The sequence below is a fragment of the Manis javanica genome, unplaced genomic scaffold, assembly GCF_040802235.1.
Source record: "Manis javanica isolate MJ-LG unplaced genomic scaffold, MJ_LKY HiC_scaffold_30, whole genome shotgun sequence".
NCBI classification, from domain to species: Eukaryota; Metazoa; Chordata; class Mammalia; order Pholidota; family Manidae; genus Manis; species Manis javanica.
Window position 1 is genome coordinate 886,694 of NW_027332176.1, and position 66,774 is coordinate 953,467.

The 66,774-nt window shown below is 46.0% G+C and overlaps 1 protein-coding gene and 1 long non-coding RNA gene across 3 annotated transcripts; one reads left to right on the forward strand and one right to left on the reverse strand.

Moving 5' to 3' along the window:
- Positions 1-20,925: 20,925 nt before the first annotated feature.
- LOC140847664 (uncharacterized) lies at positions 20,926-39,093 on the forward strand. The gene is made up of 3 exons (XR_012127664.1): positions 20,926-21,698; positions 22,711-22,829; positions 37,268-39,093. It is a non-coding gene; the product is annotated as an uncharacterized lncRNA (long non-coding RNA).
- Positions 29,577-34,257, reverse strand: LOC140847663 (uncharacterized). Of its 2 annotated transcripts, none has more exons than XM_073228386.1 (2): positions 31,739-34,257; positions 29,577-31,547 (listed from the first exon to the last, which is right to left on the reverse strand). In XM_073228386.1, the coding sequence occupies exon 2, from the start codon at positions 31,336-31,338 to the stop codon at positions 30,499-30,501; it is 840 nt and encodes a 279-aa protein (XP_073084487.1). In that variant the 5' UTR covers positions 31,339-31,547; positions 31,739-34,257; the 3' UTR covers positions 29,577-30,498. The 2 variants fall into 2 exon arrangements, with proteins under 2 accessions (XP_073084487.1, XP_073084488.1); XM_073228387.1 differs by having other exon boundaries at positions 29,577-31,550.
- Positions 39,094-66,774: the final 27,681 nt, after the last annotated feature.

Below are 66,774 nucleotides of genomic sequence, written 5' to 3' on the forward strand. Positions count from 1 at the left end.
CACCATGGGATCCAGGCTGCCTCCAGGAGGAGAGGCTTACTTGGGGAGAGAGCAGCTTCTTTCGGCGGAGAGCTGTGAGCTCAGCTGCTGGAGAAACAAAGGCTCCATCTAGTGAACTTGAAGATGGATACTTGCAATCACCCAGAAAGTCATCATCTAGGTGTACGCCTTACAGAAATATGCCAGCACTGCACAAGGGGACATGTGCTAGGGTGCGCACAGCAGCAGGGACAGTCAAAGCAAAAACAACCTAAAATGTTCATCAGTAGGACAACAGATAAATAAGTTGTCATACATTCCAAGGATACAATACTTTACAACAATGGTTAGACTAAATTTACACACATCAATGTATATAGGTCTCAAACATAACAATGGTAAGGTTTTTTTTTAAAGTAAATTTTAGGAAGAAACTATAGGGCCACTGTGGCAACATTCCTTCTGCATGGCTAAGGAAGAAATGGTTTCCATTTAGAAATATCTTCCCAGCATTTCTTTGAAAATTTGTTTTTCCAGTCCTGAGAATAATTCTGAATTCTGAGGATAAGATCAGACAAGAAGTTGGGAAAATGGCAAAAACAATGATAATTCTTATTTGAGAATTAAAGTGTAACTTTTTAAAAATTAAGGTATCATTTATATACAATCTTATGAAGGTTTCACATGAGCAACATTGTGGGTTCAGCATTTACCCATATTATCAAGTCCCTCCTACCAGTAGGGTGAGGGCCACTGGAGAAAAAGCAGAGCAAGATAATTACAGTCAGAACAATGTAACAATATGCAAAGAAGTCCCTATCAAAACTCTGTGTTAAGCATTATGCAAAGTCAGAGTCACACTAATTCTCTACAGTAAAGACTTGTATACATGACTAGGAATATAGACATTATTCAGTGAAATCACTTAAAGCTCAAAAGGCCAGGAGCAACTTGGCCTGGAATGTTTGAGTGTTCTGCAGATAAAGAAAACTATCTCAGCATAAAGCATCACTTTATTGTATCAATTACATCATGACAACATAAAATTTACCTTATCCTGCTAAAAGGCCCAGTTTATTTTAATTGTAACTATGTGCTGTTTTCCCTTCTCTAATTGTAATCAAGTAATCTGCAACCTAGGCAAAAGACTACTTTGGTAAGCTATCTCAACTATAAACAACCCAAGCAAACAGACAACAACCCAGCCCACCTTGGGCGCAGGGCAGGCAGTCTTACAAGTCTGCACCCCTAACCCTTTATCCTTATTCCGTAAAATCCTCAACTGTGCATAAAACCCCTAGACAATGAGCCAAACATGGACTCTCTTGTCCCCTCCTGGTGTGAGCTGGGAGCCCTGTCCTCTCACTTTATGTATAAATAAAAGCCTGTACCTTGCTCTCCTACCTTGAGTGTTTGTGAAGCTCATTCTTCGGCTTCATGAACAAGAACCCTGGCATCAACTAATTGTCTTCTCTGGGCTATACTGCCTTCCCCATGACCTACCTGTATTGTGAGTGCTAATTACAATGCCCCTTAATTCCCTTGTCCCTCTCTACCCATTACTCTCCCTAACCTTTCCCTTTGTTAACCACTAGTCCCTTTTTGGAGTCTGTGAGTCTGCTGCTGTTTTGTTCCTTCACTTTTGTAAAGCGTAACACTCATTAATGAAGAGACAAGACTGGTCATGAGTCCACTGACATCTTGAAAGTAAGAGCACCAAGCAATGCAAAGCTGAGCCAGTGGATCAGGTTGACATTCTGGAAACTAGGACAGGAGCACTTAGGAGAGACACAGCTACAACCTACTCAGTCTCACACAAATAGTTGTTATGTGTATATGTGTGTTCATGGCCCATTTCCTGCTAACAGTGAATTATTTTTGCAGAAAAGGAAGTATTAGTAATTTCATTTGCATAGTGCACTTTATACAAATGCTTTGAGTGGGGTTATAAAAACAGTAAGTTTGGAAGCAAAATATACCCTTAAACAGCAATTTTGACATGTGAATGCAGTGCTGTTAACTTTGCTGGGAGATCTGAATGTTACATTGTATCTGTTTGGATTTTCCAGTGTTGGAATATTTGCTGTAGTTTATAGTTCTTTGTAAAACAGACAATATTTTTATTGGATAAATAAGGAAATCAGCCTATGTTTCCTTGTTTTTTATTGTAGCCACCATTTAGAAACATGTCAACAAATGTAAAAAAATATATATAGAAGCTTATGATTTTAGGAATTTACGAGAATTACTATTTCTCATTCCTGAATCCCAAAGATTAATATCTGTTAAGAATTTTGGAACACTCAATAAGTTTTGTAAGTTAGAGTGGGGACCCCTAAGATATGGAAAATGCACCAAGAAAGAAGCAGATGTGCTGGGCAGAGCCAGGAAATGGTAATGATGCGATGGGCGGCACAGTTAAAGTCATGGTAACATAAGGCCCCGATGGTCTTCATACAGATTAGCCTGGGGGATTGTTAAAAGAAAACCAGATTTGTACTGGATGTTTGCCTGCAGGTATTCAGGAGAAAATTGCCCCAGCACTGCTGGGAGAGCTGAGAGGCAGAGCTGGACTGAATGGCACTGTTTGGGTCATCCAGGGAAACACTTGGGTGACCTGGGGTCAGGCCTGTGCCTCCCTCCACAGAGCCAGCAGGAGCTGGCATGAATGAGGAAGCGTCCCAGGGTTTGTGAGCTACATGAAGGGGCTGGATGAAAGGGCTTTCTCCTTCAGAGAGGAGCAGAGTGTGCTGAGAGGGCACGCTGGCTGTGAGGCTTGAAGGGGAGTGAGGTGACTTGAAGTGCTGGGATGAACTCCGCCTGTCTGGTAGTGCGAGTGGTGAGGCCTTGTGATGACCTTCCAGGGTTTGAGAGGGAGAGCTGTGCCTGTCAGTCCTGCTGCAGAGCTGTGACAGACCCCTTCCAGGCTGGGATCAGAATTAAAGTCTTCTATGGAAGTAAGTGCTGCCCATAAGTTATATTTGTATTTCCCACTTGTGTCAGATGCTAAGATCCTATTCTTGGTGAAATACGGCAGCCTTTTCAGAGGCATGGGAAATGCCTTTGGGGAAACCCCCTCACTCTAGCCTCTATGCCCTTCTCAGGTCCTAGGAAAGAGGAAAGACAGAAAGCCGCGGTGTCATGGAAGATGCAATGCTATTACCAACCAGGGCGCAGAGGAACGTGCTTCAGAGCGAGACAACGGCCGGTTCACAGAGGCCCGGTGGAGTCAGCTCGTGCCTGACCTTGGTCAGTGAGCCAAACTCTCAGAAAGACGCAGCTGCTCCCTCTGTCCCCAGACTGCTGGTGCTGTGACAGCCCGGGCTCTCGGAGAGAAGGCAGTGTGACGCAGAGCTGAGGGCTTAGCATTTGAAGCCAGACAGCACCCAGAGTGAGTCCCAGCTCTGCTCTCACGGCTTTATGTGGCCCCTCCCTTTGGTCACCTCACAGGGTCACCTCCACAGGTGGCAGTAGGCTGGACTGAGGTAGCATATTCTGCTTCCTGGTCCACCCTGAGTGCCTGGTAGCTTTTACACTTAAACAAAGGATGGGTTTCTAGGTTTAATCTCTTGCTTTGATTTGATCCACATCAGTGGGTCACATTGCTGTGGTCGCATGAGTGTAGAGCGAAGAACTGCCTCTGGTTGGAGACAGGCTGCATGTTCTTACATATTAAAGCTTACATATAAGCTGTGAAAAATAGGTGAGATTTCAATGGCTTCCAGCGATAGCTTATCCGTAAAGCTCAATAACCAGCTGTGATTGGAAATGCTTACTTCTAATACTTCTCCCAGGAGCTGCTGAGGCTCTCTGTCCCTGGTCAGTCCTCACTGGTCTACTAGCCCCACTTTCTTCTGTGGCCTACACCCCCCAGGTGCCTCCTGGCCACCCAGCAATTGGTTCATCTGTGCTCCATCTTCACATCCAGAGAGCCTCCATGATGATCTAGCTCCCATCCTGTTCTTCAAAACTTTGTTCCACGCCCCTCCAGGTATCAGTTAGATAATCTGCCAAGCCAGGGTGGGCCTCAGACACAGCACACTGGCTTTCTGACATCAGTTCACCTGCCCTCTTGGGGCACCACAACAGCCCCGAGGGGGGAAGGGCCACCAGAAATCACCTCTGCCAAGAGTTGGCCCTCAGCTGACTTACCTGCCATGTGCCACAAACTGGAAATTCATTTGTGTTTACCAATTTTATTTTAAAATGAAACACCTCCAGGGAAGATTGACCCTATATATACACTGTTATTAGTTTAATATCTATGATTATTACGATGTGGAGTCATTGGTCAGAAATGAAACTCCCAGCTCCAATGTTACTGTTACGGGGAAGTTCCATCTACCTTACAATATTCTTCATATGCGGTTTCCAGAAAAACATTGTTGGCAAAGGGGAAGGCTATTTTTTCTCTAAAATAATCTTCACTTCTCTTAATGACCTATAATGGATTCATCGTCCCTGAATTTCAGTGCACATACCAATCCTATGTATTTTTGTTTACCCTGATTATCATTAACATGTAACACATTTTCTTATCTACATGCTGGTTTCTGAGTTGGCCATCACTGTAACTGATGGTGTGCTGGGTTTAAGGGCATCTCTGATGGGGAGCAGGGGAAGCACACACATGGTCTGATTTGAGAGGCCGCCTCTCCTAAATCATGTTCCTCCACTGGACCTGTGCATATCCCTGAGTAGCCAGTGTTTAGCCGTTAGTCCAGGCCTTTCAGAGAGACCTCAGAGGGGCTTTAATGGTCACCTAGTTCCATGCCTTCACCAATCCTCACAGAGGGGAACCCTGAGGTCCTCTGTGGCTGGCATCGCAGCTGAGCTCACGGGGAGCAGCCCTGGGTCTCTACAGCTCCAGGCTCCTCACTGGGGAACAGTGCATTTCCCACCTTGGATGGGCAAGGACTGGGCACTTTCAATGGCCACAGTCACCAGGCAAACGCCACCTGGAAGGAGTAATGCCTAAAAGTGATACCACCCTCTCTTTGGCGGTCACTATTAATGTAGAAAAGGAAAAGGAAAATGAAAAGTAGGACGAGTCTACTGGATGTGGAGCAGCCCCGGGCAAGAGAAATGCAGTGCGAGCCACACGTGTGATTGCAAGTTTCCTAGTAGCCACATGACCAAGTAAAAGAATCTAAATATATTTTAATTCTAGTTATGTCTTAATTACCTAATTAATTCTAATAAATATCATTTATTTAACCTGACACACAGAAAGCATAATTTCAATATAATAATTATTAACAAGATATTTTACATTATTTTTGTACTAAGCTTTGAAATCTGGAAGGCATGTCACACATTTGGCACACCTCAGGACTGGCCACATATCAAGTACTCAATAGCCACATGTGGACAGCATATTGGAGAGAATGAGCCTAGTGTACTCTCTGCTGAGTCTGTTTTCTGTTTGCTGCATTAGTGTGGGGGTCTTAGAGGTCAGGGCCATCACCCTGATTCTTCATACCCTATAAATAAGAGGATCATATACTTTATTAAGCAATCTAAGATACCATTGAGGGTAAAAGGAATGGGTGCTCTTAAAAATAGTGGCGGACAACAGACATGCATCAATGAACAGCAGCCCAGGACATGTGGTCTCTTTGGTTATAAAGACATTCCCATCAGAGGTGGGAGTCCTCAGGGAGCCCTGGACAGCCAGTGTGCAGCACGAGAGATGGCAGACACCTGAATAGAGGCATCACAGCTACAGGGCACTCTATGCTGAGTCGCCCTATCTGGTCTCCCCTTCAGTATTCCCTGGAGTCCCAGGTAGGGATCAGGTATCAGAAGGAGCATTGACAGACACCTAGGCAAAGTACTTGAAATCTAATCCAGGATGAAAGAGGCCCTTATTAACTAAAGAAATGCAGAAAAGAGGAAACAAGCTTAAACTGCACAATGTAAGATTTATGTCAGACCCAGGAAGGATTGACTGGTGCTGAAAAACACTGGCCAGGCTGCTCCTCTATCCAGAAACTGCTCTGTGCAGCACACTGTTGTTTTCCACAGCTGTGCTAACAAAGTACCGCAAACTGAAAGGCTTGGACTGCACACATGTGTCATCTCTCAGTTCTGGAGGCCACAAGACTGTCTGCAAGCCTGTGCACCTTCCTTAGCCTCTGCAGGCAAATTTTTCAGAAATTTTTTAGAAATTGACAAATCGATCACAAAATTTATATAGAAATGCAAGGGATCCAGAATAGACAAACAATTTTGAAAAAGCAAAACGTTGGGGAATGCGCACTTCCCAGGTTGAAAGCTTACAAATTATCTACAAAAATCAAGACACTGTGGGACTGGCATAAGAATTGGCATAAGAATCAATAGACTAGAACTGAGGAAAACCAGAAAGAAAACCTTACATTTATGGTCAATTTTTAACAAGGATTCCAAGACAATTCAATGGGGAAAGGATAGCCTATTCAATAAATGGTTCTGGTACAGCTGGATATTCACATGTGAAACAATAAAGTTGAACCCTTACCTCTCATCACATATGAAAATTAATTCAAAATTAATTGTAGGCCTAAATGTAAGAGCTAAAACTATAACACTCCTAAAAGAAAATATAGAAGTAAATCTTTGTGACCTTGGATTAGGCAATGATTTCATATATAGAAACCAAAATCATAGCAATAAAAGAAAGAGTAGATAAATTAGACTATATCAAAACTAAAATGTTTTGTGCTTCAATAACATTGTTAAGAAGGTAAAAAGACAAGCTACAGAATGGGAGAAAATATTTTCAAATCATGTATCTGACATGGGATTTATATGATAATACATAAGGAATGCTTATAAATTCACAACAAAATGACATAAATTAAAAGTGGACAAAGAATTGAATGGACATTTATTCAGAGAAAATATACAAAAGGCCAACAAGTGCTTGAAAAGATGCTCAATATCATTAGTTATAAGGGAATTAATCAAACCTCAATTAGATACCTGTTTACACCCACTGTGATGGATAAAGTAAAAAAGATGACAGTAACAAGTATTCATAAATATGTGTTCATAAATATTGGAACTCACATTCATTGCTAGTGGGAATGTAAAATGGTGCAGTTCCTTTTGAAAATAGTTTGCCAATCCCTTAAAATACTAAACATAGACTTCTCATATGACTCAGCAATTCCATTCCTAAGTATTTACCCAAGGGAATTGAAAACATATGTTCATGCCAAAACTTGCATACCAATGCTTATACCAGGATTGTTCATAATGGCCAAAAAGTGGTAGCAAAGCAAATGGTCATCTACTGATGAATGGATTTTAAAAAGTGGGTTTGTTTAAAATGGAATATTGTTTGGCAATAAAAAAAGAATGAAGTACTGATACATGCTCCAATATGAACAAACCTCCAAGTCATTATGCTAAGTGAAAGAAGTCTGTCACACATGATTACAAATTATGTGATTCCATTTATGTGAATTGTCCAGAATTGACAAATTCATAGAAACAGAAAGTAGGTAGAGGTTGCCCAGAGCCGAGGCAGGGAGAGAGTGGGGAATTACTGCTAATAAATATGGGGTTTGTTTTTAGGGTGATGGAAATGTTCTAAATTAAGCTGTGTGATGTTTGCATGGCTGTGAATACATTAAAAACTACTGTACACTTTAAGTGGGTGAATTTTATGTGTATGAAGTATATCTCAAATCTTGTAAGAGCATACTTTGTCATAGGACCTATTAGGAAAAAAAGATCAATTTATTATAGTACTTGATTTTCAAATTTGGATTAAGATATTTTGGTAGAGTCTGTGAGCTGACTACCCAACAGCCATTATGTTCTTGTTCTTGAGGGTAGAATCCTAATTTTGTCTAGTTAAGAGACATTGTGCCTGATTCCCCATGAGTATTGATTGGCTTAACTCCTACTCCAGGATGATAACCTCATTTACCTTTAACAGTGAGTTTAGAGGTGGCAGGTGACCCAGTCCTGGCCATTGACACAAAAGAGGAATCTTCTTCTGTGTCTTAACGGGATAAAAGGTTCTGGATACCAAGAAAGTTTCCTCCATTCCCTGCCTTTTAGCTACATTTAGTAAGGAAGTAATACTTGAGCATACATATTCACAAGAAGGGCAGACGCTGCTCCAAAGCTGCTGTGTTAACTGTCTCTGCAATTACCTCCAGAGTTTTAAAAAAATGAGATTTATTAATAAACTCCACCGTTTAAGCCACATTATGTCCCATATGCTATTTATTGTGGTCAAGAGCCTACTAACTGGTATGTTTCCTCATAAGTGGGCTTATTTGTGAATCTCACACAATTACATTTTTCAGTCCTACATCAATGTTCTTCTTTAGAATATGAGAAAATAGTTGATCTGGATTTTATCAGAAGACATAGGATGTGCTAGTCAATGAAAGATATAAGAAGGGAGCATTTTGCTCCACAGGAGAAACAGCCTTCCGAACATGAAATGGGTCTGAGTATTGGTCAGGGTTTGTTAGAATGCAAAAGGGCTCCTGAGGGTCAACTGTCACAGATGTTAATGTGCATCATCTGGGGCCTAGGCTAGATTAGAGTGTTCATAAGATTCTAAATTCTATGCGCTTTAATTTTCACATGACAACCTCTAGGATCACAGACATTTTCATATAAAGATGAAATCAAGCAACTATTCTTCCACATATGTTAATATTTTATAACTTTGTTAGGTTCAGTTTAGACTAACAACCAGAAGCCACCACTTAATTGCTTGTCTAATTATTTATGAAATTTTAAATAATATCTTAGCATTCACCATTTAAAATAATTTCATAAATCATTTTAGAAGTGAGCAAGAAATAAATAATAGAAAAGCAGGCATTTAAATAATTCTGAGGAAAAATTAACATTTTTCTTTAAATTTTTTATCTTAATAGAAAGTAGGAAATGTATGAAAATATCTACAATTGTTAATGCCGTGATGGAATCTATAAACCTGTAAGCATGGGATTTACATGTATCTCATATGTGATTTAATTCTTTGTGTAAAAATTCTTTAAGCAATGATTTGACCTACATCAATGCAAAATTATGCTATGAAATACTGAGGCAATGTCAAATTTTATTTAGTGATAGAATTAATCCACGGAAGCCAGTGTAACTGTTTTTTTAATATTCAAGTTTTATGTTAAAAAGACAATTGGATAATCCTCTTCCCAAGCATCTAACAGTTGTATATGATGCCAACAGGGGCACATAGCTGAACTGCGCGATCAGAGAGAAGGGCAGTCAGAGCCCAGATAAAACTTTCATCCCGGGGTGACCACGTACATGCGCAGTGCTGTGCGCTCTACATTAGAGGCTTAACACTGCAGAGAAAGTAGACTTCACTAAAAGTGTCCAACCAAGAAACTCAGTAAATAAACAGGCAAAAAACAAAAACATGCCCTGGACTTGGGAGTAGTCAAACACAGCGCAGGCCCAGAACTTAGCGGGTCTATCAACATCTGATCTCCGCCGGCCCGCTGCGGGAACGGGACGGGGGGCGTGGAGAAAGAGCCCAGACAGGGTCGATAGACCGGCACGGAGGGCGCCGCGGGGACTGGCTCTCCCGGCGACGCTCATGTTCCTATTGGCCGTTGAATAAGGCGGCGGCGGCGGCGTCTGCAGCTACTATGCACCCGCCGGACTTACCTGTTCTACGTGCCGTGCCCGCCCAATGGCTGCCTGCGCCGCGTCGCCGCGCGCTCATTGGCCTCGAGGGCCGTCAGTCGTGGGCGGGCAGCCGTTGGGCGCGCGCGCAGAACACGTAAGTTCGGCAGCTGCGTATTAGCTGCAGGCTCGGCCGCCTGCCATATTCAAGTCAGTATCATCGCGAGTGCCTGGTGTAGAGACAACCGTCGCGGCTCTCTCCGTGCTTTGGTCCGCCGGCCCTGTCCGGGCGCGTCTGGCCCGCAGTCCCATTCGCTCGGAGGACCCCGCAGAAACCAGATGTTGATGCACCGTGAAGTTCTGGGCCTGCGCCTGCTTGGCTGCGCTGTCCTCCGGCGCGCTAGTGGGGGCGGCACCGACTTCGCCCCACCCCCTCCGCCCTCGGATCCTCTCTTGGCGCCCGCTGGGCTGTCGGCGCCGCACTCTCCCCTTCTCAGCCCTCTGGTGGAGGGCGGAGGGCGGCGATCGGCCCGGACTTGGAGCCGCTGGCCCGGCCGGACTTCAGAGGCCTCGGCTGAGAAGCGGCTCCCGCTCCTGTGGATCTGCGTTGGAGGGTCCAGAGCGGGCCCCGCTTCAGGGGTGAAGGCGACAGCGACGGCTCTGCGGGCTGGAAGGTACGTGGCCGCGGGGCACGGAGGGACCCGAACCAGGCGCGGGGACCCCTGCCTCCGCCTGAGGGCGCGGGGCGGCCGGACGAGGAGGCGGCCGTGCGAGAGGCTCGGCGGGCATCCCATGGCCGGCGGGACCGGGAAGCGGCCGACGCGGGTGGTGGGCTCGCGGGGCCTGGCCGGGGTTCGGGAGTCGGCGCGCTCCTCCAGAGAGGCCTCCCGGGAAGGGAGGGAGCGGAGCGGGTGCGCCCAGGGCGGCCGTCAGAGCGGCCGGCGAAGTTCGCTGGGGCAGGTGGGGGAGGGGCCGCCGGAGCCGCTGCTCCTCCGTCCGGGCCGGGTGGTGAGGGCGGCTGCTTTCTGCCTCTCGGCGCGCATCCGCCCGGCCCGGGGCCGCCCCGCCGACCTGCTCCCGTCGCTCTGGCCGGGGCCACAGGCGGAGGGGATGGGCTGGGTCGCGCAGACGGGGAGGCCGGTAGGCGTTTTGCCGTGTGTGGATTTTCTCGGCGGGGGCCTTGAGGGCGAGGGCCGGGCGGGCTGAGGTTCAAGTGTGACCCGCGCCGGGTGAGACGCCGCCTGGAGGCAGCGCCTTTGAAATAAAATTTTTTTTCATGAGGTACTTTTCGTATTTTTAATTTGAATGCAGTTTCTTTGATTTGGGGACTGGCAGTGCGTTTTCTTGTATTTAGAAATTCATCTTTCTGTCTTTTCGGTTTGTAATCTGCAGCTGAGTAATTTATGATTAGCCACAGAGATTCTGAGACGGGGACCGTGGGTAGTCATAGTAGGGTGGGGGCCTCTGGAAAAAGACCCCCCGCCAGAACTCCGTGTTAAACAATTCAGCAAAGTCAGAGTCACAGTAATTCTCTGAAGTAGATATCAAAGTGGGAGTATAAGCTTTCTTCAGTGAAGATTAGTTAAAACTGAAAAGCCTAGGAGTAACCGGACGTGGAATGTCTGTGTAAACATCCCCCGGATAAGAAAATGCCTCAGCATAGCCCGTGTCTTCATTGTGTCAATTAAATGAGGCTATTGTGAAATTTACTTTAGCCTGCTGAAAGGCCCCGTTTATCTTTAACTTTGCCCAGATGCTACTTTTCCTCCCCCAGCCCCTAATCAAGGAATGTATAACCTGGGTAATTAATATGACAAAGTAAGCCCAGCCATGAACAATATAGTGAAAGGCAGGAAGGATCCCATCTTAAAGATAAGATTGTATCTTAACACCCACGGCCCTAAGAAGTAAGATTAACTTACTCTTTAGCAAAACAGACAAGACCTCAGCCCACCTGGGGAGAACCGTCCGCAGGGGTGGAGGAGGAGGAGGGGGAGAGGGGTAGGTGGGGAGGGGGCTGAGCAGCGTTCAGAGGGGGTCGTGCGATCAGGGTTTGGAAGGCCGGGTGCTGTCTTTACAGGTGCCTGCTGCGTAGGGCAGCCTGCGCACGTGTATCGGCCCCTCAGTCCCAGGACTGGGTCACCTCCTGTGTGCAAAACCAGTGTTCATCCTAGAGTCTTTACTTACTGACTTACTTATTTTTATCTATCTGTATCTATCTATCTATCTATCAATCATCTATCTATCTATGTATCTATCATTAATCTAGTTACATGAGGAATGTTTACTAGATACCCCCCTTCAAGTCCCCCCCACATACCCCATTGGTCACAGTCCCATCAGCCTAGTAAGATGCTGTAAAATCACTTCTTGTCTTTGTGTTCCACAGCCCTCTCCGCACCCCCGTTACATTATGTCTGCTAATAGTAATGTCCCCCCTTTTTTTCCCCTACTCCCTCGCTTTCCACCCATCCTTCCCAGTCCCTTTCCCTTTGGTAACTGTCGGTACATTCTTGGGTTTGTGAGTACCGTGTTTTATTTTGCATGGATGCTGCACAGAAAGGGGAGTGTGGTGTTGATGCGCGCCCTCTCCGTCGTTGAGGGGTTGGGGCAGCGCCGGAGGGGGCGGGGTCCGCCCGCAACCGACACTGCGCACGCTCGTCCAACCAACCGGCGCCGCTCACTTCCGGCACTCACCGCGCATGCTCGTCCCACCAGCCAGCAGCGCCCACTTCCGGAGCCGACCGCGCATGTCCCATCGGCCAGTGCCGCCCACTTCCTGTGCCCGTTTACCCGCCGCTCGCCTGTGCCTCCCGTGCCGCCCACTTCCGGTGCCCGCCATCTTTCCTTTGCACTACGCAGTCACTTCCCGCCTGAGCTCCCCGCCCCTCGCCTGTGCCTGCCGCTCACACCGTCCCCGCCAGATGCTGCCCCGCCGCCGCCAAGGCCTCCTTCCGCTGATGTCGCCGTTGCCCGCCAAAGCCCTGCGCCACCGGCTGGAGCTCTCCAACAGTGGCCGGCTCCCGCCGGCTCCAGGGCCCCACCTCGCTAGGGACCCTGCATCTTCCTCGCGCAGGCCTGTCCTCGTAGCGGCAGCTCACAGTAAGCAGCCACCGCCTGGGGGCAGGCGGCGTCGGCTCGGAGAGGGATCGGGCGAGGAAGGGGTCCGCTGCGGGGAGCTGCGGGCGAGGAAGGGGTCCGCTGCGGGGAGCTGCGGGCGAGGAAGGGGTCCGCTGCGGGGAGCTGCGGGCTCGGGCGCCTCGGCGGCGGGGTCTGCGGCTGGGGGCGGAGTCCCACCCGCCATCTGCAGGTGCGCCGTGTGAGGTGGTAGAGGCAGCGGTGGGGAGCGGGGTCTGCAGTGGACGGGCTGCGCTCCATGGTGGGCAGCGGCGGGAGGCGCGGGTGTCTGTGCCTGAGGCCGACCTCCGAAGCTGCCCTCGGCAGGTGCGCAGTCAGAGGCGAGGGCAAGGCATCAGCAGCGTTGGCAGTGGGAGGGCAGCGTGCATGGCTGGTGGTGGCGTCGTTTGGGGGCGGCGACTGGAGGTGGTGAGCGACAGTTGGTAGTGGCTGGCTGTGTCTGTTCCTGGGGCAGAGGGGCAGCAGCCGACGTCCAGCATATTCCCCCCACCAGGCAAAGCCAACAGCCTCTGCCGCTTCCCTCCATCAAAACGCAGCCACTTGTCCTAAAGCCCGCCTCTCTCCTGTCCTGCCCGCCGGTGCCTCCCGCTGACACCTGCCCTAGATGCCTGCGGCCACCGCTGCCCTCCAATGCCTTCTCCCTCTGACGCCGATGTCGCTGCCTTCGCCGACAATGCTCATGGCCCTCCACTGCTAGACGACCTCAGACTTGTACCGCCGCCAACAAGGACTGGGTCCCATGCAGGCCTCGCCGCCTTGCAGCCGACTCGGCATAGTAAGTAGTTGCCCCCATGTTGGCTTTATATCAGGGAGTTTGGGGGTGTTGCATGGGCCCTGGGAGGAAAGTGGAAAGCTGTGGGTGGGCAATGGAAAACCATGGGCAGTGCACGCACCTACCCAACCAGGAAGGTGACTGGATCTCAGCCAGGAGCTCCCCAGGCCCACCAGCTTCTCTGACTCTGGGTAATGGTTCGGCTGTCTGGTTGGTGGGCACGCGGGCATGGCTGCTGCAAGGGTGCATCTGCGGGGGCAGGTGGGGGCCTCCTGTGCTTCCAAATGGGTCAGCCCGGGAGTCCAGGGAGTGTGTCAAGGTCCCTGTGGCTGCGTGGTGGTGGCTTGGCCCACTGGTAAGTGTGTTGCTGTGGTGTCAGCTGCCCTTCATGTGTGTGTGCATGTGGTAGCTCTTGCACATGTGGTGGTGTGTGTGTGTTAGAGCACTGTGCGGCCTGGGACAGTGTGTCTGGGTCCTGCGCACTAGGAGAGCTTGAGGAAGGCAGATGGCTTTCCAAAGCTGCCTACGCAGTGGAGAAGTCAGGTGGGGAGACTGGAGAGGGCTGCTGGGGAGATTGGCCTCAACAGGGACGGAGGCCCCTGGAGCATGCGTAGTCATAGGTGAGAGCATCCTTCCTCACTCCTTTCCATCTGGCAGGTTGCCTGCAAATCAGGGCTTCCCCTGTGACCCACTCTCTCTGCTTCCAAAAAGCTGTATGCTAGTGGACTGTCCCTTAGTGCAGAAGCCCAGTGGGTCAGGTTCACCCTCTTACTGACCTTTTTGTTTTTCCTATAAGGTCTCCACAGGGAACAATCTCATCTCTCTGAAGTCAACTCATGAAAGTTCTACCTGATCCATTTCTGCAAACATCTGTTCCCTACCAGCAGGGTCACACGAGTCGGGTAGGTAATTCCCTTTAGCATCCTTAGCAAGCCACCATTCAGTGCCCTTCCTCATCCCAAAGTATGACAGAGGAGCACAGCTGTTCTCTGAGAAACCTCCCTCCTGCTTTCCACAGTGGCTGCATCAACTTGGAGCCATTGTCCCACCAGCATTACATTGTCTCCACATCCTTGCTGACACCTGTTATTTTTTTGTCTCTTGGATTTTGGACATTCTGACTGATGGGACATGACATCTCATAGGGTTTAGTCTTGTGTTTCCCTGATGAGTGATACTGAGCATCTGTTGGTCATCTGTATGCCTCCTTGGCAAAAATGTGTTTGAAGTAGGTGAGGGGTGATAAAATGAAAATATTTGATATCTTGATCTAGGTGATGGTGGTGTGTGTACATATGTCAGAATTCATTGAACTTTACGATTTGTGCATTTTATTGTATATTTTGGTGTAAAGTTTCTTAAGAGCAAAAATTGTGGTTCTTTGACAAGGGTCAGTGTTGGAGAGAGACACCGTGTATTCTAACACTCTGAAGGTGAACTTGGGCTGCTCTAATATACATGCAACTGGGTTCTGTCTTGCAGCCCTCTAGGCAGGCTATGTAGTGAAGTGGTCATTCCTGCTTGCTGATGCAACTCAATCTGGTACATGCTATTAGAAAATTAATAAATAATGAAGTACAGTATAGGAGTTAACATTTTGTTCCATGGTGCCATCAAAACAGGAGGGTAGCTTTGGGACAGAGAAGGTGAGGAGGCTTGAAGCACACATAAACCCCTGGCCCTCCTCTCCTTGGTGTTACAGACCCTGGTGGCACCGTGAAGCCCAGCCAGAATGTCAGTCCTGGGGCAAATGTCAGGTAGCATCGAGTTCATTCTCCCTCTAGGCTTGTGGCTCCCAAGGCCTTAGCCTGGGTTGAAAGGGGCATGCCATGGAAGTGTAAAGGACTTAAGACCTATAATTTAACTTTGACAAAGTTATGCAAATTTTACTAATACTTCAATAATTGAGAAAGAGGTTATGATACTGGCTTGAAACCACCTTTTGGGGGTTTGATTCCTTCCTTGTTTGCTTAAGTTTACAAACGCAGGCTCCTCAAAAGTATATTTAGATGGGGAGCAGCTGTGTAATCATTCAAGGTCAGTGTTAGTTCTATGTACACCTCTCATGTAGAAGCAAAAGTAAAAGCTTCTCAGATTATAAAAATTATAATGGCACTTAGTGAAATAAAGGATCCTATGGACGACACAGTATTTCATGTTACGTAAGCATCTGGGTAATCAGAATAATGTTGTGGTATTCCTGAAAGTCCAAGAAAATGTTGAGGGGAAAATTATATTAACATCCACAAATATAATTGTAAAGTGAATCTTTGCTCATTTAGGGTTGAGGGTATATCCTGAAAATAGAGGAAATCAATGTACAAATCCCCCCCATAATAGCAAAAACTGCACCTGTGGAGACCACATAATAAAATAGGCTCTACTACATAGTATCATGAAGAAAAATATCGAATGAAGAATTAACTAGTACAATACCACTTAAGCCCCCTACTGTAAACAAGAAAATAAATCTCAGGGCCCATTATATGGCCAGGGATCATTTTACATTTCTGCCATGCAGAGTTGCTAATCAACTGAATGCTTTCACACCTGTTGGAATTGAAATAATTATAGTGGTGGATGTAAAACAGGCTTGTATATCAATGTCTATGCCTACTGTAAATATACGTGCTCATATAATGAAGCCTAGAAAGCCAATTGACATTATTGCCTAGACTATGCCCATGTACCCAAAAGGTTCTTTTTTCCCAGAATAGTAGGTTACAATATGAGAGATGATTCCAAAGCCAGGAAGGATTAAAATACATACTTCGGGGTGACCGGAAAACAGAATAAGTTAATATAAAATTGGATCCCCTCCCCCAGCAGAATCAAAAAATGTATTTAGGTTGCGATATGTTAAAAGCATAGTAATGCCATCAGCTAGAACAGGGTAGAGACAGTAGTAGGAGTATGGCTGTAACTCCTAGAACTGATCACACAAATAGTGGAGTTTGAAATTGGCTTATAGTGGGAGGTTTTATGTTAATAATAGTTGTGATGAAGTTAATAGCCCCTAGAATTGATAAGACCTGCCAAATGAGGAGAAAAAATAGTTAAATCCACTGAGGCCCTTCCATGTGCTAAATTACCTGCTAAGTAATTTATACAGTTCAACCCATTCCAGCTCCTGTTTCTACTGTAGAGGATGCTAGAAGAAGAAAGGAGGGAGGAAGGAGTCAAAAGCTTGTGTTATTTATATGGGGAAATGCTATGTCTGGGGCACTAATTATTAAAGGCACTAGTCAGTTTCCAAAGCCCCCAATTATAATACTGTCACCATAAAGAAAATTATTAAAAAGTTGTGTGCTGTTACACTTACGTTATAGATGTGATCACCACCTAAGAGGGTCCCAGGCTGGCCTAGTTCAGCACCATAAGGAGGCTTAGAGCAGATCCCACTATTAGAGCTCAAGCGCCAAAAAAGGTATGATGTGCTGATGTCTTTGTGATTAGTAGCAAATCATCAGCAATTGATAAACATGGGTAAGACGACTGAATAAGTATTAGACTGTAAATCTAATGATAGAGGTAAAGTCCTCTTCTTGCCAAGTCTTGAGGTGTTTTAATACTGAATTGCAAATTCAGAGAAGCAGCTTCAATTCTTCCGGGACTTCTCCTGCCACCTTTTTTTTTCTTTTATGGCAGGAGAAGTAGATTGAAGCCAGCTGATTAGGGTTTTTAGCTCTTAACTAAAGTTTCATGGGTTTGTATCCCATCAATCTAGTGAGGATTTAGCTTAATAAAAGTGTCTAATTTGCATTCACGTGATGTAGGTAGAGTCTTACAGTCCTTAGGATCAGAAGTTAAGTGTTTTATACTTGCTTAGAGATTTGAAGGGTCTTGGTCTGTGTAACCTAAATTTCTAGTTTAGAATTGATATGGTTGGAATTAGTGGAAGTATTGGGCATAGAATAATTAGGGGTGGGGCTAATTTTATGTGTTTTGCAGTTTCAGATTGTGACTTTCATGTTGTTGGTTATTCGGAATATTTTTAGTGTTGTGGAGTAAGTCAGTGCATATAAAAATATAAGTTTAGTAGAGCTATCACTGCTATTATTGGTAATATGTTGTTTCTGCTAAGTTCTTGAATTATTCATTTAGGTAAAAATCTCACTAATGGTGGAAGGCCTCCAAGTATAGTTAGGATTGTGAGCATAATGGTTGTAATTAGCAGTGTCTTGTTTGATAGGTGAGACAAAGATAAGGTTGTTGTCGATGAGTTGTATACTAGCATTATGAATATTGATAGGGTCATTATAACAAATTAGGAGATTTAGAATAATAATAGTTGGATTATATGCTGTTATTCAACCTATGTGGGCAATTGGGGAGTAAGCTATAATTTTCTGTAATTGTGTTTGGTTTAGACCTACTCCAATTAAAATTGAAAGTGTTACTCTAGGTATTACCAAGTTTTTGTTAACTGTGGGTGAAATTTGACATAGAACTGAGATGGGTGTGATTTTTTGTCGGATTAATAGTAGTATGCCCTATGACAGCAGAGTTCCTTGTGCTACTTCTGGAACTCAGAAGTGGAATGGGACTATTCCCAGTTTTATGGCTATGGCTGTGGTAATGATGATAGATGCCATCACCTGGCATCCGGTGTCCACTTGATCTGCACGTCATGAGAATTATATCCCTACAATCCCAGAATTTGGGGAGCCATGGAGCCCTGGATGGAGTGAGATTATGTTCTAAGAACTACTTCCCCACTGGCCTTAAGTAAAACAGGGAGAGAAATGGCTTGTAAAACTAGAAAGCTGAATAAGGTAGCAAAGTGGCAGAGACGTTTACCTCTGGAGGTTGAGGTCACAGGGCTTTTGTCTTGAGTTAGGGTAAAGAGTTGATAAGACAAGTCCAGTTGGCTTGTGCAACAAGAAGGTTCATTTACTGTCAGACAGTACACACCCAGACAGGAGTGCAGGTGACCTGAGAGAGGAGGCGCAGTTAAGGGCCTTTTGGGTAGCTGTGGGCTTAAGGCATGCCGCATACAGGTGATTCCTAATTCCTTTGAAGTTTTGTCTTCAGAGTAGGGTTATTCAGGGGACTGTCTTGATCCAGATATCAGCATTTATTATCCCCCTAGGTTCACTTACACTTCGGAGGTCTATCTCCCATCCTGGTTACAAGGTTCCTTAATTGATAGGGTGGCTTGAAGAAACAGAACAGCATGTAGATGAAGTTAAAGTATAAAGTGGGCTTTTTCTAGGCTGAATATATTTCACAGTGGCATGACCCTCGTCCCATTTCTCTTCTCTGTCTCACTGCGAATGCAGAGAGTGGATTGAGAAGGTGTCTCAAAAACTTGCACTTTTGTTTGACAGTCCAAACTTCCTAGTAACATCCAGCTAGTTATCATCTTGGTCACCAGAGGCAGCAGCGAATGGGTAACGTGGGTGCTGTCACTCAGAAGTGGAACCTGCTGCGTAGACATTCTTTGTGCCCCAGTGTAGTCATAGCAGCAGAAAGTCTCCTCATACTCAGGAAATTAAAATTATAGATTTGGGAAATTTCCCCCCTAACTACACCCTGTCGTGCTGCCTTGCAAGTGCTCAGACAGGCAGGAAGCATTTCCGGTGGAAGTGGAGCTTGCACTGCCCCATTTGACATGGCGACGGGGAGTCACTGGGTCACCTCCTCTTCCCTGTCAGGTTTTTCCAATCTGAACCCTGAGAGGAGTGGAACCCCTTGCATTGCAAAGCTGAGCACACATGGCAACTGTTCAGCTGCTGTGACTCCAGGATTTTGTTGTTCTTAGGCCCCTGTGTGTCAGGCTGGGTGGTGATGTGACAGCTGAGGCTGGGGGAGTGGAGAGCAGCTGACAGGTAAACAGACTCCTGAAGTCATTTCTCCCATCTCTCTGCCCCATGTCCCTGGGGAGGAGGGCCTCCTTGGCCTTGGCATTATGCCGGAAGCCTTGACTTTATCCTCCTGAAAGGGATTGTCTTTGGTGCATTATCAGTGTTACGACTAGGAAGGAAATTATGGTGGAAGTGGGAAGCTCTGTGCCTCCTCTTGGGGAGAGAGAGGTCCCTGCAGGCATTATGGGTATGTGGGGACACCTGTTGTGATATAATGATTGATAGGAAGTAAATATTTGGTAATTCAGACAACCAAAATACATGTCCTAGGTATTTTTGCTCCTCATCCACAGTTCCTGAAAATCCTTCAGAGCTATAACTGTCCAATGGGTGTCTTGTTAGGTTAATGCAGAGGCTTTGGGGCCCTATCCCAGGGTAGAGGCTTCTTGCCAGGGGCACCAAGCTTGTGATTAGAGGATGGGAACTCCCAGCCCTCAGCCCCCAGGGAAGAGGAAAGGGATGAGTGCTGGAGGTTGAATCAGCAATGGCCAGTGATTTAGTCAGTCATGACTCTGCAGTGAAGCCCTCACAAAACCCTAAGAGAAGAGTACATCTCTCTCTCTCATCTCCTGATTATCTGTCAGAGCTTCCATGCTAGGGGAACCAGGTCGCCTGCACATGCCACCATGCCAGGACCCAAGCACCCTAGGAGGATAGAATCTCTTTTATTTGGGACCTTGCTATATGTGTGTGTTCATCTGGATGTTGTGTCCTTTATGCTACTCTTTGTTAAACTGGTAAACGTGAGTGTTCTCCTGAGATTCTGAGGCACCCTAGCAACTTGGGCAGACCTAAGGGGGAGGTTGTTGGAACACCCAATCTTAGCCTGCAGGTTGGAAGCACAGGCTGATCGCATGGGGCTTGCAACCGGGCTCTGGAGCTGGGGTGGAGGGCACTCTTGAGGATAGAAACCTTACCCTGTGGAATCTGGTGTTGTCTCCAGGCAGATAGCCTCAGAATTGAGTTCTCAAACACCCTGCTGGTGTTCAAGAATTGCTTGGTGTTGTATGCATTGGAAACAGGTCCGGTATCCTGAAAGGAGTTACACTGCTGTGTATGAAAAAGAACGATCTCTCATGTACAATTACATGAGCAACAGTGTGGTTACTACACTCCCCCCCCATCATCAAGTCCGCTCCCCACACCCCATTACAGTCGCTGTCCATCGGTGCAGTAAGAGGCCATAGAATCGCTACCTGTCTTCTGTGTGTTATACTGCGATCCCCGTGGCCCCCCACCCCCTACATTCTGTGTGCGGATCGTAATGCCCCCTTGACCCCCTTCCTCATCCCTCCCTTCCCACCCATCCTCGGAGAGGTCCCTTTCCCTTTGGTAACTGTTAGTCCACTCCTGGGTTCTGTGAGTCTGCCTGCTGTTTTGTTCCTTCCCGTTCTTGCTTTGTTCTCATACCTCACAGAGGAGTGAAATCCTTGGGTACCTGGCTTTCTCCACCTCACCTGGCTTATTTCACTGAGCATAACACCCTCTAGCTCCATCCGTGTTGTTGCAAATGGCGGTGGGATGGGTTTTCTTCTTATGGCTGAATGATATTCCACAGTGTGTGTGTGTGTGTGTGTGTGTGTACCGCCTCTTCTTTATCCATTCATCTCCCGATGGACACTTAGGTTGCTTCCATTTCTTGGCTATTGTAAACAGTGCTGCGATCAACATAGGGGTGCATCTGTCTCTTTCAAACTGGGCTCCTGCATTCTTAGGGTAAATTCCCAGGAGAGGAATTCCTGGGTCAAATGGTATTTCTGTTCTTTGGTTTTTTGGGGGAACCTCCATACTGCTTTCCACAATGGTTGAGCTGACTGACATTCCCACCAGCAGTGTAGGAGGATTCCCTCTTCTCCACACCCTCGCCGACATCTGTTGTTGTCTGTCATGTGGGTGGTGGCCATCCTAACTGGTGTGAGGTGACGCCCCATTGTGGTTTCAATGTGCGTTTCTCTGCTGGTTGGCCATGTGGAGCGTCTTTTCATGTGCCTGTCGGCCACCTGAAATTGCTTCTGTGGAGGAGCATCTGTTCAGATCCTCTGCCCATTTTGTGATGGGATTTATTTGCTTTCTGCGTGTGGAGGTTCGTGAGGTCTTGGTATGTATTTTGGATGGCAACGCCTTATCGAATATGTCATCAGTGAATATACGCTCCCATAATGAAGGATGTCTTTTGGTTCTACTGACGGTGGTCAAACAGAATCTTATACACCGGGCCACCATTTCATTCCAAATCTGACTTAATTTTTTTTTTTTTTCAGAACACCAACCAGCCGAGAAAACTGGATCGAAGAGGAGAAGCTGTGATGCAGGAACATCTAGCGGAAAGCTGAGAGGTGAGACAGTGTGGAGACTGGTAGGTTGTATCTTTCCATGTGGTGCTTCTGCCAAGGGTCATAGGGAAAAAACATTGCGAGGGAGATAAAGCCCGGGGTGTTGACGTCAGCTGGTATCGGTGGAGCCACGTAGCCACTGGCCATTGATAGGAAGGCTAGCGTGCGGCACTGTTGTCTTTCCTGCGGAGTTAGACGTGCGGCGTCCCCCCGTGTGCAGTTCAGTCAGAGCCCGTGTGGGACTGTCCTGGCACCGGCCGGGGTGGACCCGAGAGCTGTGCCGTTCCTGCTGGGCTGTCGCAGCATCCCTCTCAGAACAGGGCCTGAGCAGCACTCCCGGGAGAGAGAGAGAGAGAGACAGAGAGACAGAGAGAGACAGAGAGAGAGACAGAGAGACAGAGAGAGAGAAAGAGAAAGAGAATTGCGCTCGAGAGACAGGGGCAGTTTTTTACTCTGTAGCTCCATGAGCATGCTCCCGATGTTTATTTTGAGATCTCTTTCTCAGGAAGATGGACTTGAGTCCAGTTACCAGGTTCCTTTGAAGGTTCGTATTTGTAGGTGGCGCCCTCTGGCTCCCAGAAGCTTTACTCTCGAGATGCTCAGCCCTCGGGGGGATGGCAGGGGTCACAGGGGAGCGGTGCCGGTGCCCACCCCCGCCGGGAGGGAAGAGGCCTTTCCTGCATCCCGGCCGCAGTGCCCGTCTCCACTGCCAGGGCCAGTTTGCGGAGCACGCAGAGAGAAGCTGCCTTCGGTGGGGGCGGCCGTTCTGCAGGCCGGTGCCGGCGGGGAGGCAGGCCGTGTACCGGTCGCAGCACAGTAAGGGGCCTCGGAGCTGCGAGGCCAGCCAGGGGGTTGGAGCGCCCGGAGCTCCCAGAAGAGCCCCCGCCTGCCGGGCAGTTTGGCGCACCTGTCCTTTCTCCTGAGCGGCAAGCTCTGTGGAAGCCCCTTGCCCCTTCAGCAGTTCTCTCGCTGTTAGGAAGTCTCTCAGACTGCCCGCCTCTCTTTTGTCCCACAGCGGCCGGATGTGGATCCCTGTGTTGTCCCACAAGTGGCTGGGATCTCAAGTCCCTCGAAGCCCTCCGCCTGTCTTTGCTTTCCAACCCCACCGATCCTCCAGAGCGCACCACGTGCACGGTAGGTTCGTGCTCCCAGAGCACATCTCCAGGGAAGGAAAGGGCTCTGGGGTCCCTCTGGATCACAGGCTTTGGTTCGTCACACTTCTCCTTGAGGCGACAGCCCACCGCAGCAGCCTTCTACCCTGCTGCTGTTCCAGGATTTGGTGTAGTTGTTCTATTTCCGTGTAGTACGTATGTATGTGGTTTTGGTTTTGGGAGGAGGTTTCTGCCTCCCCTGTCACGTGAGCCGCCGTCTTTAATCCCATCAGCACATCTTTTTCTTTTTCCTTTTTCCTATTTCCTACCCCCCCCTCACCCCCCCCCCCCCCCCCAGTTTCACTTGTGTAGGGTACCTGCGCCCACCCCTTCGGCTTGTAGTCTGTCTGTGTCCTTGGATCTCAAGTGAGTCTCCTGTAAGGGAGCACGTAGGTGGTCTTGAGTTTTCATCCCCTCTTTTAACCCTGTGTCTTTTGATTGGAGCACTCAGAGCCTGTCCTTTTCTTCTGATAATTGAGAGCTGTGTCCTTACTGCACTTTAAAATTTTTTCTTGTTATCATTAATCTACAATCACATGAAGAACATTATGTTCACCAAGTACACCAAGTCCTCCGCAAAAACCCCGTTACAGTCGCTGTCCATCAGCGTAGTTGGATGCTGCAGACCCCTTCACCATGTCCCCCCCCCACACACCCCGTTACAGTCGCTGTGCATCAGCGTGTAGTATGGAGCTGTAGAATCACTACTTGTCTTCTCTGTGTTGTACAGCCCTCCCCATGCCGCCCCGCCCCCGCCGCCTCACACATTATACATGCTAACCCTAATGCCCCCTTTCTTTGTCCCCACCATTATCCATCCCTTCCCACCCACCCTCCCCAGTCCCTTTCCCTTTGATGACTGACTGTTAGTCCACTCCCGGGTTCTGTTCATCTGCTGCTGTTTTTTTCCTTCAGTTTTTCTTTGTTGTTACACTCCACATAAGAGTGAAATCATTTGGTACGTGACTTTCTCCGCCTGGCTTATTTCACTGAGCATAATACCCTCTAGCTCCATCCACGTTGTGGCAGATGGTAGGGTTTGTTTTCTTCTTATGGCTGCTTACTGCACTTTTTAAACTGGATTTCCTTCTTCTTTCTTGTTTGTAGTTTCGCTGTGTGCTTTCACCATTGCTCTCCTGGTGATGAGCAATAGCTTTGTGTGAATTGATATGTATCTGTATCTGTCTATGTGTCTGTCTGTCTGTCTGTCTATAATCTATCTATCTATCTATCTATCTATCTATCTATCTATCTATCTATCTATCTGTCTATCTGTCTATCATCTATCTATCTATCTATCTATCTATCTATCTATCTATCATCTATCTTCTGCTATGTATCTATCTATAATCTATCTGTCTTCTATTGTCTATGTGTCTGTCTATCTATCTGTCTGTCTGTCTATGTAATCTATCTATCATCTTTTTGTCTGCCCATCTATCCTTATGTACAGAACAGTTAGCAACATAGCCTATGTCACTTCCCTACATTCTGCTTCCAAAAACCTTGCAAGGTAACTAGGCCGTAGGGAGAGCACACTGGGTTCACTGAGACACTTGCAGGTCGAGTCAGCCGCGTGTGCCTACAAAACCAGTAAATGGTGGTGCAGGGACTTGAACGCGTGTCTCTGTCCTCTGTCCTCCTTTACCTCCTTCTCACTTGCTGTCTGTATTCAGCCGCATTCGCTGACTTAAGTGCTCCCTGAAGACCACAAGTATCCTTCCTCTGGGCCTGTTGTAGACAGAAAAGTCAACCTGGTGCTCTGCTCACCACCATGTTTGAGGGACGTCGGCGTCATCACCGCTGATAGGAGGAGGGACAGATAAAGAGGAGCCACCAATTTCTGGACAGGAGCAGTTGGGAGCAGAGAGTGTGTTGTGGAGTGACGTGTTTATTTGCGTGTCCAAACTTCCCTCTTTATGTGGTTATTATTTCTTTACCTTCGTGAACGTCCTAAACCCCAGTGATTTCTAAAGCCCGGACGCACATTATTACGGCAATTCAGTTGTTGACGTGTGAAAAGATGAGAAGGACGTTGCTGTACCACTAAATCTATGGCTGGGCACTGCTGAAACCAAACAGAAAGAATTCACGGTGCCCAGATAGGGCTATTTTCTACTGACTGTCTCTGGGGACTCAAACAGAATCCATCTGTCTGTCTGTCTGTCTTTCAGTTTCACTTGTGTAGGGTACCTGCGCCCACCCCTTCCGCTTGTAGTCTGTCTTGTGTCCTTGGATCTCAAGTGAGTCTCCTGTAAGGGAGCATGTTAGGTGGTCTTGAGTTTTCATCCCTCCTTTTAACCCTGTGACTTTTGATGGGAGCACTCAGAGCCTGTCCTTTCATTCTGAGAATTGAGAGCTGTGCCCTTATTGCACTTTAAAAATGCTTTTTGTTATCATTAATCTACAATCACATGAAGAACATTATGTTTACTAGGCTCCCCCCTTCACCAAGTCCCCCCCGCCTCCCCCCCCCCCCCGCCAAACCCCGTTACAGTCGCTGTCCATCAGCATGTAGTAAGATGCTGTAGAATCACTACTTGTCTTCTCTGTGTTGTACAGCCTTCCCCGTGGCCCCCCACCCCACACGTTATACATGCTAATCCTAATGCCCCCTTTCTTTTTCCCCGCCCTTATCCCTCCCTTCCCACCCCACCCCCTCCCCAGTCCCTTTCCCTTTGGTAACTGTTAGTCCACTCTCGGGTTCTCTTCATCTGCTGCTGTTTTTTTCCTTCAGTTTTTCTTTGTTGTTATACTCCACATAAGAGTGAAATCATGTGGTACGTGTCTTTCTCCTCCTGGCTTATTTCACTGAGCATGATACCCTCTAGCTCCATCCACGTTGTTGCAGATGGTAGGGTTTGTTTTCCTCTTATGGCTGCTTACTGCACTTTTTTTAAACTGGATCTCATTCTTCCCTTTTGTTTGTAGATTCGCTATGTGCTTTCACCTTTGCTCTCGTGGTCGGGAGCAATAGCTTTGTGTGAATCGATATGTATCTGTATCGGTCCATGTGTCTTGTCTGTCTGTCTCTCTGTCTATCTATCATCTGTCTGTCTGTCTATCTATCTAGTCTATCTAATCTATCTACCATCTTTTTGTCTGCCCATCTATCCTTATGTACAGAACAGTTAGCAACATAGCCTATGTCACTTCCCTACATTCTGCTTCCAAAAACCTTGCAAGGTAACTAGACCGTAGGGAGAGCACACTGGGTTCACTGAGACACTTGCAGGTCGAGTCAGCCGCGTGTGCCTACAAAACCAGTAAATGGTGGTGCACGGACTTGAACGCGTGTCTCTGTCCTCTGTCCTCCTTTACCTCCTTCTCACTTACTGTCTGTATTCAGCCGCATTCGCTGACTTAAGTGCTCCCTGAAGACCACAAGTATCCTTCCTCTGGGCCTGTTGTAGACAGAAAAGTCAACCTGGTGCTCTGCTCACCACCATGTTTGAGGGACGTCGGCGTCATCACCGCTGATAGGAGGAGGGACAGATAAAGAGGAGCCACCAGTTTCTGGATAGGAGCAGTTGGGAGCAGAGCGCGTGTGGTGGAGTGACGTGTTTATTTGCGTGTCCAAACTTTATTTACTCACGGCTGAAGGTGGTGCCTAAGGTCATCCCACGTGAGCCATGGTGAGACGAAGTGATGTGGTAGAATTAAAGCCTGTACACCTCGGCGTGATACATAGGAGACACACCATGGGTGCTCTTTGCTCCTCTCCTGTCCTGGCTTATGACCTTAACTAACTTGATGGTTCAGAGCGGTCCCAGCAACGTTTCCAGCAAGATCTTTCTAAAATTGCATAGAAACACTTGGCAAAGATATCCCCAGAGGCTAGTGGAAAATTTTACTCTTTCTGGTCATAGTTTGCCAGATGTTTGCCCTATCCTGCATTCCTTTGTTACTTTTGCATCTCCTGTGATTGTAGACCGACTGGGGCAGTGGTGTACACACGCACGCACGCACGCACACACACACACGGCTGAGAGTTAACGGAGACCCCAGTTATCGGAAACTGCAGCCCACACTGTAAAAAAAAAAACGTGCATAAGTTGTGCTCCTGGTGTTCCCCCCATAGGGAGCAGTCTTCAAAGTGCAGAGGTGGTTGGGCACAGATACCTATGCAGACACCTAAGCACGAATATCTCTGCGTAGGCTCTCTCCATCCATCGTCTAAGTGCGTCTCTGTTTACCTAGGTATGTATGTTAGTCTACTCAAGCTGACAACCAGAGTGTCATTGAGTGGGCGCTTCATCCATAAACACCAATTTCTCGCCATTCTGGAAGCAGAAGTCCAAGACCAGGGCAGGTTCAGTTCCTGGTGAGGTCCCTTCTCCTGGCTTGCATACGGCCGCCTCCCTGCTGTGTCCACACGGGGTCGAGGGAGAAAGCTCGGTCCTCTGTTCCTCTTAATAGCACTGATTGCATAATGGCAGCTCCACCCACACCCTCATGATATCTTCCGGACCTAATTACCTCCAAAGGCCCCACCTCCCAATACCATGACAGTGGGGGTTAGGGCTTCAACCCTGACTCAATTCAAATGTGAATGTCTGTGTGTGTGTGTGTGTGTGTGTGTGTGTGTGTGTGTGTGTGTGTGTGTGTGTGTGTGCTGGCGGCGGCGGGGTGTTAGAAGGAGCGGAAGATGGTGAGGTGAGGGCCCCCAAATTCAGTCCATAACTCTGTATCTATCATCTGTCTATTGTCTATCTAATCCATCAATACCTTACCATCTATCTGTCTAATCTAACCTACCTATATCATCTATCCTATCTAGTCTACCACCTGTCATCTATATATATCTTATCTATCATCTCTCTGTCAATCTATTCATCTAATCTATGAATATCTAATGTGTCTATTTCTAATCTATCATCTATCACCTGTCATCTATCTGTCACCTACCTGTCATCATCTTTTTGTCTCCCCATCTATCCTTATGTACAGAACAGTGTAAGATGAATTCTAGCTGAAACAAGCAGGTGAAGAGAGGCAACAAAGGGCCCGGTAGTTTGTTTGTACGCAAATACCCGGGCGAGATTTCCCCGGTCTGTAGAAATGGAGGCTGGGGAATTCCCACTTAAGTAGACAGGCAGCGAGATTTTAAAGAAGGTAGGGGGAGGCAGAGCTTAGAGTTACAGCAGCGCGAGGATTGGCTAGCCCAAGGCACATTTTTCAGGTTGGGAGGGGGCAACAGCCAAGAACTTTGGCACATCGTCAGCGCCCGATGTGGGAGGGGGCAGCAGCCGGGGAGACTTTGGCACATCATCAGGGTCCGACGTGCTCGCTCCTCCCATCAGTGCCCCCAGCCTTACCAACAGTTCACAACATGGCTGTCTGTCTGTCCATCATCTATCTATTCTATCTATCTATACCTATCATCGATCCTATCTAATCTATCATCTATCTACCTGTCTATCTGCCCTATCTATCTGTCATCATCTTTTTGTCTACCCATCTATCCTTACGTACAGAACAGTTGACAAGATGGCTTATATGTCACTTCCCTACCTACTTAACGTTTCCAAAAGCTTGCAAGGTAACTAGGCCCTAGAGACACACAGCACTGGGTTCACCGAGACATTTGCACGTCGCGTCCACAGCGTGTGATTACAAAACTAGTAAATGGTGGTGCGGGGACTTCAACCCATATGTCTGTCCCCGGTCCTCTTTTCCCTCCTTGCTGACGGTATTGTAGCCGCATTTGTTGACTGACTGCTCCCTGAAGACCACAAGCATCCTTCCTCTTGGCTTTTTCCATCATTTATCCCGTTGTATGGAATGCTTTTCCCTCAGATACCTGGTTCTGTCACCTCCTTCTAGACTGTTCCCAAGTCCCACCTCCCTGGTGAGGCTTACCCTGTCCACTGTTTATTTTGGAGGCCCTGCCTTCCTCTGCCTATAATCTCAGTCCTCCGTATCCTGCTTTTTAGTCTTCATAGTGTTTGTTACCGGCTAAGCTACCGGAAAACTTAAACAGATGTTCCTTGTCTCTTTTCCTCCCCTCCAAGTAGAACGTGGTCTCCACGAGGTAGGAGTTCTGCGTGTATTAAGTCTGGTGTGGAGACCCTGCAGACTCTAGGGTCAGCCGAGAAGTGGGCACAGTTGTAACTCAACGCGGCTTGACATTTTAGCAGTTTAGGTTAGAGTCAGGCCAGGCAGTCATTAAAGAGGGACCTTTTCTGATATTACTAAGCTACTACTTGATAAGTTCTAAGTAAGCTCAAATTTTCAGTAATCATACGGCAGGCGGAAGCCCTTCCTTCTGTCGTTCCTCCAGCCTCGAGGACCTGGATGCCAAATCCGTTCTCTCGTGGGGAAGTGGGAATGCGTGAGGCTGATCGGCCAAAGTCTTAAGTTACACAAGACACACACATGCAGCATTACACATGTTAAAAAACCGAAATGATAAGAGTGGTTTCCTGTGTCACAGCAGGGATTCCCTAGCCTCCAGTGAGCTCAGAGCAGTGGGAGAGGAGAGGGAAGGGGCCACATAAGCCAACCCGGTCTCCTTCCCCTGGACTCGCCTCCCCCTGGGTTGTCATCCATTAAAACGCGCAGCACGCAGACCTCGCGGTGAGCACGCAGAGTCATAAAACGCGGCCACTTCCACATCCCAGTCACTGGGGCATGGACCATGTCGCATAGTGAAGTGTGGCTCAGAACATTATCACTCGTGTATGTCGCCGAGTCAAAGAGTAAACAGAGCAGAGGCGTACTAGCAAGAACAGGGTTTAGTGTGAATATGTACTATACACACCTATTGTGGGAAAGGTTTCGTTAAATGGACAGGAGGACATAGGCCTTGTCTGGAGCCGGGGGAGACCTGAAGGTGCCGTTGGCAAGGGCTGTGGCGTGTCCACCGGGTCGGAGTCCGAGTTAGGGGAAGGGCCGAGGCCGTCGGCTGTGCCTCCCACGGCCTCGTGTGGGGCCGGGGGTGACGGGAGGATGACCGCCCGTGCGGTGTGTGAGGTGCGCAGGAGGCCGGCGGTGGTGCCGCCCACGGCCTCGTGTGGGGCCGGTGGGGACCGGAAGAGGACGGCCATCGAGGGTCGTGTCGTGTCCATCGGCGCGTCTCGAGCGTCATTGTCGGCCTTCGGGCCGGCGGTGGTGGTGCTCCCCACGGCCTCGTGTGGGGCCTGGGGGGGGGGACCGACCGCAAGATCACGGCCAGCCGGGGTGGCGCCGTGTCCATCGGCTCGTCTTGAGCGTCAGCGTCGGCCTGAAGGCCGGCGCTTGTACTGCCCATGGCCTCGTCTGGGGCCGGGGGGCAGTCGTAGGTGCCGTTCCCGAGGGTGGTGGCGTGCGCGTCGGGTCATCGTCCGACTTGGGGGTAGGGCCGAGCCCGTCGTCGGTGCCTCCCACGGCATCGTGTGGGTCCAGGGGAGACCGGACGATGACCGCCCGCGCGGCGGGTGTCTGAGGTGCGCAGGAGGCCGGCGGAGGTGCTGCCCACGGACTCGTGTGGGGCCGGGGGGTACTGGAAGATGACGGCCATCGAGGGTGCTGTCGTGCCTTGGCTCGTCTTGAGTGTCAGCGTCAGCCTTCAGGCCGGCGCTGGTGCTGCCCTGTGCCTTGTCTGGGGTCGGGGGGCAGTTGTAGGTGCCTTTCCCGAGGGCGGTGGCGTGCCCATCGGGTCCGAGGCCGACTTACGGGTAGGGCCGAGGCCGTCGTCTGTGCCTCCCACGGCATCGTATGGGTCCAGGGGAGACCAGACGATGACTGCCCACGCGGCGGGTATCTGGGGTGCACACGAGGCCGGCGGTGTTGCTGCCCGCGGCCTCGTGTGGGGCCGGGGGCGACCGGAAGATGACGGCCATCGAGGGTGGTGTCGTGTCCATCGGCTCGTCCTCTGCGTCATGACCCGCCCTCGGGCTGAAGGTGGCGCTGTGCGGGGCCGGGGGCGACCGGAAGATGACGGCCATCGAGGGTGGTGTCGTGTCCATCGGCTCGTCTTCTGCGTCATGGCCGGCCCTCGGGCCGAAGGTGGCGCTGTGCGGGGCCGGGGGCGACCGGAAGATGACGGCCATCGAGGGTGGTGTCGTGTCCATCGGCTCGTCTTCTGCGTCATGGCCGGCCCTCGGGCCGAAGGTGGCGCTGCCCGCGGCCTCGTGCGGGACCGGGGGTGACCGGAAGATGATGGCCATCGAGGGTGGTGTTGTGTCCATCGGCTCGTCTTGAGCGTCAGCCTTCAGGCTGGCGCTTGTGCAGCCCACGGACTTGTCCGGGACCGGGGGGCAGTTGTATGTGCCTTTTCCGAAGGCGGTGGCCTGCCCATCGGGTCGTCGTCCGCCTTGCGGGTAGGGCCGAGGCCGTCGCCTGCACCTCCCACGGTATCGTATGGGGCCAGGGGAGACCAGACGATGACCGCCCGCGCGGTGGGTGCCTGAGGTGCACAGGAGGCCGGCGGTGTTGCTGCCCAAGGCCTCGTGTGGGGCCGGGGTGGGGGACCGAAAGAGGACGGCCAGCGATGGTGGCGTCGTGTCCATCAGGCCGGCACTTGTGCTGCCCAAGGCCTTGTCTGTTGGCTGGCTCTGGATGGCGGTTTTGCAGAGGCAGGGCACCTCGAGGTGGGCTGGTAGTGGTGCCCGTGTGCCCTGCGGAGGAGGAGCTCGTCTGGGTGGTCTCTCTCCAGCCGTCTGCCGGGAGCCTAGGATGGTCCAGAGGCCCAGGACTGCTCCCCGTGGAAGTGGGAACTCTGCTGGTGAAAGTGGGAAAAGCCAGCTGCTAAAGGCACAGGATCCCGGTGGAACAGCCTGTGACCAGGGCAGTGGGCAGGTGCCGGGTGCTCCCTGGCAGGAGGGTAGGGGGCAGCGTCCCGGGGACGGGGAGGACCGGCGGGCAAAGAAGGTGGGGCTGGGGAGGCGGCGGGTGGGGCGGGCCACAAACCTTAGGAAGGAAGAAACTGTCCACACAGAAAAATGGGTTGTGGTGTGCGCCAAACGATCCGAGGAAAGGGTCTGAAGCTAGGGAGAGGGTCTCCTTTGCCACTGACTCCTTCTCAGGCCAAGCACGCACTGAGCTGCCCAGCTAGGGCGAGCCTGATATGTATGTCAGCCAGGGGACGCATCATAAAGCAGCCTGGGCCACTGTGACGTCACCCAGGGGCCGCATCACCAAGCCCCCACTGCCTTAAGCTCACCGGCCCCGCCCAGAGGAGACCCTGGGCCAGTGCCGAGGCCACGGCGCGGCCCCAAGGCCAAACCCAGTAGAATCCCTAGCCCCCGGGACTGCCCGCTGAGGGCCGTGCAGGTGTTTGGACCAACGAGGCCACCATGCAGACCGTCGAGGGCTGCAGTGCCCACGTCTGCCAGAGCTCAGCCCGCCCGGGTGCCGGCTCCGCACGGGCTCGGCACCCGGGGTGCGGCGGGCGGCAAGTGCCGTGGCCCCGCGCTCCCGGAGGCCAGGGCCTTGCTCGCAGCCCGGCGCGGAGCCACCCAGCGGCTGCCCAGGGCACGGCCCGCCCTTTTCCCGGGCCTCCCCAGCTTCTCCGGGACACCTGGAGCCAGGCATGCCCTCTCGGCCATGGCCAGCCAGGCGGCTGACCTCTGAGGAGGGCGCAGACCCCATGACTTGCCTTTCTAGCTAGCGGGCCGGGCAGGTTCGGTTCTTTCTTTGCTCCTCACAGAAAGCGTAGGTCGGGGACCACCGGGTCTCAGCGTAGCCACATCCCGCATTCTGACCGGGCCTGGCCGCCCAGATTTTCCTCTCTGATCTAGTTTTGGGGGCCTGGGTCTCGTACGTGAGTAACACAACACAGTGACCTGGGAGACACTTTTTATTTTTGAAATGCTCCTCCTCTAGACTCTTGGTCTCGATGGTGTCGCCGTTCTTGCCCGTCAGCCAAGCTGGAAGCTTGCGGGGCAACCTCGCCTCCTCTCAGCAGTCAGCCTGTCCACTCCCGATCCTGACTGTTCATCCTTTATGTTATAACCTGTGAGGCTCGTGTCCCGTGTCAGTGACCCTGCTTCTAGTTTCTCAGGTCTTTCCTGGTGGACCTCGTCCCCGGGGGCTTGCTCACTGCTTCACTGTGGAAACACTGACGCTGTTACAGAATAAAATGTGATGTTCTCCAGCCCCAACTCACGGTCTGGCCTTCACTTTTGTCTACATCTCCATCCCTAAGAGCCCAGCTCCCTGCTCCTTGCCAAGATCCTGCCTCGTGCCTTTTCGTCTCTGAATTACTTCCTCTGGGGGTTCCCACCTCTTGCCTCTGGTTTTTAAGACATTTCACCGCAGCAGAAGCACATGGATCGTCGGAGACCCACCACTCTAGTCGCCTCCTCTTGGAGGCTTCCCGTGCGCTCTCACTCAGGCGTGCCCTCCTCTCCCTTCTCCGTACTTGGTGAGAACCTCCCTCGCCAAATGGGAGTCTGTCGGCTCGTGCACATCACTCTTCAGGTCACGGGACCTGTGGAACAGTGCTGACAGTGGATGACTGGACTCGGCTTCAAAGCTCAGCTGCCCGTTCGGTGGTCCCCGGTGCCGCTCGCTCCTCCGCCAACCGTTCGTCATGTTCCAAACCGTGCGGGACATGAATGCGGGCGGGATGCCACCGACGACCCCTCGGTCCCCGCAGTGTATGCCTCCGGGTGCTTAGGGAGTGGCCCGGCGAGCCGAGCCCACAACCTTACCTGGAACGGCGATGAGCGCAGGGCGTGTGGGGGCAGGCCCCAGGCCGCTGCTGCCGCTGCTGTGATGACTCCTCTCTCTGGCCCAGTGGGGTGAGAGTCCAGATCTCTTCTTGTTCTCCGCCTGTGCCTTTTCCATAGTGGTGTAGTTTTGTTGTATGGGGGCGGCTTCTCTCGTGTCTCTGAGGGAATGAAGTATGGGCCTCAGAAGCCCCTTGTGTCAGTTTTCATTGTACTGTGCCGTCTTCTGTTTCTGCGTCCTTGGGTTTTCTCCCGCTGCTGCCGCTTTTCCTCTGAGAGGACCTGTACCACGGGCCTGTTTGTAGACAGAAGAGTAAACCTGGCGCTTTGCTCACCACCATCTCTGAGGGACATCGGCGTCACCGCTGATAGGAGGGAGGGACAGGTGAAAAGAAACACCCGAGCTCCAGACAGGAGCAGTCGGGAGCGGTGGGTGTGTGGTGGAGTGACGTGTTTGCTTGAGCGTCCAAGCTTCCCTCTCTGTATCCGGTTATTGCTTCTTTACATTCGTGAGCATCATAAAATCCACTGATTTCAAAAGCCCAAGACGCATAGTATTACAGCAATTCAGTTGTTGAGGTGAGAAAAGATGAGAAGGGCCTCGCTATACCACTGAGCCTATGACTGGGCACTGCCCAAACCAAACAGAAAGAATCCACGGTGGCCAGGAAGGGCTAGTTTCTACTGACTTGTCTCTCTGGGCACTCAAACAGGGTCCCATTTTTTTTTTTGTTTTTACTTTGTTTTTGTTTTCCTTCTTGGTGTCAGTAATGTACAGTCACATGAGCAACATGACGGTTACTAGTCTCCCCCTCCTCCCGCCTCCCCCCCATCATCAAGTCCGCTCCCCACACCCCATTACAGTCGCTGTCCATCGGTGCAGTAAGAGGCCATAGAATCGCTACCTGTCTTCTGTGTGTTATACTGCGATCCCCGTGGCCCCCCACCCCCTACATTCTGTGTGCGGATCGTAATGCCCCCTTGACCCCCTTCCTCATCCCTCCCTTCCCACCCATCCTCGGAGAGGTCCCTTTCCCTTTGGTAACTGTTAGTCCACTCCTGGGTTCTGTGAGTCTGCCTGCTGTTTTGAGGTTTTTTTGGAAGACATGGGTATAGTAGGACTGCATGATTGCTTTAAACCAAATCAGGACTGTGGTGGGTTTTTTCTTATTTTCGTAATTGCCTGAGTCATCTCACTCACCTGGAGGTACTGTGGCCTGTTTCTTCTCTAGTGACTGGAAGACAAGTGGGTGGCACCATCAGAGAAAACGCTGGGTCTTTCCTGGGCTGTAGCTAATGCTCGTGTTGCTCAGACTTGCTTCTCTAAGCGTCTGGTTTGTACCCTTGAAATCAGTTGCTAGGCTATTAGAATCTTTCGATCAGAAGGAAAAAAAGCAATGCTCATTGACAAAGGGCAGAAGATTTTTGCTGCAGATTCACAAATGTCACTCTTGCAGTGCTTTATGTGGGCACCTGAGAAACAGTTTGGTGTCTTAGCCCCCTTTTGGTAGTGGGGACTCCTAACCCCATGGCCTTCTAGCTCCTACAGGTGTTTCCCAAAGTCTCTGTTGCAACACTGTATTATCAGAACCACGTACAGGGCTGAAAACAATCACTATTTTGGAAAACATGCTTCTTTAGCTCCTGCAAGGGGAAAGTTTCACCTAAATGTGTAAGATTGCTTAAAAGATGTACTTTAAGAGGTACACTCATTAGATAGCAAATTTATAGTAAAATTATCTGACTCATATCTGAAGGTATGGTCAGCTCGAGCCACTTGTATTTTTAAATGAGGCTCCCCTAATAGCTGCTTATTCTATTTTGTGAAGGGATTATATTTTCTTGAGAAAGGAAGGTCTTGGCTAGATATATTTTGTGAACCCTTGAAGGTCATATTAAAATATGCTAATAATGCTGTACAGTTCAATTTTTTTCGTATTACTTTTCATTGCTCCTTTAACTTAGCTCATGTTTCTGGCCAATGCACAACCCCAGGTCTTTTTTTAAGAGTAATGTGGTTGCATATTCTCATTCCATATGTGAGCAAGAGTGAATTTTCAGAGCATCATATATGAGGATGGGTGTCAGAGAATAACTGAGCCGTAGCTGGTTTGTACCTTGGAGTGGCTGCACATGTCTGTGTCACTAGGGCAGAGCCTGCTTCTCTGCATCCTTGCCCCTGCTCACCTTTTTTAGAGGCTGTGGCTGCCAAACATGGGAGCGGCTTTGACTACGGTGAACTCTGAGGGACGCCTAAAGTATTCTGCTCTGCTCTGCACCCTGCCGCTTGGCCTGCCGCTCAGTCTGCGCAGGGCGTTTGTAAGAAATTGGGGGAGCAGGACTGAGGCCCCATCACATGCTCTCTCCCCATAAGTTGCTGAATGTAGACTCTTCAGAAGATGTGTTGAATGCAAAACTGAAACCCCAGACATGCAACCCAGGGCTACAGCCAGAAGGAGAGCCCACCACACACCTCTACTTACTGGAACAGACGCATGAACTACAGTTTTCCCTCGAAAAAAAGCTGTTTTGAAATCATGGTGTCACTGCTTAGTTGGCATTAAATAAGATCCAGTTCAAATTCCACTTGATGGGTCCCAGGGATGATCCAGGAAATTTTTCTCAGAGCTGGATATCGTGTTTGAGTTTGGGACCAAAGTTTTAATAATTTCTTTTTAAGATACAGCAACTAGAAAAATGTAAATGTCACAATGCTCTGACTTAACATGTAGCCTTCTCTTGCTAGTGGGCACCAAGACCCAATGCGGTGAGACTGAGGCTCTGCAAGTTAAAACCTGGGGTTGTAGTAAGAAAACAATGCTCAGATTTGTTTGTCTTAAAACTTCTGAATTGTTACAGTTACAGTAGGCTGAGTATGGTGCTCTTAAACTGATTCAATACATAATTACTACCACAGTTACATGTCATCTACCCTCCAGCCCACTTTCTGGTTTAGGAAAGAATTAGGAGAGCTCAGCCTAGTCTTGTCTCACGCTTGCTGAGTAACCTGGAAGCATATTGTGTGGTGTTTACCGCCAAGCCCAGGGTCTACATGCAGTGCCCTGGGGACCACACTGTTCAGAGAATGTCGTGTTCTTAGCTGAACTGTTTTACCAGCTCAGTTCTAAGCATATAGTGATTTTGTTATTCCCTTCTTTAACTAGCTGCCTTTAGATTTGGGTAATCATAGTCTTAAAAACTTAGGAAAGAAGCAATGGAAATTGACATAGATGTAAATGTCAAGGGTATTTCAAGACTAATTTTATTTCCTGTGGTGAACTTGTTGGGGCAAAGGAAATGCTCTTGCTAAAAACCAAGTTATGCCATTTTTAAATTAGATCAGGTACCAAGTTGCCATCCTGCCAGGTATACACAGACCAGAAGAAAATTCAGTCAGGGAAACACTTGCTTTTCCACATTACGGTTTTCTGTTAAAATCAAAGAGGAGAAAGGAGAATTTTTTTTCTCTTATACTCTAATATATTTTAGATTTGTTTCTGTTTCAAAGATTTATTAACACTCCCACATGGATGTGTTTATGTTATGTGAATTTAATAACGAACTAAAGTTGTTTCTGTCCTCTGTTATTGAAAGGTGCCAAAACTGATTCTGTTTTGTTTTTATTTTTTTCACTTGCTTTTGCTATATAGGGTTTTCTTGCTTTTTCTAGAAATGCCTTTCATTTAACAGCTTAAGTGTCAGGGTCCACTTTGATCTGCGTAATTATTATTTTTAGATTTCAATTTGTATCCATTTGTCTCTATAGGCATTGGTGAACTCTGGATGTACATTCAGCTTAAAGAGGAATAAATTCCAGAAAACACATATTCTCAAAGTGGAGTGTTCGTTGCCTGCCATCTCTTACACCTTTTCTGATTTTATTTCTGTGCTTGGCTGAAACTTCCCTGTTTATTTGGGAATCTGTGTTTCTGCAGCCAAACCTGAAATCTGTGTTAGTTGGACAAGTGCACAGATTCTCTGAGCATTGAAGGGCACACGTGCAGCCTTGCCTGTGTGATGAGACTGCAGGCTTGTAACCAGGATGGGGGCCAGCACTGGATGTCTCCTGGTTGGTTCCAGTAGATGATGAGGTTTCCTGAGTGTGGTGAGGCCAGTGGCTGGTGTATTCTCCCCTCAGTGGGGCACAGAAAACCAGTAGAGCCCAGCTGTGGCCCTCAGAGCAGGGTTTCCTTTGGGCAGCCACCTCTGAAGGCAGAAGATGACATTTCTGAAGGCACAGTCCAAGGTTGGCCTCATCACTGAACGGCTTCAAACCTTAAACACCAAGACGGTTGAGACGAAAGAACAGCCGTGCGTTTGCTGAAATGTGCTGAATCGTGAGACAGCCAGGTAACCTCCATGCACTTATCACCAGTTTTCCACATTTTTCTAGTTCTGGAAGCACAGGTCAGGTTGGTTCAGCCGTCTTCTCAATCAGCGTGTGCTGAGCCCCTAGAATGGGACGGGTGCTGTGTGAGCAGAACAATAGTCTCCACCCTCCAGGAACAGAGAAGTGGAAGTGAAACAGCACTCGCAGCCCCGTGGGGGTGCAGTCTCGGGGGAGGTGGAGGTGGGCTCCTGGCCTGCAGCCCCCAGCCTCCAGGCTCTCAGGTTCCTGGTGGTGACTCCCCATCTCAAATGTGTATAACCTCTGACATTTGTTACATCTACTCCAGATTTTTCAAGTATTTCATACGTGCAATGGATTATATGCGCATGCACACATGTAATGTGTGCTCATGTGTACACTGAAATGTAGGGCATGATAATCAGCTCTCTGAGGGCCTGCGCCCAGCCTCTTGCCTTTCCCTGGAGGCACTGTGTGCCCTTCTCTGACCCTGTGACACACAGGGAAAGTGCCTGTTTGATAGTGGGAACTCTGTGTAGATCATAGCCTTTACCTCCAATGTATGTACCCTTAAATAATAATAAATGGAATCAATCCTTGTTCTGTCACTTCATTTTCATGCTCATTGCAATTGGTTTTTTTGCAATTTGCAATTATTTTAAAATAAGCACCCTTGTTTATTTCCTCTGCTAAGTACTGCTTCATTGTATGAATGTATATCGCAGTTTTCTCTTCTTTTCCTGGATATTGAACTGCAACTTTCTTGGCAATATGACAGAAGATGTTGCCATGAACATTCTTTTATGTGACCTCTCATGCACGTACACCAGAGTAGATGCAGACCTTGGATAGAACCACTGTATCTTGCAATACAGCACATTGTCAGCTCTAATAGAGGAGCCGGATTGTCCCAAAGTAATGGTTTGGTACCACTGGTGTGGTGGAATTTCGTGTCCTAAAGATCCTCACCTGCATTTAGGGTCATAACACTCAAAGCTGAGAAGTGTACAATGGTGTCTCATCATGGTTTCATTTTGCACATATTTAGTAATTAGAAATTTGAATATGTTTTATTTTGGTAATTCCTATTTCTTCTTGGAAATCCCTCTTCATGTCTCTGTCTATTCTGTTTTTAATGAATTTTGAAAAGTTCTTTGTATTTTTATCAGTTAACTCTTACTTAAGTATTAAAGAAAACAATATTTGAAGTAGCAAAATGTCTGATGCTATTTCAAGAAGCATGTGCAACTTTATTTGAAGAAAATAAAGTTAAATGCCTATGTTGTGTGTGTTATTGTGCACTAATTTTCAGCTTGTCAGTATGTTCATGAAAAGAAGATGTACTTTGGAAAACTTTATGTGCTCTAGAAAGGCTTGCTCTTTGTAGCTATTTTAAAGCTCGTCAGTTCCAGTTATTTGGTAGGAAATTACTGTCATGATCTGGTTTTCTGCTACAGAATTTCACCAAAAGGAAATCTTTCTATAGAGTGTTTGTTTACATGTGTACTTTCCTTAGTATTTCATAATAGGCTTAAAAAGGCCATAATGGTGTTACACTTAAAAGAACATTTTGAAAAGATGTATTTAAGTCACAGAAGATTGTATTGAGCCTAAACTCACAAGTAATCCTTAAGCTGAATAAGATACAATATAACCCCGTGTTTGGTAATGTGTTTCCCCCTGTGTGAACCCACCAGCACAGGAACAAGAAACTGCAGTGCCGGCTCACCTTCTGAGGCCCCTGCCAGCCAGAGGACAGTGTTTTTAATAGACTGAGACTCTGGCATTTGAAAGTATAGAAATTGAAAACTTTGTACTGCTTGTAGTGAATGGCACAGAGATTTAGACCTTTTTATAAATAGCACTCATAATATATGGCCTTTTTGGTTCTATAATAATAAAATTCACTATAAATATCTACTGAAAACCCTTCATTGTGAATGTCTATCACCACTCACGTTATGGAAGTGAAAACTCTTTGGAACCAAACAGTCCGGTTCCAAAAAGCCACACAGGATGATTCAGCGCGAGATGTTCCTAGTTGGATTTGTATTGTGCTGTCCAAATTTTGAAGACTTAATTTGCAAAAAGGATTATAAAATATCGCACTAATAATTCTTACATTGACTATGTTTTCAAATGATAATATTCTGGATATGTTGGGTTCAGTTAAGTACTAAAACTAATTTCCCCTTTTTTTAAATGTGGCCACTAGAAAATTGTAAATTATATATATGGCTTACATTATAGTTCTATTAGACAGAACTGTTCTATACCAGCCTCTTTACCTGAATTTACAATAGAATTTATAAAATATAAAACCTTTAAAAGGTTTGTGGGGTGTTGGCAGAATATATCTTTCCTTTATTTGTAATATGAAAGGAAATGTGGACATCTTGTGGAATCTAATTTTCTAAACCTGCTGCCAAGGTAAATGCTCTTTCTGTTTTGCTTTGTTATCCCGCTCTCTGGAGCACCTTTGACCGGAAGGGGACGGCTCTCTTTCTCCTGAAATAAGAGAGTATGCATGTGTTGTAATATGGAACGTCACTCTGTGCATCCAGTCTACTGTTGTCTTACAAAGTTGCTGTTGTAATTGAATTGGTGCACATCTGTGAACTAAGTCATGTTGGCATTTTAGTGATTTTCCTTCATTTAATGAGCCACACAGATACCATCTATAATTTGCAAAACAGTGTTGAATATCAATAGGATTCATCCTAGATTTCCTAAAATGTTGATTCTGCCTATCTGTAAAGCTCATTTGAGCTCATAAGAATATATTGATTTAAGACATGGATGGCCAACAGGCACATGAAAAGATGCCCCACATCACTAATCATCAGGGAAATGCAAATCAAAACCACAGTGAGAGATCACCGCACACCAGTCAGAATGGCTGCCATCTGAAAGACAAGAAATAAGTGTTGGTGAGGATGTGGGGAAATGGGAACCTTCCTACACTGTTGGTGGGAATGTCAGTTGGTCCAGCCACTGTGGAAAGCAGTATAGAGGTTCCTCAAAAAACTAAAAATAGAAATGCCATATGACTCAGCAAGAAAATAACACCTCTGACCTGAAAAGGTATATGCACATCTTACGCTTATAGCTTCATTATTTACAATAGCCAAGATACGGAAAGCAACCTAAGTGCCCATCAGTAGATGAATGGATAAATAAGATGTGGTACATACACACAATGGAATATTACTCAGCCATAAAAACAAAAATCCTGCCCTTTCCCAACAACATGGATGGACCTAGAGGATATTATGCTCTTTGAAGTAAGCCAGCTGGAGAAAGAAATACTGTATAATTTCACTTATTTGTGGAATCTAAAAATGAAGCAAAACAGAATGAACAAAACAACAGTAGACCAATAGACACTGAGAAGGGACTGGTGGTTAACAGGAGGAAGGTTAGAGTGTGTAGGTGAGGGGGATAAGGGGACAGGTTTCCTGTACTAGTCCTAAGGTCACCAGGCAAACCATTTTAGCAGTTACATATTTAGCAGGTAAAATGACTGCAGCATTCAGACGTGAATGAGCACAGCAAGAAATCCCTTCCCAGTCATTGACTGATGTAGGCTGCCTGTAAGTGAGCCATTCCAGTGACCCAGTTCTCTAGGGACAGCTTTGCTAGAATCCAGAAAGGTGAACAGTCACATCTGCAGTGAGGATGGACAAAGGTCCTGGAATCAGACGTGCTGGCAAAATGGCATGAGAGGGAGTTTGGAGGGTAATGGTGTCTCCCTCCAGGAGCAGCCATCCTGCTGGAAACAGGTCATTTTAGCAGAATGGGTTGTAAGTGTTGGTGAAGACCTGTTTTCTCCCATGTTTTCATCATTGTTGAGAACCTTGTTATTCTCAATGCAAAAAGCCGTTTGTTGGGTAATATTTTCAATATATTGTTATAATTCACATTGTAAGTTTTTGCTGATTGGAGCAGCATCCTTTGCATGACTTGTAGACATGAGTTGCCAAGTCAGCGGTCCAGCCAAAGCCCAAGAACTCTTAATAAGTCATGTTTTTGTCTCTGTTCCTTGTCTTGCATCTTTAATCGGTGAACATCTGAGAATAAGCACATTACTATTTCATTAAGAGCATGACCGACAGTCACCACTTAGGCCAAGTATGTTATAAAAGCCAAAATACATTATCTTATCTTGCATTAAGACCATTGTGTGTGTGTTGATACCTGAGATATAATGAGTCATAAATACATATTTGGTCATTCATGTGACCAAATATATATTTCCCAAGTATATTTGGTTTTCATCCACAGTTCCTGAGAACACTGCAGTGGGCATCTTTGTCATGTTAAGGAGAGATTTTTGGACGCCACCCAAGGGCAAGGCTGGAGGCTGAGTCAGCCAAGGGCCAAGGATTTAGTCATGACTATGCAGTGAAGTCTTCACAAACACCCCGAGAGGAGCTTACCACTCAGCTCTTGGATCCTGCTTCTCATTTGGAGGAGCTTCTGTGCTTGTGGGACCGGAATGCTCCCATGTGCCACCGAGCCAGGCCCCAGGCCCCACGGGAATAGAAGCTTCTTTATCTGGGACCTTGCCCTATGTATTTTTTCATCTGGCTGTTGACTTAATCCTTTATGGCATCCTTTATTAAACTGGTAAACTGAGTTCTGTGAGCTGCTCTAGCAAAGTAATTGAACCCAAGGGGGAGGTCATGGGAACCTCAAATGTAGTCAGTAGGTCAGGACACAGGGAACTGCCAGGGGCTTGCAGCCCGTGTCTGGAGTGGGGAGTGGAGCCCTTAACCTGGGGAGTCTGGTTAACCTGCTGGAATTTGGGAATTGCCTGGTGGTGTGGGAAGACTCCCCACCTCCCCAAAACACCTACACACACTGGAATCGGGTCCGGAAACCCGAAAGGGCTTGAGCTCTCCATCACAATACTATTTGTTTGCATAATGTTGATGAAAGTTTTCTCTGTAACTTGAACAGTGTTCTTTCCAGTTAATCAATTTAAGTCCTGGCCTGCCCGGTGAAAGGTCACCACAGCCGCTCTCAGAAGTGAAATGTACTGACTGACCCATTGGTAACAAGGAGGATCGTAGGGAGTGTAAAAAGTGGGTTTGCAGAGCGGTGGCAGTGTGGCATAGATTAAGACACGTGAGCAGTGGAGCCAGTTGTGGCATAAAGAGGAAAAGTGGAACAACCGAACTGACAACTTTTGTATAAATTTGGTTTTGTAAGTTTGCTGTTTGTTTTGAAATCGAGATAGACACATCTCCTGCATTTCACAATATAGAGAAAAATGTCATAAAATAAGGGGAGATGTACTAGAGGGCAGGGTTTCAACCTTCCAGAAACCTAAATTCTCTCACCCAGCATCCCCATTTCATAGTCGGAATACTGTGTATCTGCATTTGTAAATTGTTGGTCTCAGAACAGGGAAGAACCGAGTGTTCAGGACCAGTGAGCCCTCAGAGTATTTCCAGACCTTTAATGGTTTCTGTTTCCACTTGCCTTTAATAACCAGCTCACAATAGCCTCCCAAAATATATGCAAATCTCGAGGAAGGGAAAATAAAAAATGGAATTGTTTAGGGATAACAGCTCTTTTGTATGTGGGTGCATCTCCAATGAATATCTGATAATCAGAATTCAGAATGTTCCATTGCCAATGGGAAAATAGAACAAAAGAACAAAATTAAGAGGTAGCCAGGTACATCATTTATTCTCTTAATTTGAATTTTGCACAGAAAAGTAGAGCTGGATGGAACAGACAATGGAATATGGCCATGTTCTGTGATATATGTATGCATATATATAAAATAGGCACAATATATATAGCAGGTGAAAAGTATGTGTATATATAATATTGTATATACATAATGAACCTATGACATAATTGTGTGTTCTGTGGATATTCCTGGATAACCTTGAGAAAACACTAGATGCTAAACGTGTGCCAGTGTCTTCCACAATGACTTGGTGGCGGCCACATGGAAGAACCAGACAGCTGAGCTTGCAGTGAGTGGACTCTGCGCTGAATTTTGGCTGCCAGCATTGCAGTGAGCAAGGCCTGTGATGGTGGCAAAGGAAAGGAAGTCTGCCTCCCAGAAAAGGCCCTTTTCAGTGTGTACTTCCATCTGTCAAATTGGAAGTGAAGGGAGAGCAAGGGAAAACTTCCCAGTACTTCAGAAAGTCCCGTGTGGGTCAGGATACCTGGGTGCTGACAGGAGGCAGGCATCCTTGCCTTGGGGAAGCCAGGGGCCTGGGGCCCGCTGGAGGGCAGGGGCTGACCAGAGGCCCACCTCACTGGGGCATTCATTCCCAAAGGGCTCTAGGGAATTTTAAAGTAACCTACAGACCCAGTGAGAGTTCCCCCAGCACCAGCCGCAGACTCTCGTACCCATAGGTGATCTTACATGTTTGATTAAGCGTGGCTTTGCATGGTGGTGGGTAGCCCCTCACCCTGTTGCCAGTGTGGGCACTGCTGGGCCAGTAGAACACCCATGGGGAGGGAGGCCTAGAGCTCCAGCCTAGAGGCATCACCCGCAGGTCCCTTGCAGCTCGGGGAGGAAGAGGAAGCAGAAAAGCCCCCAGAATGGAGAAGAGAATGCAGACCACTCACGCTTTCTGTCAGTGTGAATTAGCATGTGTTCTCCTGTTGCTGAAACAAGTGACCCAAATGGTGGCTTAAAACAACACAAATACATCTCAGAGTTCGTGGTCAGCAATTGAAAATATGTCTCACAGGCTACGGTCAAGATGTTGGTACAGATGCCCTCCTTCCTGTTGGCTGAGGGGAAAATCCCTTTCCTTGCCTCTTCTAGCTTGTGGGGGCTGCCTGCATGCCTAGCTGAGGGCTGATCACCTGACCTCTGCTCCCACCTCAGTCTCTTTGACCCTGACACTTCTACTTCCTCTTAAAAGGGTCCTGTGATTACTCTGGGTCCACCCATATAGTAATCTGGGATAAACTGTCCACTTCAAGGTCATTAATTCCATCTGCCAAGTCCCTTTTGCCAATGTAAAGCCACACATCGCAGGTCAGGGCATTAGGGTGCAGGTGCCTTTGGGAAGATGGCATCTCTCTGCCTGCCACATGCACCCTGCAGGTCAAGCCGACACTGTGCTACCAAGTACAGGAGACAGAAGGCCCCTGTCTAGATTGGGGTGGGGTTGGGTCAGATTTTCCTGCACTGCAAACCATGGTCATTGTAGGTAACTCAATAATAAGCAAGCTGGGCTGAGACAGTCCATTCAGGTTTCCTAATCCAGGACGGTAGACTTTGTTCTGAAAGGTCAGGAAGGGTCAGCTATGGGGGCAAAAGGGGAGTTCAAGCATAGCAAATACTATATGCAAAAGTACAGAAAGGCATGAAACAGCTCAGCATGTCTGACTAGTAAGCTGTGGGTTGTGTCATGGATGTGGTGGAGGCTGAGCCAAGGGCATCATGAGCATCATTCTCCCTGTGATGGTTTCGGGCCCAGGCTCAGAGGAGGAGGTCGATGTCTCACATGCACAATGCTTCCCGGTGGTCCTGGTTCAGCTGTGGTCAAACTGCCAAATGAATTTTAATCTACCTTTTTGTTACACACTGCTAATGATAAAAGGAAAAGGAGCTATAAAACTAGAAGGAAGATTCATATCGAATTCACCGAGTATCATAATTCCTCCAAGTGGTAAAGATACCTCAAGACAAATGCTGGGCATAGAAGCCACAGGGCATAAATCTGCAAAGAGGTAAAAAGCTAACCTTTTCAAACAATATTGCTCCTCTTTCACTTACCAACTACATTTCCCTGTATTGCCCCAGAAGATGAATGGTTAGCCAGAGACGGGTAAGATTCCTCAAGGGAGGAACAACCTAAGACAGTCACAGTCGCAGGGGGGCCATCAGGTGAGAAATTGGGCATCAACAGAGGTGAGGCTTAGAACCTCACCCCCCTGTTTTGAGAGAAATCTTCTGCATCTGTGGATGTTTTAATGCCCTTGTCTAGCTTGGATTAACAAATAGTCTACAGGCACACACCTGATCATCTACATTTGCTCTCTTACAACACTAAACTATGTTTTCTACCTTTATCTTGCATCTACCTACCACTTCAGCATTTTATTTAAAAAAAATAATAATAATAATAATAAAGGGAGAAATGTGGGATTCACATATAAATCAAGTATAAAAATCAAACGAATATTCATATTTGACCTGATTGTTTATAGTTCATAATGCGTGATCAAAACTGAAAGTTTTTGTGATGACTGCCCTTGTACTGTTCACCATGTAAGAACTTATTCACTATGTAAGAATTTGTTCACCATGTAAGAACTTGTTCCTTATGCTTCAGAAGATTGGAGACTGACGAGAATTAGGCTGGGGGTGGATTAATGATTGTGCATTGAGCATTGACCCCCCTATACAGAATTTTATTGTTGACAACCATTTGATCAATAAATATGAGAGATGCCCTCAAAAAAAAAACTAGAAGGAAGATAAGCAATTGATAATCCAATGGAAATATTAAAAGATAATATCCAGAGAAAGATGTATAATATATTTTTCATAAGACTCTTAATATAGTTCTCTCACCACTAGCCTCATGAAAATTTTAATGAGATTTTCATTAAGAAGAAAAGATTACCATTCTAAAGACCCAAAGGTGAATTGCCAAGAAATGTGAAGCAAATGTGATATTATTGAAACATTTCATACTAATGAGCTTGTAAAATGTGTATTTCCCTAGTAGTATGGAAATTTTACTTGATTTTTATCTTTTGAATATGAACTAGTCCCCAGGTTGTGATGATTTCACTGGCCAGAAAAAGGCAAGCACAATGTGGGTGGTCACTGGATGGAGGAGGACTGAGGGTTTGGGATGACAATGGAGGTGTATTGAAGGTTTCGGATGACTGAGAATCTTTAGGAAGTATCAGGACCTGAAGCTGTAAGTGTTAGGCAGGAACCAGACTGTAAGGGGCTATGGTATTTGGACATGTACCTGGAACCTTTGCTACTCAAAAAGTGTGTCTGACAGGGAGCAGCCCATGGGGCTGGCTAGACTCCCCCTGTCAGAATCACAAAGAAGTTTCCACAAGCCTCAGTCACGCTGCAGTCTGAGAAGCGCTGCTGTAGATGTTAGAAGGCCTTGAGGGGTTTAAAGCAGGAGCGTCAAAGGGTCATATTTGCTTTTTCAGAAAGGCACAGAGTTGACAGTGAAAGAAGATGAGGTGTGCACAGGGATGATGTGGATCAGAATAGAGGCTAAGAGACCAGCAGAAAGTTCATTCAGGGGTGAAAAGGTCGTGTCTGTGGGGATGTCTTATTAGCTGCCGGGCTAGGGTTAGGATTAGGTGGAGTAAAGGACACCCACATTTTGGCTTGGTTGATGGATGTGATTAACCACAATAGGGGAGATAACGAGGCTGCTCTTGAGCACTGAGTTTGAGGTGCAGGTAGAACACCCAGGTGGTTAAATTCACGTGGCCATGATGAGGTAGTTGAGGAAGTCCTGGAGAAAAGAAAATGAAGGATCCCCCCAAGAGACAGGGAGACCAGGTGGAAGCACTGAGCATGAGCCAGGAGAGGAACCTTAAACAAGGTCAGATCAAGCAAACCCCGGGACACACCCTTTGGGTTCGGCAGCCCGGAAGGTTTGCATGAGCCACTTAATGATTCACATGCCTGAGTGCAGGAAAGTGCCGCTGGAATTGGGAGACGGTGACTGAAGGTGGAAGAGGGTGTGTGTAGGTTTGCCAGGAGAAAACCCAGGCTGGGGCTAGTGGCTTACAGAAGGAGGGGTGATTTTAAGGGCCCCCACAGAAGCAGGCATGCCACTTCTAAAGGAGAACCCTTCAGCAGAAAGCTGATGAAAGCCAGCTACAGTTTGGGGATCCCAGAAATCAGAAGACAGGTTGAGAATATGGAGGTTAGAGCTCTGAAAAGATTCTCACAGAAGGAAAACAAAGTTCAAAATAAGTGGACATAGAGTGACTTTTTTACACCGTGGTAAGAGTCCTCAGTTTTGGGCAATCTCATCAAGAGCAGGGACGTGGGGTTAAACCTGTCTGTTGTCTTATGTAAGGACATTTCTCAGGGGCTTTTCATGTGGTTCGACGTGCTGGGGGCTCTCCATGTACCAGGTTCCTGACCCCTCTCACATCTCGCTCTGAGCAAACAAACCTGGGCTCCACTGCAACCTACTTTTGTCCCTTCAGGACAAAAGTTTTACTTAATTTCTGTGTGTAGCCTGTCCACGAGCTGGCTGCCCACACACGTTCCATCCCTGCACCTGCAGATCCTTGCCCAGCCCGGGGTGCAGGCCGTTTCCGGGCCCTAACGTGGGCTGGCCTGACGATGTGCAGGGAGAGGTGCCACGGTGATGCGAGGCCCGGGCTTCAGGAGGCCGTGTGTGCCTGCTTTTCGCATGGCCAAGGAGAGAAGCTTAGGCTGGGCTGGCAGACCACGTGGCGGGACCCAGCTCCTGCTGAGGTGCTGGGCCTGTGGAGGAGGTGTCTAGGCCACCCCAGCCCAGTTAGCTCCGCACCCCCCACGTCATTCCCACCCCCAACGTGGGGGTGGAACTGCCAGCCGGTACACCTCAAACTGTTTTTAATCCAGCAGTTTTAGGGTGGCCTGTTTCACTGCAGCAGATGTCAAGTCTGCCTCCCTAGGTCTTAGAGCCCCCCTACCCCGCCCTGCAGGATGGCCAGAAGGGTCCAATGACTCAGAGCAGCCCCCAGGGCACCCTCGTTCTACCCTTTCTCAGGTGAGGGTAGTTGGTGCAACTAGTAGACAAACCCTAGTTTCAGTGCCTTATGCCCCGTGGTTTCCTTCTCTGTCGTGTAGAAACCTCGAGATGCTTTGTGAAGGAGGGTTGGGAGCAGCAGGGCCCCACACCTTGTCACTCGGTCACGAGCATGACTTTCCCAGCACAGGGCTGCTGGGACTTGATATGCTGCCTGTTGATGTTCTCTATCACCACCCAGCCGAACAGAAGTGCACTCACTTGGATCTTGGCTTGGAGCACCTTGGAAGGCCCCCGCGGTTAACCAGTGCATTCCAGTCCGCTCCACTGCATCAGCTGGAGGGGACTCCAAGGGATGCTAAGTATGTTTTTGGAGAAGCCAAGAAGCCTGTGATTATGAGGATCAGCAGAGGTGAATTTAGTCAAGGGGCAAGCCTCAGGGCCCCTACACTGTTTACAGGAGCATCACGTTTGTATAAAAGTGACCGTCAGATTGGTGTGTCCCCTCCCAATGTATTTCCTGTCACACTTTCTGTTGTGTCAAAAATGTCATAATGGCCACAGGCCTGAGTTTGGCTGATGAAGCTGACTGGGGAAGCTTAGTTTGAGAAATGTTTGTGTGGTCCAGGCACTTCCCCACAGAGGGAAGCCATCACGCCATGTCTTGGGTGGGCTCCAAGGACACTCCCGCTGCCCCCTGTGCGATGCATGGTGGTGTGGGACAACAGTGCAGGACCAGAGCAGGGTCAGGCTGTGAACACCCTGCTGCAGCTGCCTGAAGAGCACACAGGCGAAGAAGGGAACAAATCTGGGATGTGCAGAGCCCCAGCTAGTCAGCAGAAAATGCTTCCAATCGTCTGTGTGCAAAGTCGTGGGCACATGAGGATTCTGTTCTCACTGATAGCTCCTCCAAAGAGTTCTTTTTGGTCAGGGATGTAGGCAATTCATTATAAAAGCAGCACACACTGTTTTCCCTTTTTTGATGGGAATTGTGCAAAGTAAAATTTAATGGAATTCCTAATCTTAGAAGTACAAACCCATAGGCCATCATGTTAGATAGAGCCTCAGCGATTTTGGTGTGTGCCGTCCTGGTGTTAGTCTGCTGGTTCTAGACAAATGACCCACAAAATTGAGTGTCATCCATTCAGATAACACTTAAGACTAGTCAGTCACTGTATGAAAGAATTTGAAATGCCCTGAAATCTCACGACACATACATGGAAGAGATTTGCTAGAAGTGTCCTAAAAATATACAGGCCATTAACAACGAGTTGTGAAGCTAGAAAAAGCTTTCCTAAACTACCAATAATGTTTTAAAGCTTCAATCAACTAAGCTAGAAGAAAGAATGAATTATTTCTAATTTCTCTACCAAAAATAGGATTAAAAAATATTTTTCATATGAAAAACTGATCAGAGAACATACCAACAAGAATGTAGGAAAAATTGTAGAGATGTATTAGACACTTGATTGTATTTCTATTATATGTATACCTTTATTTTGGTTTTGGGAATGTTGGTAATAGTTGACTCCTTAAAATTTAGAATTTTATTTGAGCTCTTTTCTCATTCTAACCACTTACTTTCATACCTCGTCACGTATCCTTTATTTGTATAAACTCCAGGCCCTGTAAAATCTGAGTCCACTTTTGAACACTAGAGGATCTTGATCAGCACAGTGAGTAAGATGGCCTGTTGCCCCAGGAGAACGAGGCTTTGTTAGGGCGCGCAGCAGTGACGCCGACATCCAGATGCGCCTGCCCGCCCTACGGAGGTGTGTCTCCTGCAGCTTAGGAGGCCATGCTCCCAGACTGCGTGGAAGGTGGGTGTCATAGGTTGGCTTGTGTACTGTGAGGCATCCTTTTGTTACTGTTCCAGGGATTGGTCTAGTCTCTCCAGGAATGCTCTGGTCTGTTGGATCCCATAGACTGCTCCACGCGCAGAACCTCCCCAGAGGGGCCACAGTCACCCGTGGGCCAGAGAGCAGCTGGCCTCTTGATGTGGGCTGGGCTGGAGGGGTTTGCACCATAAACTGGTTTCTACCCCAGCCCTCCTTATTGCTGCTCAAAACACTTGTTACTTGAAAAGAAAGTGGTGCTTTTCTCTTTTTCTAGCCAACGAGTGCATGTTAAAGAAATGATTTTTAAATTCCATCTACACTGTTCGACCCCCACAAACAGTGGACTCTGCCATATTTACCTTTATTTTCATGATTTTCTGCTTTCAAATAAACATTTCTCTCATGGCAATTCAATTTTAAGCAGAAAAGAGAGAAACACTTAGCAATCAAGAACAGTCATCACCCAAGGTAAGTTCCCCTTTCCACAGTGATGTGTGTTCCCTGGCAGTGTCTCAGCCCTAAGTCTGTTAGGTTGGTCAGCAAGAATGTTCTGTGCCTCGCCCGTCATTCGGTCCATGGAGCAGTGCTCCCCGCAGGCAAGTGACCTGCCCCTTGGTCTGGCTCTCACGGCTCTGCTGAGCTTGTGGGGCTGCAGGGAGCCCCAGACCTGCCGCCACTTGCTGGTGTTCACTGCAGGAACTGACCAAACTTCGTGCTTCTTAAAGCAAAATTTTTAAGAAACTGGACTTTTAAATGTGTTTTCTTTGCATCTGAAAGGTGCACGAACAACTTTTTTTCTGAGCTAGTAATTTGTCTTCTCTTTTGAAGTTTTGTTTTTTCTTTACTTTTGGAGGAGTTTCCTAGAGTTTTTATAATCTAATTCTAATTGCTCACAGAATCACATTAAAATGTAATGGGAACAATTTAATCCAGATTTTTTAAAAAATTGAAAGTACAAAAGTTTTTACAATAAACCAGTTACATTTTATGTTTAGGTGTAACCATTTAATTTTCCTCTCTGTTGGCAGAAATAAATCATGTGAAATTAGATCTTAGTACCCTGTTATTTTTTATAGAATTTAGTTCACTTAGTGGTGTTAGGACCCATTGGACAGAAATTAGTGCAGAACATGTCCAGTCTCGGTGTTCCCAGTCCCTCTGCACTACAGCTACTCATGTGGCTGTGGATTAATTAGCAAAGATTTAGATGCTTTGAATTCTTAAATATACTGTACAGTCCACGTCTTCTCATCACCCACACTGAATCTGCTTATACTTATACACAGAGACAGCTAGTTCTGTTCACCAAGAAATAGTTTCAAGTTTATGTTAACTTTTTTAATATGCCTCTTTCCTCAAGTTCACAAGGCCAATCAGACCATTGCTTATCTTGTTTCATACCTACAAGAAGCTGTGTTAACTACAGGATCCCTTTCATTTCTGGCTCTTTTGTCCCAGTCATTTCATTCTCATGCAAACAATAAGTGCCTCTGTGGTCAGTGTTGATGAGAACCTCCCTGTCAGATGACACTGGCCTTTGGTCATTCACTGCAAGCTAGTCTCATCTGCTCAAATCAGGGCTCGCTTTGGCAGTAAAAGGCTTTAGTGCATCAGCGCTGGGACTCCATGACCCCTAGTAAATGCCACACACAGCGCTTAATCTGCTGGTGAAGCTAACAAGACCATTATTCTTCAGTTCATAAAAACAATTTTGTTTTATTGCATGAGTCAAGATTTTTAGTGATGGTCACCAACCTAAATGGTGAAAATCTAGGTTCTTAGGGGTAGTAAAAAAAGTAGCATCTGCTGTCAGCCATTTTAGTAAAACCTCGGAACCCAAGTCCTCAGGCTCCATTTATCATCCTTGCAGACAGGGCCCTGGGCCTTCATCTGCGCTCCGAGCACCTCTTATGGCGGTCTTCTCCAAGTTCATGGCTCTACTTTCTCTGTTTTGACATTACCAATGGGCATCTTGCAGCAGTTAGCTTTTGAGGCTTGTGGTGTAGCCACTATTTCAGTCTCATTGTGGCTACACTTAAATCAAGAAATAAGGTGAAAAAAATTATATTAAGAATAAAAATAGGTGGAAAAAACTGCTGTGTGTTTTCAGCAGCTACCCCAATATACAAATATTTTGATCATTTTTTTAACATGACACTTTCTCACTCCATTATCTCCAGGAATTTACTTTGTCAGGAGATAATAATATTACTCAGGGGTTAGGGGTCTACTCAGAACATCTCATCCTCCCCCAGTCATGGTTGATCACTTCAGCAAATGTCCTCTGAATCTCTCCCCTCTTGAACCACTTTCCCCTTTTTTCCCAATCCTGTGGTGAGGAGGGTGAGGGATGTCTGTGGCTCCCCAGTTGTTTAGGACAATTTGTGAGGAGCCTGTTTTCCAGGGTCACCAGACCCTTGTGGAAATGAAGCTTTTGTTGTGTGGCCAGCAGTTGGCCACGCCATGCCAACCCTAAATCCACAGCACTGGTTCACGGTTTCCATCTTTCTTCTTGTCTCTTGTTCTGTTTTGTCCTTGGAAGCTCTAGGTTTATCACCTATTTGTTCATTTATCTGTTTCTTTCCTACCTCATAGGGCCTAACGTACACACTCTTTCTTACTGCTCGTCTCTCCTTCTGGAATATCATCACATTCGGTGTTTTTCTGTTTTTGGACTCTTCCCTGTGCTATAATTTTGATGAATACCAATTTCTTATCCTTACTCTTTACACAAACACACAAGGTTTCTCCAATGTTAATCTAGGAATCCCTTCATCCTGGCTTTCCAAGACCCTCTCAAACCCCTGCCCATGCCCTGGACCTCTCTGTCTCTAGCTTCTCCCCTGCTTCAGCCTGGCTGGTCTCTCTTCTCTTTTGGAATGCACTTCCCCCCACCATCACCAAGCCATTGCTCCCGCATGTCCGCATCTGGAATGCATTATTCCCCCCACCCCCCACCCCCAGTCAGTCTTCAAGCTCCAATCCACCCCGTTCTTCCTCCTTTAGGGTTCCTTCCTTGGTCACTAATGTTGATTTTTAGCTTATTCCTTTCTGAATGGTTATATAATTTCTCAATTGCCACACAACTGTCACCAATAATCCAACATATTTTCTTATCTCCACAAGTAGATTATATTTTTCTTGGAGTACAAAGGCCAAAACTGAGGCTTCCTATCTTTCCCACCCATTGACTTAAGCACAGGACCTTCCCATGGGAGGCACTGAATAGGCACTTGTTGAGCCAATGACCTGTAGCATCTGGTGCTGGATCATTCTGTGTCACAGGTGACTGTCTGCCTGGCGTTGAACTGATCTTCAGAAAAGTTAGATGATGAATTACCTCAGACACATGTTTTTCTGTTTATTTGTCCAGTTTCCTGCTATCACCATCATTAAAAATGCAGTTGACACTGAGTTTTTCCCTCTTAAGTAACTTTCTACTCTTCTCATCATCTCTAATCTTCTAAAACCATATCTTTTGTTCTGGTTCCCTATGAAGCATCTATGTTTTAGTGCAACCCATTCCTCGATGTTTTGTTATATTTGGTATGCAGATACCTTGTCTCACCATCGATGATTAGTGTCGGGTCAGCAAGCTTTCTCTGTAAAGGCTGGAGCATAAACATTTAAAGTTTTGCAGGCCGTATGGTCTCTGCTGCAACCACTTGGCTCTGCCCTTGAAAACAGATCAACAATCAACGATATGTAAACAGATGAGGTGGCTGTGTTAAGACAAAATTTGGGTTACATATTATTTCTATGTATCATGAAATATTATTCTTTTGATTTACAGTCACTGAAAAGTCTAAAAACCATTCTTGGCTGGTAGGCTTTACAAATACAGGTGGTGGGCCAGATTTGTCCTGCTAGCCCCTGATACAGTGTGCTAAAGGCAGGGTGCTTTATTTAGAGGTGAAATTGACGAGCTCAGTTCCCTGGTCTGTGTGTGAGAAATATGCTCACTGGCCCAAACTCAGTAAGTGGACGTGGAGACAAAGAGAACAGCAGAGTGAGGCTTTAATGGTGGTCTTGCAAGATGGGATGTCTGGTGGGCAGGCACACCCAGGGCAGCTGGAGGAAGTAATTTATTCCCTACCACATGAGTCCCTCCCCTGGTTCCTCATTGGCTGAGTACTACAGGGTTTACATTCTTTCCTGGACGTTGCCTAAGGAAGTTATATCCATATTAGGCAGTCCTTTACATTTGCCTTAATTTTGTTGGCTGGTTTAAAATTTCCTTCTTTTTCCCAGCTGGTCACAACCCATTCCTTATCAATCTCCATTCCCCTGCCAGCTTGAGCAACTTCCTGGCATGTATTTTGCCATGTGGCCCTTTGTCAATACCTTACTGTTAAAATGTTTAAACCCCTGATGGAAATAAATCACATTGAGGTTTTATGCTTCCTCTAACATGTGGCATTTCAAAGCTGTCCCTAAAATCTTGTCTGATCTTGGTGGACGTACTACCTCAGCCTACTGTTCCTCCTCCTATATGTCTGGCCTTTTTCTACGCCATGCTGACCTTCCTCTGAAACACAGCCCTTTACTGAGTCCCTCAAAGGAGTTCCCATGCACACAGGTCTTCTTGAGCAAAACAGACTTTACCGATGATTTCAGAGGAGTTTGGCACAGAATCCTAATAAGCCTTGTCCAGTGGATTTATGACACCACATTTCTCAAAAGACTGCTCTGTCACCTCACTATTAACAATGCTTCCTCAGTGGGCTGCTCAGAAGTATCAGTGAGTTCATATTTGTGCACAGCGCATGGTGCAGAGCAGGCTGTTGTGTCAGTGGTTGTGACAGTGGACATCTCGACTGACAGCTTATTTGTCACTGGCTCCTTACATACAAAGAGACAGTAATGACCATTAGAATTTTAGTAAGCCTAGGTATATTATTACCGAGATTGAGATTTTTTTTAAAAAGCTGTTTTTAGGCCAAAACTCAGAAAGTGTTAACACCCATAAACCCTCAGTAAAGAATTGTTAAAGGATGTTGTGCAAAAAGAAATAAATTCACAAGAAACAAAATTCATCATAAAAAGGGGTGAAAGTAAGTCCAGAGACAGTTCGCCTCTTCAGAGAGAGGAGTCAAAAGGAACTCCTTCTCTAGCATGATCCTTGCTGACATGGTAACTCGCCTCAGCAAAGAGTTGAGAAAGGGAAAAACGAAGAAAAACACTTGTGACTTGTCCAAACTACCAACTTTTGGTTCCGCTAAGACACCGAAACGAGAGGAGGCTGAGTATGTGACTTTTTGCCGGTATTATTTCTGTTCCCCTGTCCTATATGTTCATAACATCCTATTGTATTTGTTTAGAAAGGTTCCACCATACTACAGGTGACTTTTTGACCATTATGCGTAAATAGGAATTTTCCTATGTAATGTCAACTCTGTACCAGAAGTAAATGTATTCTTTCATCTTTTTAATGAATTGATTTGCATTGTCTTTACTTGAAAGAGAATGAAAGTTAAACTTTTAGTAAAGATGGATAACTCTGAAGCACGGATGTTGATTTGAAACATTATTTTCTCTAGCATGATCTTTGCCAACATGGTAACTCGCCTCAGCGAAGAGTTGAGAAAAGGAAAAATGGAGAAAAACTACCAACTTTTGGTTTCGTTAAGACACCGAAGTGAGAACACTCTAAGGACCTGACTCTTTGCGGATATTATTTCTGTGTCCCTGTCGTGTATGTTCATAACATGCCCTTGTATTTGTTTAGAAACTTTCCACCATACTAAAGGTGACTTTTTGAACGTTTGCGTAAATAGGAATTTTCCTATGTAATGTCAACTCTGTACTATAAGTAAATGTATTCTTTCATGTGTTTTTATGAATTAATTTGCATAGTCTTTACTTGGAAGATAATGAAAGCTAAGCTTTCACTAAAGATAGATAACTCTAAAGCATGGATATTGATTTCAAACATTATTTTCTCTAGTACGAACCTTAATGAAATGGAAACTCATCTAAGCAAAGAGCAGAGAAAAGGAACAACGGAGGAAAATGATTGGGGTCACTTGCCAAAACAACCCAGTTGTACCTCTATTAAGAAACTGAAACAAGAGGAGTCCCTGTACCTGACTAATTGCCGGTATTATTTCTGTTCCCCTGTCCTGTATGTTCATAAAATCCCATTGTATTTGTTTAGAAAACTTCCACCATACTAAAGGTGACTTTTTGCCCATTTGTGTAAATAGGAATTTTCTTATGTAATGTCAACTCTGTACTATTAAGTAAATGTATTCTTTCATCTTTTCCATGAATTAATTTGCATTGTCTTTACTTGAAAGAGAATGAAAGCTAAACTTTTTCTAAAGATGGATAACTCTGAAGCATGGATGTTGATTTGAAACATTATTTTCTCTAGTTTTGTCTTTGCTGAAATGGTAACATGCCTCTGTGAACAGTTGAGAAAATGAAAAATGGAGGAAAACACTTGCTGTGACTTGAAAAAACTACCACCTTTTACTTATTCTAAGGAACCGATAGAGAACACGGACCTCTACCAGGTCATGACTTTTTCCCGGTATTATTTCTGTTCTCCTGTCCTATGTGTACATAACATCCCATTGTATTTGTTTCAAAAACTTCCACCACATTACAGTTTTTTGACAGTTTTTATAAGTAGAAATTTTCCTATGTAATGTCAACTCTGTACTGTAAGTAAATGTATTCTTTCATCTTTTTTATGAATTGATTTGCATCATCTTTACTTGACAGAATGAAAGCTTAACTTTTACTAAAGATAGATTACTCTAAAGCATGGATGTTGATTTGAAACATTATTTTCTCTAGGATGATCCTTACTGATAGGCATACTCGCCTCAGTGAAGCGTTGAGAAAAGAAAAAACGGAGGACAATGATTCGGGTCACTTATCAAAACAACCCAGTTGTACCTCTGTTAAGAAAACGAAACGAGGAGTATCTGTACCTGACTACTTGCGGGTATTATTTCTGTTCCCCTATCCTGTATGTTCATAACATCCCATTGTATTTGTTTAGAAACCTTCCACCATACTAAAGGTGACTTTTTTTTTGAGAGGGGATTTCTCATATTTATTGATCAAATGGTTGTTAACAACAATAAAATTCTGTATAGGGGACTAAATGCACAATCATTCATCAACCCCAAGCCTAATTCTCAAGTTTCCAATCTTCTGAAGCATAACGAATAAGTTCTTACATGGTGAACAGTGCAAGGGCAGTCATATCACAGAAACTTTCGGTTTTGATCACGCATCATGAACTATAAACAATCAAGTCAGATATGATTATTTGTTTGATTCTTATACTTGCTTTATATGTGAATCCCACATTTCTCCCTTATTATTTTTTTAAATAAAATGCTAAAGTGGTAGGTAGATGCAAGATAAAGGTAGAAAACATAATTTAGTGCTGTAAGAGGGCAAATGTAGATGATCAGGTGTGTGCCTATAGACTAAGTATTAATCCAAGCTAGACAAGGGCAACAAAACTCATCCACAGATGCAGAAGATTTCTCTCAAAATGGGGGGTGAGGTTCTAAGCCTCGCCTCTATTGATCCCCAATTTCTCACCTGATGGCCCCCCTGCGACTGTGCCTGTCTTCAGTTGTTCCTCTAAAGGTGACTTTTTGACCGTTTGTGTAAAGAGGAATTTTCTTATGTAATATCAACTTTGTACTATAAGTAAATGTATTCTTTCATCTTTTCCATGAATTAATTTGCATTGTCTTTACTTGAAAGAGAATGAAAGCTAAACTTTTTCTAAAGATGGGTAACTCTGAAGCATGGATGTTGATTTGAAACATTATTTTCTCTAGTACCAACCTTAATGAAATGGAAACTCATCTAAGCAAAGACCAGAGAAAAAGAAAAATAGAGGAAAACACTTCTGGTAACTCATCAGAACCAAGTTTTACTTGTGTTAAGAAAGTGAAATGAGATGACTTTTAGGACCTGTGCAGGTATTATTTCTGTTCCCCTGTCCTATATGTTCATAACATCCCACTGTATTTGTTTAGAAACCTTTCACCATACTACAGGTGACTTTCTGACAGTTTTTTTTTTTTGAGAGGGCATCTCTCATTTATTGATCAAATGGTTGTTAACAATAAAATTCTGTATAGGGGGGTCAATGCTCAATGTACAATCATTAATCCATCTCAAGCCTAATTCTCGTCAGTCTCCAATCTTCTGAAGCATAACGAACAAGTTCTTACATGGTGAACGAATTCTTACATAGTGAATAAATTCTTACATGGTGAACAGTACAAGGGCATTCATCACAGAAACTTTCGTTTTTGATCACGCATTATGAACTATAAACAATCAGGTCAAATATGAATATTCATTTGATTTTTATACTTGATTTATATGTTGATCCCACATTTCTCCCTTTGTTATTCTTATTATTTTTATTTTTAATAAAATGCTGAAGTGGTAGGTAGATGTAAGATAAAGGTAGAAAACATAGTTTATTGCTGTAAGAGGGCAAATGTAGATGATCAGGTGTGTGCCTATGGACTAAGTATTAATCCAAGCTAGACAAGGGCAGCAAAACATCCACGGATGCAGAAGATTTCTCTCAAAACAGGGAGGGTGAGGTTCTGAGCCTCACCTCTGTTGATCCCCAATTTCTCACCTGATGGCCCCCCTGCGACTGTGCCTGTCTTAGGTTGTTCCTCCCTTGAGGAATCTTACCCATCTCTGGCTAACCAGTCATCTTCCAGGGCCATACAGGGAAATGTAAAGTTGGTAAGTGAGAGAGAAGCCATATTGTTTGAAAAGGTTAGCTTTTTACTTCTTTGCAGATTTATGCCCTGTGGCTTCTATGCACAGCACTTGTCTCGAGGTATCTTTACCACTTGGAGGAATTATGATACTCGGTAAATTTGATATGAGGCACGAATTCTATTTAAGGGTTGTAATTAGGAAGGAAGAAGAAAAGCTATAGAGGTAGCATATGGAAGAAAACATGGGAGGATTGATTATTTCTTTGACATATCTTCTTTTAGAGTACCTTAAGCATGCATAGGTTTTAAACTACCAACTAATTTGTGCTCACATATTAACATAATAGGAATACGGTGACATAAAGCAAATCTATAATTACCATCCATCTCCAGTGAAGCCAAGAAAACCATTTAGGCACCCTAGGCATTTGTGAAAATTTGTCTATGATATGATGGATATTGTCCAACTATACTCGAACAGTCTGAGAGAAATCAGACAAATTAAAACAGCCCATTTCTGGAATCTGTTCACATCCCATATGTTCTTTTACCTGTAGGTAGTCTGTAGTCATAAGATTTTGGAGTGCTACACCTTGCACCCCTCCCAACTCCTGGTTGAGTTCCAACAGTACAGATCTGGTCAAATTCGTTGTCTCACTGTATGCACATGCCAGCCTAGACATCTCCCTCCTCATTCCAATGGCAAGTCCAGGAAATGGTGGGGTGGATGCAGCCACAACCGCAGCATCGCCCAGATCCCTGTGGAGGCTTTTTGATGATCATCCCCCTGGCACAAGTCCTCCAGAGAGTGCTGATGCCAGAAGCTCCTCCTCATATCATATCTTAGTTCATTTTCTGGGTATCCAAGCTAGGCCTTTATCTTCTGCATAGAAACAAACAGACCCTTTGCCCACACTTTGACATGCCCTCTATACCATTGTGCAGAACTCATTGGAGGTCAGCACACAGGAACTGCTTTTTTTTTTTATTAAGAGAAAGGAATATTATCAGAAAAGAGTACCTCCATGGCTGATCATCTGACACCCTTTAAGTGATCAACATTAAGGATATTTAAAGCATGCGTTGATCTTTGGTTTACCAATAGTTGTATCCTATCAAGGAGTAATCCCCCTTTTCTTTTTTTTTTAATCTTTAATCTACACTTACATGAAGAATACTATGTTTACTATGCTCTCCCATATATCAGGTCCCCCCTAACAACCATATTACGGTTACTGTCCATCAGCTTAGCAAAATGTTGTAGAGTCACTACTTGTCCTCTCTGTGTTGTGCAGCCCACCCTCCCCTTTCTCCCTCCCCCCCATGCATGCTAATCTTAATACCCTCCTTTCTTCTTCCCCCCCTTATCCCTCCCTGCCCACCCATCCTCCCCAGTTCCTTTCCCTTTGGTACCTGTTATTCCATTTTTGGGTTCTGTAATTCTGCTGCTGTTTTGTTCCTTCAGTTTTTCCTTTCTTCTTATACTCCTCAGATGAGTGAAATCATTTGGTATTTCTTTCTCCACTTGGCTTATTTCTCTGAGCATAATACTCTCCAGCTCCATCCATGTTGCTGCAAATGGTTGGATTTTTCCACTTCTTATGGCTGAGTAGTATTCCATTGTGTATATGTACCACATCTTCTTTATCCATTCATCTACCGATGGACATTTAGGTTGCTTCCAATTCTTGGCTATTGTAAATAGTGCTGCGATAAACATAGGGGTGCATCTGTCTTTCTCAAACTTGATTGCTGCGTTCTTAGGGTAAATTCCTAGGATTGGAATTCCTGGGTTAAATGGTAGGTCTGTTTTGAGCATTTTGATGAACCTCCATATTACTTTCCACAATGGTTGAACTGATTTACATTCCCACCAGCAGTGTAGGAGGGTTCTCCTTTCTCCACAGCCTCGCCAACATTTGTTGTTGTCTGTCTTTTGGATGGCAGCTATCCTTACTGGTGTGAGGTGACACCTCATTGTAGTTTTAATTTGCATTTCTCTGATCATAAGTGATGTGGAGCATCTTTTCATGTGTCTCTTGGCCATCTGTATTTCTTTTTTAGAGAACTGTCTGTTCAGTTCCTCTGCCCATTTTTTAATTGGGTTATTTGTTTTTTGTTTGTTGAGGCGTGTGAGCTCTTTGTATATTCTGGACGTCAAGCCTTTATCGGATCTGTCATTTTCAAATATATTCTCCCATACTGTAGGGTTCCTTTTTGTTCTGTTGATGGTGTCTTTTGCTGTACAGAAGCTTTTCAGCTTAATATAGTCCCACTTGCTCATTTTTGCTGTTGTTTCCTTTGCCTGGGGAGATATGTTCAAGAAGAGGTCACTCATGTTTATGTCTAAGAGGTTTTTGCCTATATTTTTTCCCAAGAGTTTAATGGTTTCATGACTTACATTCCAGTCTTTGATCCATTTTAGTTTACCTTTCTTTATGGGGTTAGACAATGGTCCAGTTTCATTCTCCTACATGTAGCTGTCCAGTTTTGCCAGCAGCATCTGTTGAAGAGACTGTCATTTTGCCATTGTATGTCCATGGCTCCTTTATCAAATATTAATTGACCATATATGTTTGGGTTAATTTCTGGAGTCTCTAATCTGTTCCACTGGTCTGTGTCTCTGTTCTTGTGCCAGTACCAAATTGTCTTGATTACTATGGCTTTGTAGTAGAGCTTGAAGTTGGGGAGTGAGATCCCCCCTACTTTATTCTTTTTTTTCAGGATTGCTTTGGCTATTCGGGGTCTTTGGTGTTTCCATATGAATTTTTGAATTATTTGTTCCAATTCATTGAAGAATGTTGCTGGTAATTTGATAGGGATTGCATCAAATCTGTATATTGCTTTGGGCAGGATGGCCATTTTGACGATATTAATTCTTCCTAGCCATGAGCATGGGGCGAGTTTCCATTTATTAGTGTCCCCTTTAATTTCTCCTAAGAGTGACTTGTAGTTTTCAGAGTTTTCAGAGTATAAGTCTTTCACTTCTTTGGTTAGGTTTATTCCTAGGTATTTTATTCTTTTTGATGCAATGGTGAATGGAATTGTTTTCCTGATTTCTCTTTCTATTGATTCATTGTTAGTATATAGGATAGCTATGGATTCCTGTGTGTTAATTTTGTATCCTGCAACTTTGCTGTATTCCGATATCAGTTCTAGTAGTTTTGGAGTGGAGTCTTTAGGGTTTTTTATGTACAGTATCATATCATCTGCAAATAGTGACAGTTTAACTTCTTCTTTACCAATCTGGATTCTTTGTATTTCTTTGTTTTGTCTGAATGCCATGGGTAGGACCTCTAGTACTATGTTAAATAACAGTGGGGAGAGTGGGCATCCCTGTCTTGTTCCCGATCTCAGAGGAAAAGCTTTCAGCTTCTTGCTGTTCAGTATGATGTTGGCTGTGGGTTTATCATATATGGCCTTTATTATGTTGAGGTACTTGCCCTCTATTTCCATTTTGCTGAGAGGTTTTATCATGAATGGATGTTGAATTTTGTCAAATGCTTTTTCAGCATCTATGGAGATGATCATGTGGTTTTTGTCTTTCTTTTTGTTGATGTGGTGGATGAATCCCACTTGGTCATGGTGTATGATCCTTTTGATATACTGTTGAATTCTGTTTGCTAATATTTTATTGAGTATTTTTGCATCTACATTCATCAGGGATATTGGTGTGTAATTTTCTTTTTTGGTGGGGTCTTTGCCTGGTTTTGGTATTAGGGTGATGTTGGCTTCATAGAATGAGTTTGGGAATATTCCCTCTTCTTCTATTTTTTGGAACACTTTAAGGAGAATGGGTATTATGTCTTCTCTGTGCTTCTGATAAAATTCCGAGGTAAATCTGTCCGGCCCGGGGGTTTTGTTCTTGGGTAGTTTTTTGATTACCATTTCAATTTCTTTGTTCGTAATTGGTTTGTTTAACTTTTGTGTTTCTTCCTTGGTCAGTCTTGGGAAGTTGTATTTTTCTAGGAAGTTGTCCATTTCTTCTAGGTTCTCCAGCTTATTGGCATATAGGTTTTCATAGTAGTCTTTAATAATTCTTTGTATTTCTGTGGAGTCTGTCGTGATTTTTCCATTCTCATTTCTGATTCTGTTAATTTGTGTTGATTCTCTTTTTCTCTTAATAAGTTTGGCTAGAGGCTTATCTATTTTGTTTATTTTCTCAAAGAACCAGCTCTTGGTTTTGTTGATTTTTGCTATTGTTTTATTCTTCTCAATTTTGTTTATTTCTTCTCTGATCTTTATTATGTCCCCCCTTCTGCTGACTTTAGGCCTCATTTGTTCTTCTTTTTCCAGTTTCGATAATTGTGATGTTAGACTATTCATTTGGGATTGTTCTTCCTTCTTCAAATGTGCCTGGATTGCTATATAGTTTCCTCTTAAGACTGCTTTCGCTGCGTCCCACAGAAGTTGGGGCTTTGTGTTGTTGTCATTTGTTTCTATATATTCCTTGATCTCTATTTTTATTTGTTCATTGATCCATTGATTATTTAGTAGCATGTTGTTAAGCCTCCATCTGTTTGTGAGCCTTTTTGTTTTCTTTGTAGAATTTATTTCTACTTTTATACCTTTGTGGTCTGAAAAATTGGTTGGTAGAATTTCAATATTTTGGAATTTACTGAGGCTCTTTTTGTGAGCTAGTATATGGTCTATTCTGGAGAATGTTCCATGTGCACTTGAGAAGAATGTATATCCTGTTGCTTTTGGATGTAGAGTTCTTTAGATGTTTATTAGGTCCATCTGTTTTAGTGTGTTGTTCAGTGCCTCTGTGTCCTTACTTATTTTCTGCCCGGTGGATCTATCCTTTGAGGTGAGTGGTGTGTTGAAGTCTCCTAAAATGAATGCATTGTAGTCTGTTTCCCTCTTTAGTTGCGTTAGTATTTGTTTCACATATGCTGGTGCTCCTGTGTTGGGTGCATATATATTTAGAATGGTTATATCCTCTTGTTGGACTGAGCCCTTTATCATTATGTAGTGTCCTTCTTTATCTCTTGTTACTTTCTTTGTTTTGAAGTCTATTTTTTCTGATATTAGTACTGCAATCCCTGCTTTCTTCTCACTGTTGTTTGCTTGAAATATGTTTTTCCATCCCTTGACTTTTAGTCTGAGCTTGTCTTTGGGTTTAACGTGAGTTTCTTGTAAGCAACATATTGATGGGTTTTGCTTTTTTATCCATTCTATTACTCTGTGTCTTTTGATTGGTGCATTAAGTCCATTTACATTTAGGGTGACTATTGAGAGATATGTACTTATTGCCATTGCAGGCTTTAGATTCGTGGTTACCAAAGGTTCAAGGTTAGCTTCTTTAGTATCTTACTGCCTAACTTAGCTCGCTTATTGAGCTGTTATATACACTGTCTGGAGATTCTTTTCTTCTCTCCCTTCTTATTCCTCCTCCTCCATTCTTCATATGTTGTGTGTTTTGTTCTGTGCTCTTTTTAGGAGTGCTCCCATCTAGAGCAGTCCCTGTAAGATGCCCTGTAGAGGTGGTTTGTGGTAAGCAAAATCCCTCACCTTTTGCTTTTCTGGGAATTGTTTAATCCTGCCATCATATGTAAATGATAGTCGTGCTGGATACAGTATCCTTGGTTCAAGGCCCTTCTGTTTCATTGCATTAAGTATATCATGCCATTCTCTTCTGGCCTGTAGGGTTTCTGTTGAGAAGTCTGATGTTAGCCTGATGGGTTTTCCTTTATAGGTGACCTTTTTCTCTCTAACTGCCTTTAAAACTCTTTCCTTGTCCTTGATCCTTGCCATTTTAATTACTATGTGTCTTGGTGTTGTCCTCCTTGGATCCTTTCTATTGGGGGTTCTTTGTAATTCCATGGTCTGTTCGATTATTTCCTCCCCCAGTTTGGGGAAGTTTTCAGCAATTATTTCTTCAAAGAGACTTTCTATCCCTTTTCCTCTTTCTTCTTCTTCTGGTACCCCTATAATACGAATATTATTCCTTTTGGTTTGGTCACATAGTTCTCTTAGTGTTGTTTCATTCCTGGAGATCCTTTTATCTCTCTCTATGTCAGCTTCTATACGTTCCTGCTCTCTGGCTTCTATTCCTTCAATGGCCTCTTGCATCTTATCCATTCTGCTTATAAATCCTTCCAGGGATTGTTTCACTTCTGTGATCTCCTTCCTGACATCTGTGATCTCCCTCTGGACTTCATCCCATTGCTCTTGCATTTTTCTCTGCATCTCATCCCATTGCTCTTGCATTTTTCTCTGCATCTCTTTCAGCATGTTCATGATTTTTATTTTTAATTCTTTTTCAGGAGGACTGGTTAGGTCTGTCTCCTTCTCAGGTGTTGTCTCTGTGATCTTTGTCTGCCTGTAGTTTTGCCTTTTCATGGTGATAGAGATAGTTTGCAGAGCTGGTATGAGTGACCGCTGGAAGAGCTTCCCTTCTTGTTGGTTTGTAGCCTTCCTCTCCTGGGAGAATAGCGACCTCTAGTGGCATATGCTTGTCAGCTGTGCATAGACAGGGCTTCTGCTACCTGCCCATTTGCTATGGAGTTTATCTCCGCTGTTGCTGTGCGCGTGGCCTGGCTGGGGCTGCTCCTCCAAAATGGTGGAGTCCCTTTGGAGGAGGGGGAGCGGCGGGAGGCTATTTATCTCCATAAGGGGCCTCTGTGCTCCTTGTTGCCCAGGGGGTTAGAGTGTCCAGAGATCCCCAGATTCCCTGCCTCTGGTCTAAGTGTCCTGTCCTGCCCCTTTAAGACTTCCAAAAAGCACTCTCCAAACCAAAACAACAACAGGAAAAATGAGAGAAGAAACAGAAAGAAAAAAAAAAAAAGGAAAAAGGTGATTTTTTTTGTCCTCAGGCGCCGGTCCCAGGCACCCACTCACTGGTCCTGCTGCCCTGCCTCCCTAGCACCGGGGTCCCTGTCCCTTCAAGGCTTCCAAGAAGCACTTGCCAAAAAAAAAAGGGCAAAACGCGTGATTTTCTTTGTCCTCAGGCGATGGCCCCAGGTCACTGCCCACTGGTCCCACCACCCTGTCCCCCTAGTATTGGGAAAAACGTGCGATTTTCTTCGTCCCCAGGCGCCGGTCTCAGGCACCCGCTCACCAGTCTTGCTGCCCTGTTTCGCTGGTATTGGGGTCCCTGTCCCTTTAAGGCTTCCAAAAAGCACTCGCCAAAAAGAGGGAAAAAAAAGGGAAAAACGCGTGATTTCCTCCGTCCTCAGGCGCCGGTCTTAGGCACCTGCCCACCGGTCCCGCAGGGAAGAAGGTGTGATATTCTTTGTCCTCAGGCACCAGTCCCAGGCACCCGCTCACTGGTCCTGCTGCTCTGCCTCCCTAGCACCAGGGTCCCTGTCCCTTTAAGGCTTCCAAAAAGCACTCGCCAAAAAAAAAACCGCTCCGGTTTCTTTCCACCCGCCGGGAGCCGGGAGGAGGGGCGCTTGGGTCCCACTGGGCCGGTGCTTGAATCTTACCCCCTTCGCAAGGCGCTGGGTTCTTGCAGGTGTGGATGTGGTCTGGATGTTGTCCTGTGGCCTCTGGTCTCTATTTTAGTAAGAGTTTTCTTTGTTATATTTTCATAGATCTATGTGTTTTTGGGAGGAGATTTCCACTGCTCTACTCACGCCACCATCCTGGCTCCACCCCTGACAGTTTTTGTAAATAAGAATTTTCCTATAATGTAAACTCTGTAC

Bases quoted from the DNA above. Each gene is read 5' to 3' on its own strand.
- LOC140847663 (XM_073228386.1), bottom strand. From the start codon at position 31,338: ATGGACACGACGCCACCATCGCTGGCCGTCCTCTTTCGGTCCCCCACC.